General features: G+C 36.7%; 4 protein-coding genes across 8 annotated transcripts; 2 read left to right on the top strand and 2 right to left on the bottom strand.

The window, feature by feature from the left end:
- Positions 1–2,278: 2,278 nt before the first annotated feature.
- ppp2r1bb (protein phosphatase 2, regulatory subunit A, beta b) lies at positions 2,279–19,151 on the bottom strand. Its single transcript, XM_082179633.1, has 15 exons — positions 19,017–19,151; positions 18,297–18,387; positions 17,118–17,218; positions 16,757–16,989; positions 16,520–16,667; positions 15,801–15,956; positions 15,599–15,713; positions 15,432–15,502; positions 10,426–10,560; positions 9,285–9,458; positions 8,910–8,970; positions 3,789–3,943; positions 3,526–3,668; positions 3,346–3,437; positions 2,279–3,254 (listed from the first exon to the last, which is right to left on the bottom strand). The coding sequence occupies exons 1-15, from the start codon at positions 19,092–19,094 to the stop codon at positions 3,238–3,240; spliced, it is 1,770 nt and encodes a 589-aa protein (XP_082035759.1). The 5' UTR covers positions 19,095–19,151; the 3' UTR covers positions 2,279–3,237.
- Positions 19,152–28,777: 9,626 nt separating this feature from the next.
- nkapd1 (NKAP domain containing 1) lies at positions 28,778–41,059 on the bottom strand. 3 transcript variants are annotated; one of them, XM_082179643.1, is made up of 6 exons: positions 41,036–41,059; positions 31,993–32,071; positions 31,822–31,898; positions 31,577–31,732; positions 31,415–31,468; positions 28,778–30,498 (listed from the first exon to the last, which is right to left on the bottom strand). In XM_082179643.1, coding segments are annotated over exons 1-6 (774 nt in total). In that variant the 5' UTR covers positions 41,038–41,059; the 3' UTR covers positions 28,778–30,092. The 3 variants fall into 3 exon arrangements, with proteins under 3 accessions (XP_082035769.1, XP_082035770.1, XP_082035771.1); XM_082179644.1 differs by lacking the exon at positions 41,036–41,059 and adding an exon at positions 32,463–32,558; XM_082179645.1 differs by lacking the exons at positions 31,993–32,071; positions 41,036–41,059 and adding an exon at positions 32,463–32,562 and having other exon boundaries at positions 31,822–31,960.
- Positions 41,060–41,929: 870 nt separating this feature from the next.
- Positions 41,930–49,696, top strand: il4i1 (interleukin 4 induced 1). Of its 2 annotated transcripts, none has more exons than XM_082179634.1 (8): positions 41,930–42,089; positions 42,744–42,834; positions 43,876–44,093; positions 44,658–44,770; positions 46,830–47,031; positions 47,136–47,204; positions 47,305–47,441; positions 48,317–49,696. In XM_082179634.1, the coding sequence occupies exons 2-8, from the start codon at positions 42,813–42,815 to the stop codon at positions 49,083–49,085; spliced, it is 1,530 nt and encodes a 509-aa protein (XP_082035760.1). In that variant the 5' UTR covers positions 41,930–42,089; positions 42,744–42,812; the 3' UTR covers positions 49,086–49,696. The 2 variants fall into 2 exon arrangements, with proteins under 2 accessions (XP_082035760.1, XP_082035761.1); XM_082179635.1 differs by lacking the exon at positions 41,930–42,089 and adding an exon at positions 42,200–42,538.
- Positions 49,697–50,261: 565 nt separating this feature from the next.
- On the top strand, positions 50,262–54,385 carry sdhdb (succinate dehydrogenase complex, subunit D, integral membrane protein b). 2 transcript variants are annotated; one of them, XM_082179019.1, is made up of 4 exons: positions 50,262–50,380; positions 50,963–51,073; positions 51,554–51,704; positions 53,101–54,385. In XM_082179019.1, the coding sequence occupies exons 1-4, from the start codon at positions 50,332–50,334 to the stop codon at positions 53,264–53,266; spliced, it is 477 nt and encodes a 158-aa protein (XP_082035145.1). In that variant the 5' UTR covers positions 50,262–50,331; the 3' UTR covers positions 53,267–54,385. The 2 variants fall into 2 exon arrangements, with proteins under 2 accessions (XP_082035145.1, XP_082035146.1); XM_082179020.1 differs by having other exon boundaries at positions 50,963–51,074; positions 51,558–51,704.
- The last annotated feature ends 1,059 nt before the right edge of the window (positions 54,386–55,444 follow it).

The following is a 55,444-nucleotide window of genomic DNA, read 5'->3' as shown; positions in this document are numbered from 1 at the left end:
TTCAATTTAATAAAGGAAGACTAAACATTTTGATATTTGAGAAACATTTCCAGGAATTTCCACAATATTAAGGAAAGGATTTTCCTCGGTCTATAACAGGTCATCAACGAGAGGCAGTTTATACAATTCCATTAGATAAGAGGCAAAACTTCACAAAGAACTAGACTGAATTACTTCAATGCTGTTGATTAGTCTCAAAGAGAATCATCAGGCAATCATATGGAATATTAGAAATATATAACAAAGGCACTCAAGCGCTCCAACCCTGATCAAACACACCTGAATGAGCCAATCAAGTTCTTCCGGATTACTAGAAAATGTACCCTTTTCACATTTCGGGGTTCTCAAGCAAAAGTCAAGAGAAAAGAAGCAGTGGAAGTCATCAGAGTTGGGGAAACGTCTATAGTGGTGAACAGGAGATGACAGTAAATATCATTTTTGTATTTCCATTTGTTCCAATAGCAAAAGATAAAATCTGTGAGTGTTCCACAAATTTTCAAAAACACCCTCGGCAGCAGCATAAATTACTTTTTTTATGTAACAACATTACAGTTATAATGTTGTAAACTGTATAAATTGAAAAATGCTGTTCGTTCTGTTGGCCGTTTGGTTCAAGGAAACTCAACAACAATGAATGGAGGTCCTTTGTGAGTCGGTTGCATTGTTTGTCTTCTGATTGAAGTCAAATTTAACATTAAATTGAATCCAGGGCCAAAACTGCAACCAGAGATACACTGCACGTGTCCTTAAACAAACAATAATGCATTGTTGATGCAGGATGCCTGTAATTTTCTAGTAATCCTGAAGCTTGTTCAGGTATGATCAGGGTCGGCTAAACTCTGCAAGACAGTAGATTTTGAGGGACAGAATTTAGAAACCCAAGACTATAGTATATAACTGATGCTGCACTAAAAGCATGTGCTGAAGTTTGGTGAGTTTGAGACAATGGCATGTTGATTAAAAAGAATGTAATCTTATTAAGTGACATCACTTAATGCCATCACATCACTACCTGCCCAAAAGAGGGAGGAATCACCCTAATGAGACACCTTAATTACACAGTTTCAGAGGGCTTCAAAAAAAATTCATGCTTCGTTTTTGTCCAATTAGCATCACCTCATTTTATTAAAGTTTCAGGAAGTTAGAGCCCATCCAGTACTTGATGCCAAGATGAATGCAGTAAGGAAGTAGTGTTTCAGAGCCGGTGGTGAGATCTGAATTTCATCATCAGCATAGTAGTGAGAGTTGACATCAATGCAAGGGAAGAAAAGAAAAGTGGGCCACGTACTGAACCCTGGGGAACATCTTATGTAAGAGGAGAGAAGTGGTAGATCTGTACTTTCATCAAAGACCCATCAGAAGCATTTGAATGATGTCATATTTTTGGACACTGTAAACACAAGACGTAACAGCATTTTGTGAGTAGATGACCCCTATCTCCGTGCCATCAGTCTTTGAATTTCAGCTTGATTTGTCTAAACAAAGTGATTATTATCCCTCTCCAGCACAGCTGCCGTTGCATAATCCTGTTCAAGTAAAAGCAGGAACATCTGAAAACAATTAGCCACATGACCCATTCCAACTAGTAGACTTATCACAACAGAGATGAGTAACTTGAACACATCCTCTTTCTTCAAAACAGAGGTCCACATCACATTTATTTCTGCTCTATATGCTAGGATATTCCATGTGGTCATTTATAAGAGTAATTGCAGAAAGCAATAATTTGAGGTTCAGACAGCTCACTAATGGTCCACTGTCTCCACATTTAGGTTTAAGTAATGAGACAGTATTAAATACCCATGCAAACCATTGAGCTAAAGTCTGCCTGATCTACGACTACCATACCCTCAGAATTATAAGGGTTTGGATTCAAATGATACAGGATAGTGTGTTACCCTTCTTAACTATGTAATTGGTTCAAATTTTAAGATCTAGTCAGAAATCCAGTCTTTTTTTTTTACAGTCTTCACAAGAATGCAGGTTAAATAAGTCATGTGATACTACAGGAGAAGTGCAGCACCACCAGTTCCTGCCAAATTCAGTGACGAAAGCACGCAGTCCAATGCGGTCGATAGGATCACTATCCAGGTAACTGTAGAAAACGGTTCATCAGGAGACCAAAAACCTGATTCCACATTAATCTTTAAAATTATATAGGATGACAACCTCTTAGAGACAATATCTAACAGGTGTGACGCACACCCAGTTCTAGTTAGAATCATGCGACGCCGACGATTAGTCTGTGAGTGCGTCAAAAGATGACAACAGCAAGATACGTGGTTCAAATGACTTTATTTAGTCCTAAAGGTACACCAATATCCCAAACTAATTAAACAAAAACAGAGCTACAAGTTCTCATGATATTGACCATGAACGCAAGGTTTCCTCAGAATGCAGTAGGTGAAAGTTGTTTGGAGCAATGAATATTGTTCATTTAAGTCTATAACCTTCCATGAGAGACAAACTTCCTCCATGCCAGCCCAATGATTACATGACCACACTTTTAAAATGCCCTCCACTTTAATAAAAGAAGATAATAAAAGAAAACTTACAAACTTATAAATTGTACTATAACTAGACATTTTATTGGCACAAAAGTTAGAGCAAGTCAATAAAGGGGGATATTCAGGACCAACATGGGCACAAACCTGCAGGCAAAACTGTGTGAGTGATGCCGTTTAAGACGTGTATCCCGTGTTAGAGCTGAACTGATTTAATTACATGGTCCCAAGATGGAAAAAGCTTGTGATAAAGGTGTGACATTGCGTAAAGCAAATTTCATGAGAGCCCGTAATCTAACCATTCACCCAGTGCACAAAGAGGACTCTGCGGTTAAACCATGAGACTTTTTTCCCCTCCGGAGAGGGAACACATGTAAACAATGTGCTGTGCGCTAGCAAATCTACTAAAGCAAATAAACAGGCATTTTGCATCATCTGCTACTGGCAGGATGAGCTCCGGTCTAAGAAAAATCAAAAGGCATGCTGAAGCAGGCATGTACAGATTATGAAACGAATGCACAGGAATGGCTCAAACTGTGCAAGCATGCAGAACTGAGCTGCTCTAACAGTGTTTGAGAGGTAAAACTTAACCAAAAGTCCATCCTTTGAACATTCAATATCTTTGAGAGTAAACAAAGTAACAGACAATACTTAATCATTCAAAAAGAACAATAAATAGAATGCAACAGGTTTTGTGTTGTCAGTTTCTCACTGGATGTGGAGAGGAAGTCAGTCAAGCCAATGCAAGAACTACGGAGAGAGAAGAAAGAAAAAAAAAGGAGAATGAAAATGTTCTAAGTACATTTATGCTTGAAGGTTAAAGAGATTAAGGGATATGTACCACTTAAAGCCTCCTGAGCAAAGTACTTCACATCCATATCTTGGTCCGTGGCTAGTTTCTCCAGGACTGGTTTGACCTCTGCCTGCAGAGCACTGTGGGATACATCATTGTAAGTAATGCTGTATGTTTGCTTACACCATGAACAACAAAAGGGTATAGGCAGCTATTATTTAAACAAACCTGCTGTCCAGAACTGGCCCGATCTTCTGTAAGCTCTTGGCTACATTAAAGCGCACATTGGCCACTTGGTCAGTGGACATCTTGAGGACAACAGGCAACATGTGCTTGGTAGTGATTTCCTGTCCACATGCTTCAGACAGAGCCTGACCCAAATAAAGAAAAGGAAAAAAAGACTTCCAGTTATTCCAATCTTGCCACACCAGTTACTTATGAAATGACTACCAACTGGATGAGCACTTGGAGCAGGCACCATCCATACTTACATTGATGCAGAAAAGAGTGGTCATCCTGTGCAGGTAGTTGGAATCAATGGCCATGCCAAGGACTTTGGGCACAATGGTGTTCTCGGCCCATTCTGCTCCAAACTTCTCCACCAGCTTCATTAGGTTGCAGGTGGCAGCCTCTCGAATGGCATACACTGCAAAACACGGCAAAGATACTTCTGTTAACACGCATACTAAAATCTATGCCGTGGGCCAACGCCATTCAGATACTTTGCAATCACAAATATTTCAGTCCATGCTGCCAGATTTATAGTCCACTGCCATACAACCTGAAGACACACATTCCTCAGTGTCGTGAGCAAGTAGTCACTTATCCATTAGACATTTATCCAAATAGTGACTTACAATTCAATCATTAAAGGGACAGAACAAAAATCTTATAGTAAAACCTTACTATCACTATACCACAACTCTTGTCTAGTTGGTACTTAAATTCAATATAAAATAGCATTAACAAACCATTTAACTTTCAAAATGTGACAAACAGAATATTTGAGAAAAAAAATTAAATAACAAAAAAGTTAAAAATAATAAATAAAACTAAATTAATAAATGCATTCAATTAAAAAGACATACATTAAATAAATGTTATCAAATAAATAAACATACATAAAAAACACAAACATATACATACCGGTAAATACAATTTGATCAAATAAATAAAACAAACAAACAAACAAACAATGTATACATACAAAACACAAATGGGACTTTTTCCGCTGTATATTGAATAGATTGTGAAAACTAGATTTTTTTTAAACTGAGCAAGATTCACTAGTACCCTGTTAGCATTAATTTCACACAATAAAAGCAGGAACTTTTATTAAGAAATTAAGAAGGAAAACATGTGACATTTTATTTCATGTACAACTTAAATCCCCATTTAAAGTCACAACAGTGATTTATGGATTGTCCCTTTAAGGGTTGAAGACAACAATCTTTACTTTACCAGTCCAGATTTTATCCGCTAAAGTACACCACACTCTTTATCAAACAGAGGTCCATCATTTCCCTTATTATTATTCTCCTCAAAGACGACTTGACATGAATTACATACTTCTGTAATATTTACTTTGCTTTTTTTCAGCTTTCCCCGCTTGTTTGATCAGATTTCTGGCATGAGATTTGGACCTAAGTGGGGTTAAATCAACGTTGTTTTGGTGCTCAGCATTACCTCCACAGATTACATTCCACCTGATTTCACAATATCTCCAACAGAGATCACAATCTAAGCCATTTTACCTTCATTCTGGGAAGAGTAAATATCTACAAACATCCTGTGAAATTGTGCATCACAAATCTACTTAACATCAGACGGGCGGCTCTTTCAAATCAGTCTGACGATGACATAACCCCCTTTCTCAAAAGGCTGGGAATTTGCCTGAGACAATCCTATTTAGAGTTTAAAATTCATGACAAATCCCCACCCATAGTCTCCACAGAGCTTATGAAAGAAAAAAAAAGAAATACTTCAAGTCAGCCAAAATGTGATGAGCACTTTCATGAAGTAGGTCAGGCTTTAAAAAGGGGATTATAAAACACACACAAAATGAGACAATCCATTTGACACTGTGTACCTTCTGCATATGTGCCTGTGTGTATTTGTCAGAAAGATGAGTTCATATTTACACATGACAGAACCGATAATAGCGCCGCTTCGGCTCTGAGCTCTTATGTAAGACAACAGCACTGGCCCAGCAGCACAGGATATACAAGAACATTCCAGTGATGTAACCCATCTGGCCCTTTGTCTACAACTGTGTCAGAGTGTAATTGTGTGCGCGTGTGTGTGTGTGTGTGTGTGTGTGTGTGTGTGTGTGTGTGTGTGTGGTCAAGTTCCTCACTGAAAATCACCATGCAAAACACCTCAACAGCTGGATCTACTCGGCGCATGGTTCAGAGTAAGATCATAACCATTCTGACAACCATTAAATTGAAGATTTACTAAGAGGCCCATCAATCTGAAATATTCATTATCATTGACATGTCACTCAAAACAAGATCAGCAGGCAGTTTAAAATTCTTATCTGTTAAAAAAAAAGTTCAGAGCAACCATTACTCCAATCTTTAGGGTCACATATGTTAATTTAGTGCTTTTTTCAGAATTCTTTATAATTTTACAAAAGTTTTCAAAGTCTTTACTGTAACTTTCGATTAACTCAATGCACCTTTGTTGTATAAAATTATTTCTGACCCCAAACTTTTGTAAGGTAGTGTATATGTAATGTGTAATTTTAATTAATACATGAAAAACAGAATCTCAATAACTTGCAGTCTATGATTACTGTATATATAGACTGAACTTAATTGGACTAAAAAGTGGATTCAGATCTTTGTGCAAATTTACCTTTTCTACTTCAAAATAATAATAATATTAAAATAATAATAACATAGCCATTAATTATAGCCAATCAAAATTACAGTATAACTGAAAGCTATAATGTGTAACATTTAAAAACATTTAATTTAAGTAAACTTAAAAAAAAATCTTTACGTAAACCCATTGTAATAAATGTCATTTAACTGTGCTTTAAATATATAAAGGTTCAACGCAAAGAGTTTGTTATTTTTTATTGTTCCAGTCAGACCGATTCAGATTTTTCCCTGCTAAAATGCACAAAAAAAAAAGGTTATGGTTTTCATTGTTTTTGACCCATGTACCATTGTAAATAGTGCTTTAAGTTTTTAGGCCTAACAGGTATAGGTACATCTAAAATTATGATTTGAATATAGATGAATCCTTATTAAAGCTACAAAAGTGATTCAGTCAAAAGCAGTGAGTGATTTTCTGTGTCTTTTGTTCTTTGATTAACATTAAAATCACAAACAGCAGTGGTTTTTTAGGCTGCTGTCACTTTAAGACCTGCACATGACCCGGATCTGACACATTCTATTTTCTCACAACTCTTTACATTAATTTAACACTTTCTTAACCAATTTAAGACCATGCTTATGAGGATACTCGCCAATAACGGGCATTTCAGCATAATTTTGTGCATTTTTGTCCATTCAAGTGCGAAAAAGAACTCGATGCGGCACTGCCGTGCTGTCTGAAGCAGCATTCTGTGCGCGCGCTTCGAGCATTTGTTCACAGAGAGCCGCTTCACAGACAGCGCGCTAGTACAGATTTGAGTTCTTTTTTGCCTCTTATCGTGCTTGAATTGTTTAATGGCACTTAAACGAATGATGGCGTTATCATTTAATGTAACGCCAGCCAAAGGACAGATGCTATGTTACATAATTTTTTTTCAGTTTAACGTGTAAAAAATATTTAAATCGCATATGTTAACGCATTAATTTTGACAGCACTAGTAAAGACATTGAGACATTTAAGCAAAATAGTTGAAATCCCATCAATACAATCACTTGTAATGTGATAATTGCTTATTACTTTTGACCAATACGTGGCACTGAAAACAAATCGATCTGATGTGGTCTGGGTTGGGTGGCAATTACAAACAAAGTTTGGTGTCAATGTCAAATCTATACAGCCTCAGATGCAGTTTGGCATTATGCAGTCAAATTCGTTGATGCGGTATACAAATACGGTTTTGTCTATCAACATGAAATCCCTACCTTTTTGCCAGCATGGTCTGAAGATGACCTGACTCAAATTTGGTGAAAACCAGACAAAAGGTATATGAGTTTGAAAAAGTAGGTTTTTAAAGAAAAACAAAATGGCGGACAGGAAGTTCAACCGATTATGGCAAAATTGGTATCCATGTTCTCTGCATTACCCAAGGAAACTATTAAAGGGTGGGATAATGCCCCGTTTTTTACAATATGTTAAATAAGTCTCTGTTGTCCCCAGAGTGTGTATGTCAAGTTTTATCTCAAAATAATCCACAGATAATTTTTTACAGCAAGTTAAAATTGTCCCTTTTTGAGGTTCAGTAAAAACTAGGGATGTCAATTTTCACAAATTCCCATGATCGATCGTCGTTTAAATTAACGATCAATTAATCGATTAATCGTTAGCCTTAATACTGCGATATGCGTCTACTGCAGTGGCTATGACAGCATGACAGGGTCTGCAAATGCTGCTCAAAACGCTGTTCCTCACCAAATCAATTAGAATGGTTTTAAATATAAATAAAGGGCTAGTAGGATTGTAAAATGTTTCGATGTGTAAAAACGCGTCGTTTCGTGAGTCCGTTTAAATGCAAATGAGCTGCTGCTCCCAGCACAGAGGGTGGAGCTTCAAGAGCTTGTGTGTGTTAGCAGCTCTAATTAACTCAGGCAGACAAGCACTAAAATGCCAGAAACTGTTCTGCCTTTTATGTTTAAACTGGAGTCGGACAATGATGAAGAGACTCAAGAAGTGACATGTAGAATGCAACAGGACGTTTCTGAATGGTTAGTTGATGAATTTATGTTGCTGATGTGGAAATAACAATCTTCAATTAGCATATTCTGTCATGATAATCTATAAATCACTCGTGTGGGAACTGTTGTAAGATGTAAGAAAATAATTTAGTTTCTAGCCCTTATGGTTCAAAAGTTATTAGCATAAACATGAGTGCAACTATGGACAGTTGGTGGCATTAGAGCTTGAGTTAAAGACTCCAAAATCGCAGTGGTTAATGTTCAGACTGTCCTCTACCAATGTGCCAAATTGTATAACTTTTTCGCAAGCTGTTTTATGGGTTGCCATAGACTTCAAGAGCATAATAATAATAAAAAGAAAGGCCCCTAATAAAGACAGACAGAAAGACACACATAGGTAAAAGAGAAAGAAGGGGGAAGAAACAAGAATGATGAACAGTGGAGTAAGAGTCTTATGTAAGAGTCAATGAGTATATTTGAGTCAATGAGTCTTGTCTATTACAAGAGTCTTGTAATTGTCCAAGAGAGCAGAGCAGAAAAGTCTAGAGATACATGCGCGTTTCTCTTTCTCCTTTTGGGGAAGAAGTAGGACAGAAGAGAGGCAGAGACAACTGCTTCACATCTTGGCTGTGCTATCTTCAAATGTAAGCAAATGCATCTGCTTGAACTTATACAGTTTAAAGGTTTTGGTTCATTGTTGTCAATAACTCAATACATCTTTACACATCATTTTGAATCATCATACACTGGAAAAAGAGGACCCAGAAGACCTACCGTGATCAATGAGCCATGCCATGCACAGGGAATTCAACTTCTCATCGAAAAACTCCACTCCCTAGCAACAAAGTAGGAATATAGTTACATTCCATGCAGTTAAAAAGAATAATAAGCTGGGGGAAAAAACCCATTTGCAAATCAGTTTATTTGTACACTCCTTTTGGGAGATCTGCTTAACAATCCCTTAAACTGTGTGTAAAAAATAAATAAATAAATAAATAAATAAGGATTTTTCATAAAGACCATTAACAGGTTTGAAACATGAGGGTCAGTAAATTACAGAATATTTATTTTTGAGTCCAAGAAAGAAAGCAGACTAGTCTTCAGTCCAGATCCATCTAATCAATCTGCGAGAGTGGCGCACAGACTCACCAGTTGGCCAGCCAGCAATGGCATGTACTCAATGATGGCCAGTCGAACCCTCCACTTGGCATCCTCAGCCAGCTCCACTATAGCTGGCAGAAGAGACTGAGAGAGCTGCCGGATCCCGATCACCTCATTCACACAGTCCAGATTAGAAATGATGTTCAGACGCACCTCAGGGCACTACAGGGAAATAGAACACCACAATACATTTATGATTAAATCAATCAATAAATAAAATAAATGAATCTTTAAATAATTAGTCAATTAATCAATTATTATTATTATTATTATTATATATTTTTTTAAATGAATCAATTCATTTAATGTTTAATTAGTTTAAATTATTTCAATTTAAATATATTTGTTTTTCAAGGAAGGATTAAACAAGGCTAGCCTGGTAACAGATCGTCAACCAAAAAGTTAAATAAAAAAAGATTTTCTTTACAATAACATGGAAAGATGAATCAGACATAATAAGACCAGAAATAAGATTGGTGTATTAAACATGTCTTGAAGAAAGTAAACATAGGCAACATTCATTTCATGGCTTTAAAGTAATCATAATTTCTTGTAATTATATGAGTAAAAGTCACATGTATGAATTTTACTGAAAAGAAAAAAGGTTTCTTTTTATATTTCCTTAAAAGGCTCCAGGAGGACGCCACACTCATGTGATATTGTTACAGCATATGCATACATGCTGCCAAATATTTGATGACCTGCTTGAGCAAGTGCACTTTGGTGATGACTGACTAAAATCCAAACAACAAAGTTTGTTAGTCAAACAGAGCCGGACGGAGAAGCGGCCAATGGAAATACACTTCAGGACAGAATTCACAGAACCCAGCTCTTAACATTTTCAGATTGTGTGTTTGACAATCGAGAGGAGTCCAATAAAACAGAAGGGAACACAAACACAGGAGGAAAGCGTTTGGATGGGTTTTGGTTTTGGCATGGCCTAGCTGAAAGCTGAGGCCAAAGTTCAACTTCATTTAAAAACAGACTAAGAGTTTATTACTACAATTTAAAAGCTAATACATCTCAGAGAGTGCTCATGGATGAGAGCCCAATAAAAGGAACATCAATCAAGGACTTTAGTGAAGATTATTTAGGAAACATCCCTTAAGCTCAACACAAGGTGCCCTACCTCATCCTTCAGTTGGGCCAGGAAAAGGGGCAACAGATGTTCTACGGTGTTGTCCTTGCCCAAGATGGTAGAAAGACCCATGATGACAGAAGCCAGGGCAGACTTCACATGCTGGTTTGTGTCAGACACCAGCTCCTGTTAAGGGAAGAGAACGAGACTTGAGGGCTTTGAAATCAAGCTATTCTTTTACAAGTAGCTGTAATCAGAGAGATGGTGATTGTAGGATGGGGTGGAAAAAATGATCAATGCACATCTCAATTCTGAATCAATCTACAGAAAATACAAATCAATCAAAATAAATAAATAATTATGTCTACTTTACAGACAATTTGGCAACGAGTCAACCATACTACTCACCTACACTATTGCTGAACAAAATGCTTAAATTTTTTTTAGAATCATACCATGGCTCCCTATACGGATTCATTTGGTGCCTAAACATTTCCAACCCAATCACGGGAGTCTTTGAAGAAAAGCAGCACCAGGGTGGGATCCATTTGAGCCTGTAAACCTGGACATTTATTTGCTTGTAAAACGTTGCAGAGGGTCCAAAAACCTAAATTATCTTTGATCTGACGACGTTTCAGCGAGTGGCTTGTGTGGATAAGCTAATTGCCGATCACACCAGCCGGCAAAGTAAGCAGAAAGCTGTTTGTATCTGTGAGGAAGAATCCGTTTGCATAAGCTTATTAACAGACATCAAACATCAGGTCATGAGACTCTCAGGCCACTTCAGAGCAAAGAACACCTTGTGCGGCCCAAGCAAGCACACCGAAGGCTGTTTCACTGTTCTTTGTAGCCCAAATCAGAAAAAAGGCTTGTCCTAAACTGACTGCTGAGTCTCAAGTTCTATTTCCATAAGACACTAACTACAAATGGAAAAATTAAGGGCCAATCATTATTACACCATATGTGAAGTAGATGTGATCCATACAAGCCACTCGCTGAAACATCAACATTTTCAAGAAACGGCTGAAGACGCATCTTTTTCGGCAACACTTAATCCATTAATACTAACACTTTATCTTCTATTCTATATCTATTATCTTTATATATAAAAAAATATATATATATATAAAAAATTGATTAAACTGGGAAGGGTCATAGCACTTGCATATTGTTGTCCTCTTGTTAGTTTAACTGCTTCTATTGTTCTCATTTGTAAGACGCTTTGGATAAAAGCATCTGCTAAATGAATAAATGTGGCAGGTGAATCATTGATTTTTGGCAGAAAATAGTTAAACTAAACATTATCAAATATTTTAATTTATACCATGGCCTGTCTGAATACTCAATTTTAATTGGCTGGAAGGTGTGCAATAAAAACTTTTAATGATATCACAGTTCTATATTAATGCGTGGCTTTCATTAGCACACACACAGGAACAGGAACACAGAAACTTGTCAACGCTGCCCAGCAACTTTTATTAATAAAGTAACTTCGCTATTGAATTGCCCCATTATATTACTTAGCAAGGAGGTGGTAACGTCGCTGTTTTTCAGCAATTCAACTTAATTTAATTCAACTCACAGCAATTCAACTTAATTTAATTCAACTCACAGCATCATTGCTAAAGAGAAGCTGCACAGACGCAGGTAATTCACACACGTCTTTCTCTCTAGGCCAATTAATTCAAATAAATGTTATGATTCAATCAAATAAATGTAACCGTACCACACTACTTTATCTCTGTGTCTGATTTAAAGTGGACAGAATGCTAGATCGAACGAGTAGTAGCTGATTAAAACAACCGCCATTTTAACCCTTCCAGTCAAATTTAGTGCTTTAACTTGTCAATGCTGGACAATGTCCATTAAATGATTTTAATGCACGACATGGAAGCAAAGAACCACCCGACACGAAGCGGAGTTCACATCGTTTAATGCACAGATAGCCGTAGATTATACCGCTTATACCATGATTATCCCTTAATTAAAACCATGCTAAACAGCAGTATTTAGCCACAAATGTATTTAACTACTTGTGGCACAGATAAAAATGCCTATTAAGGATTTCTGGGAAATAAATGAATAATATCAAAAGGTCAAAATGAATCAAGTTAATATATCAGATAATTTTTAGCTGTTTAGTTGTTTGTTAAATTTGATTCATCTTGACTTGCTGTATTAGTCTGTATTAAGTGAATTGGTTTAAGGAAGAAAGACATTTAAATTAGAATTTCTTTGATTCATTTGTTTCTCCAGACAATACAGCATTTTTACTAATTCTATTTAGCAGTAAAACACATTTTTAGTTAATTCTTCTGGTAAACTCAGGCTTAATTCAGTAAAACTGTACTGAACTGCAAACAAGCAACTTTATTTACATAGCACATTTTCAAACAACAGACGTTGCCCCAAAGTGCTTTACAACAATGATGACATCAAAACCAACATTTAATATTACAACATAGCAACCACGACAAAAGCTAAAGAAATTAAATAAGTTTTTAAATAAGACTTAAGTGGCAATTGATGGAGCTGACCTCACGTGGAATGGGAGAGTTTGGGACCTACCACGGAAAAAGCACAATCTCCTCTGTTTAAAATTACAGAGGAACCTTTAAAAGTAGTTGATATGAAGACCTGAGAACTCTAGAAGGAGAGTAGAAAATAAGATGATGACTAATATACTGGGGGGCAAAACCTGATAGTGCCTTGTAAACAAACAGGATCATTTTGAAATCAATCCTGAATTTAACAGGAAGCCAATGTAAGGACTGCAGTACAGGGGTAATATGGTCCCTCTTTCTCGCTCTCGTTAAAAGCCTTGCAGCTTCATTTATATAATGCCATTTCACTCCATGACTTAGTCAGTCACATGCATATACCAGGAAATAAAAATAATAAAAACCTGATGCTACAGCAAACCTAGAGACAGACTGCTGACATGGGATCACTAATGGGAGTAACGGATAACAACAGTGACCCCTGCTGCCCATGACCTCAGATGGACAGTTCAATGACAAAGTTAACTCACCTGCTGATGATGACCTAAATAAATGAGTGAACTGATAATCTGTATAGACGGGGCATAAAGCTTAGTTTGTATATATTAGGGGTGTAACGGCTCAAATTACTCACAGTTCAGTTATCATCACTGTTTTAGTGTCACAGTTTCGGTAAGGTTTGATATGTGCTATGTTCAGGGGGGGAAAAAGAACTACTGTCACATAAAAATAAAGAAAATAAGAACAAATAATCAAACTACAAGCAACAGCACAAATAAATACAATAGAGAAAATATACCAATAAAATAAATGGTGCTTATCAGGTTTAGTCATCTAAGAGTGGTTTTCAGGAACAGGAATTGAATAAAGTAATCAAAAGTAAAATAACCATATAATCTTCACTGTATAAATTAAATAAGGACTAATCATTATTAAAGTTACAAAAGCTATTCAGTCAAGAGCAGTGAGTGATTTCCTTGACTTCTGTTGTTTCATTAACGTTACAAACAGACAGCAGGAATATTAGGCTGCTGTCACTTTAAGACAATGCACAGATCCAACATACTGATACACGTGCGTTGTCTGTCTTGACTGTTTACATTCACTTAAGACATAACCTACTTCGTTTGCAAGGATACTCGCAAAGACGGCATTGTTAAAGCAGGCGTCGGCAACATTTTTTTGATCATATTCAGTGTAATCGACACTATAATCCGACAGAACAACATAAATAAGGTGGTTTTAGAAAAAAACCCGAGCTTCTAACTCCACCTGGAGCGTGTTATTTGTTTTGCAAAAATCCAGCGCTCCCGCTTCATCAGGTCCAATCAGCGCAGGGGGGTGTGAGATCTGACTGTCAATCACAGGTCGTGCACACGCCACAGATCCCCCTCACTCGCGCACGTTAATATCACATGCACACGCCACGCCTGAAGTTTGCCTGGAGATTGCATGAAGCGTGATGGCGGAGAGAAAATCTACTAACAAGCTTCCAATTCCTCGGTTATTTCTATCTATGGATAGATTAGCCAGGGCAGCCTACCTCCGAGTCCATGGTGTTGATAGATGCTGAAGAGACGGACGCGTTCACAGAAAATCAGGTACACACGCACAGTGACGCACTGACGAGCACAACCTCGATGGGAGGGTGCTCGCTGGTAGTGGGGAGGGGCATGAGAGTTGTAAACATTCAAAATTTTGGCTAATCGACCCAATCTGCCAGACTTGCCGACGGCAGCTTTAACAATTTTTGTGTGAATTTGTCCATTCAGAACAGCGCAAGACTTGAAAGAGAACTCAATATTTGTGCGCTGTCTGAGAGGCAGCTTTCTACACATCTTCTTACGTTTGAATGTTTAAATTGGAAAGACTTAAATGATTTAATTTAAACACAAAAAGCAACGTGTGCTGTTTAGGTCCCACCTGCGCTCGCGCACTATCAACACCCGAGTGATGACGGGTGAATGACTGGTCATATTAAATCATACAGCACTTGTATTGAACAAAGCTTACAAAGAGTGACTGTTTTGCCCAAGGTGTTTTGTTTTGTTTTTTAACCAGCGCTGTTGTAATGTATTGGGAAGCCAGAATACGTATCCATCAACAGAAACATACATTAGTCTGTTTTACACGTTATTTTCAACAAACCATATTATAGATAGGCCTATATCATCAGATTTAAGATGAACCGCGGTACAAGTGCGTGCCGAACGGTTCAGTTTTTTACCGATAACCGTTACACCCCAAGTATATATGCATGCATGTTTGAAGTATGAGCTATTTTACTGCAATTATTTTGTCATTAATTAATAAAATCTATCACTTGTTTATGGCAAAGATGTAAACACCCCCAAAATAACACAAAAACAACCAGACCTATTGCAAGATCTCTTGCAGAGACAACCTGGACACCTTCCCAGATATGATATCACATTATCAAAAAACAAGCTTGAGTTTTCTAAGTACCCCCTCCAGAGAACTTGGCCGGCACCGTGCAGCATAACTGTTCAGCCACACGCAATTTCATAAACAAGTGGGCGAGATTAAAATGTGTACCTTGACGCATGGCAGAATATGAGTCATGATGATGGTCTCCCTGCTGTCTTCAGGCAAATTTTCACAGAATACTGCAGAGATAAACAGGCCATGAAATAATGTTGTTTTTGTGTGGCTGTTTTCATAGAGAAATCAAGCTTTGGGATGTTGGCAGAGGGACACCTCACCTTTCACCTTGTTGGCAGAAGCAGCCCGGACCTCTGCCTCGCAGTCTTTCAACAAGTTCTGGAAGGCCGGGACCAGATCATTCTTGGTGATCTCTGGGCCAACTGCTTTTTGCAACTTTACACAAACAGAAAAACATCCACTTAGTCTATGTCTCAGAGGAAATGTGGATAACGGCCAAATATGCGTTTCATAAGTACCCACTTCAGAGAATTTGTCTGCCACCATGTAGCGCACCCTCCAGGACTTGTCCTCAGCTGCCTGACGTAAAGTGGGCATGACCAGAGCCTCCAAGTCATCCTGTGGCAGGAGAGTAGCAATGCTGACACCAGCTTCTACCGCCAAAAGACGCACAGAGTCCTGCAGAGAAATGTAAATGCCTGGGTTAATGACATAAGAATGCGATTTCCACCCACAGGAAGGAGAAAAAAATATAAATAATATACCATTAGGAAAATGTTTGATTTAATGACTCTAAAAATGTTGTGCGTGGTGTAAACCAAGTAAAAAGGTAATGGCACAAGCAATGACATGTTTTAGCATAGCGAGCATCAGGAGAGTATGTGCGCGCGGCTTATCTGTGTAAGAGACCCAACGAATGCCTGCATTGAAAGCGCGAGTACTGTGTGAGGAACAAAATGAACGTTTACGGAGTTTCAGTGACATTACTACATTAAACTATATGTTGAATATAATGCAATGAGGAAATATTTGTGGGTTCTGATAATAAAATATATTATTATACATAATATATTATAAACAAATATAAATATATTCTAATTAAAAATATAAAAATTATTCATTATTAAATAATTATGTTTAGTTTAAGTATGTATTAAAATGAATCACATTTTTAAATTAATAGATCTAAAAAAAAAATTTTTTTTAAACTTGCGCCAAAAAACAAATGTGTACCAGCGTACCTGCTCATCAGATGCTAGTGCTGTAAAGAGAGGAATGATGTCACTCTTAACATAGTCCAGCTCCAGAACCTTAGCAAACTCGCCTAGCTTAGAGGCGGCGGCACGACGCACCATGGGAGTGTCGTCTGAGCAAAGTGTGCGGAAGTGCCTGTGAAGACAATCATATCAATAAATACTGAACATGACCCAAGTGATGTTGAATGAGTATGTCAAAGACAAGGCATCATTTGAACTTACTGACGGATTTCCGCTTTAACAGTACTGGACACACGAGGGTAGCAGACGCTAAACAGCCCACACGCAGACGTTCGGGAGGTGAACCAGTCGCCGCTGGCCAAACGCTTCATAAGTGGCACAAAATGCACCTCTAGGTCTACGGGGGAATGTTCCTGAGAGATCTTTCGCAGAGACTCCACGGCCTTGTCCCGCACAACCGTTTCCTCCACTGTGGCCAAACTCTCCAGGGGAGGCTGAGGAGGAAAAGTGCAGGATGAAAACAAGCAGTAAGGTGCGTCTCCACACCAGATAACCCATGGCTAAAATCTCATCTGGTCATTATCCAATTATTTAACCGATTAATTTGCCTCTTATTACTTACCAAGAGACAGTGCACAAACTCAGGACCTCCAACAAGTACAGTGAAGCTCCCGAGCTGCTCAGCCAGGGCAAGAAGAACTTCATCCTCATCATATATGGTGTCTACAGATGAAGGGGTGTCAGTTAGCTAATTGATATTTTGGCAAGTAATACTTACCAAAAGCAAGTGTAACTGATGTCAAGATCTTTGAAAGAACATCAAAGGGTAAATAAATCTTCCTGTGCATTTCATTATATTTGGTTGTACATGTTTTTTTGGATGCAAAAGTAGTTTTATAAAAAACAAAACATAAAACCCCAAGTAATATAACAAAAGTTTGCTTGTGAACCAAAAGAAAACCAGGTATGATATTTTAGTATAAAATGAAAATGTTCCATAATAAACAAACAAACAAACAAACAAACAAATAAATAAATAAATAATAATAATAATAATAATAATACAGTTATAGTAAACAATTCATTCATGCACTGAATTATATAAAATTAACTAGTAATATAATTAAAATGTCATAACTTGATCTGGTGAAACAACAGACTCGGGTCTGTTCTCCATTCATTTCAAATACTTTTGAATCCCCATCGCTTTCTTACAATCTGCTGCAAGTTTACATTCACATCAGCCTCCATCCAATAATTTTTTCTTTTTCGATAAACCATTTCACAATACAAAAGAAAAAATGATGTCACTACTTCCATTACGACTATTATTGCAAACTAAAAACCCTATAATTTGATACAATATTAATTTAATAATTTATATAGCAAAAAAAAAAACATACAAGTATATAAATATATTCTAAAATTGAATATGAAAAAACAAAAACAAATTTGTCTTCTTTTTTGATAATCCGCTTCACTCGGATGGATTATGGAAGAAAACGTTTGTCGCTACTTCCGCTACATCATGACTATTATTGCAAATTTAAAAACTTTTTTACATATATATAATATATATACATACATATATTTTTTGCAATATTTGTTAAATAATTTGTAGCAAACAAATATTAAACATATTCCATCTAATAGGAAAAAAATAGCAGATCAGAAGAAAAAAAAATATGTGCAATGATCAAATGAATCAAAAGCTTTTAAGCAGTTCATTTGTATCAGAAAAAAATAAAAAAAATAAAAAAAATCTGAATCAGAGCAAATGCATGATGGATTGAATTCTTACCAGTGAGGAAGGGCAGTAGTTCAGTCCTTGTTCTCTCCACACCCAGTGCCAGAGCAATAGTGGACAACTTCTTGATACTGTTCAATCGCAACTGAGGATGTGCACAGAATTACATTAATAGTCACACAAAAAAAAGATGCAACCCTGCATTACATTCTGTTTCATTGCTTTAAGCATAGAGATCTAGGTCAGTGGCAGTTGAGGACCTCAACACTACACATTTGGATGATTCCTCACACACACCATTCAAGGCTTCAAGACCTGCCATGGGTGTGTCAGGTAAGGGGGACAGTGCCCAGGTCTGTCGGTTCAGTATGTAGAATCATAGTCTGGATCATGTCAAACCATAGACTGTAAAAAGAATTGGTGTCAAACTCGTATCCTAGTGTTCATCTTTTAAAAACAGGCCGCCAAAAACGCTAAGTATGCAGCCCACTACGTTTTGATACACAGCCGGTCAATTGCATGATTATTATGACGGCCAATTTCTATCCACACACAGGTTTCATTCGGTCTCATTCAATTTGAGCATTTTCTGCACAAAAACAAAATACTACAAGACAAGGAGGAATCAATAAGGAGAAGAAAAAGCGAGTTCTTTTGTAAATGATTCGCTGTATGAGAAAATCGGTTAGCGTAATGATAGAGGATGCTAATAATGCTAATAAAAAATTCTTTAAAATATGAATTAAACACAAATTTTCTTAGACTAATGTCTACCTGAACATCTTCATTCCTCAGTTCATCGATTAAAACCGCGATGGGATAAAGCGAATCGTCTCCGTCTGCTCCTGCCATTTTAGACTTGGATGATGATCACCTCAGACTCAGCGAAGCTTCCGCTCGGAGCAAAGGCTGATGGGAAAACACCCAACAAATTTAAAGTCCAGTTACAGAGTGAGAACGAATTATAAACACATATGCACAGGCCTACATTAAAATTAAAATAAAAACTCAAAAATAAAAATAACAAAAAAGTCTATATTGGTCATAATATAATAAATAATATTGATTCATATTTAAAGTCAGAGGCAAATTAATCTTCCAATGGGTTTTTAGAAAGGCAGTTTTGGATTAATGAGTAACATAATATGGAGCTGATTTACAACATGAATTTCAGACAGTCAAGGTAACAACAAGGTAAATTCTGAAATCAGTAGGCCTACTTTAAAATCCTATGTTATTAATAAATTTGTAAGGACTAGGCTACAACGTTCATCTGAGCACATCAAATTAAATTCATGTGATGGGGGGGGTCTGTTGTTTACACAGCAGCATTGAAATTCCAATTTGCTTCTAGTCTTTATGGGAAAGATTCAGAATGATTGGAATGTACAAGTGCATGAGTCAAATGTACTATTGTATTTTTAGAATAGCCTACTTTTATAGTGAAGTTGAGTAAAGAATGTGAGAGAATGTTTATTTTTGTGTGAATTACTAAAAATGTACAAAAAATCGATTGAAAGGTTTCAAGGTTATATTAAATGGTGCCAAGAAATCTTAGGGGGAAACACATTATTGTTGATTTAATATCTTCCAAAACACAAATACATTGGAGTTATTTATTTATACAAAAACTAAATCTGGAATTCTTTATTTTGACAAAGCTTTATAATTTCCATCCAGTCCAATGATATTAAAACAGAAATATGATTAAATATCCACATTCTGGGCAATCTACATTCTGTTTGGTTCGGTATATGACCCTAAAGAACATGCAGAGGGGGGCTGTCAGCTGTTAATAATCAAGTAGCTGGAGGCCACTCCGAATGACGTCAAACATTCCTCGCTCACATCAGGCTCTCTCAGATCCAGCCCTGCCTCCGATCGCCTGCATACTCTTTCCTCAGATGCCTCCCTCACATTTTCCACTCTGAGCTTATTAATGTTAGAACATGATTCCTGTACTCTCTCCTCAAAGGTCCAGGCCCCTCCAGGTGTGTGCAGACCACCCTTGGCCCTTGCTGTTTATATAACATCAAGCTAAGCTCTTTCATGTACTCCACGCTTTTTAGGAAGTACCAGGAAGAAAGAGATTCAGCCTGCACCCCCTACACCCTCATCTCAAGGATAAACATGATCTTGAACATGCATACTTAAGCCTGTGCGCATAGTGTCGGTGCCTGTTTCACATATACCTGTATGAGAAAACCAGAATATAACTTTACACTACAGGAAAACAGGGATAATGACACTATTTTGTTTTTGCAAATTTATTCAGAAAATATTTTGTTAAAATATTTAATTCAAAAATAATAATATTAATAAATTGGTACTGGGTCCCTTGAATTTTAGCAAAGGATCTGTATTGTGCATTAAATTACTGCTGATATTATATTTTAATGAGCATCATTACATTTACGCCTACATGACAATCTGTTAATGTATTTCTATTTTTACTTCTCTCTATGTATATGAGGACACATCAGCGCCTTGGCTAATCTGCATTTGCATAAATTACTTCACCATGTCTGATTAGATGTTATACTTGTGCTGTTGCTTCAGAAGTATAGTCATTACCTGGAAAAGAACATTTGTTCTTTGAATTAATCTCCGTTTGCTGTCTTGTTCCCTGATGTATTGTTCCAAAAATACATGGGAGAATCCATTCCTAACATGCAATTTTCTGCAATTTTACAGTTCAATTTTCACAGCTAAGATTTCATTTAGTGTATGGGAAATTACATATACACTGATGACCTTGAAAATAAAAAGATTGCTAAAAACACAGTACATTTGCCAAACTGGCATAAACATATTAACCGCAAGCAGATGAACCTATCCTGGTGGGTATGATGTCAGCAGTTAATTGGATGAATGTTCATCCAGTGGAAATACATTTAGCCTCACACCTCAACCACAGCCATCACTGTTCGTCCGATCAACTTCTAGACCACGGACCACCAACTTAGAATGAATGACTCATGCCTGAAGATGTGGGCTTGTGACAGGTTACAATTTAGAGTGAATGGTGCTGGTGATCGCCATTCTAATAGCACACGGATGTAGGCACGGCGAGGGAAAACAAAGCAAAGGAAGAGATCGGTGGCTCAGGGTCACAGAAAAAGAAGGACAGATTCAGGCAAGAGGGTGCTTGACTTGCCATATGGTCCATTTGTGAAATGAACAAAATATTTGGAGTTAGTGAAAAAAATGTATGTACTGTCCTTATTCTAAATAACCTTTGCTGTTGCAACCCTTCTACATTCTAGACCAAATCCTGAGCATTCAGCTCCAATGTACAGTTTTTTTTATGAAAGACACATAGTTCCACAGTAAATTTAATTTTGGGAACAGATTGTTTACAGAAATGAAGAAGAGAGTTCCCTTAACCATTCTGTAATTTTGCACCTTTTTACCAAAAAAATAAATAAATTAGGAAAAGATTTTTGAAATTTGAACAGTATTTTACTGTAATATGTACAATAGTGTAAGCAAAGGATTATGTAAAAATATATGGTCACTTTAAATGTTTTCATTTGTAATGTTAACAGCAAACTAAGATTCACTGCGTAATTTTTTACATCGTAAGATAACCATTTTCAAGAATGCAACAGCTTGAAACTTGTTGATAGGAATTTAAGAACAACAAATATTATTAAGCTAATTCATTTTGTCTAAAGGCCCGTTCACACCAAGGACGATAACTATAAAAATAACGATATAGTTCTAAAAAAGCGTTAGCAGAGTTCACACCACATCTATAACAATAACGGCACAGAGAAACTATATTGTTGGAATCACTTTCAGAACGATTTTATTCAGTTGATGAACGATAAAAATATTGACAGCCAATCAGAAGAGCTTTACCTTTTAAAGTGGCAGAAAGCATGCATGTAGAATAAACAGAACGATATGCTAATATATCATTATAGTTATTGTTCTTGGTGTGAATGGGCCTTTAATCCATATATGCCTTTCAACAGCACTAAAAAAATATATATATATATTAAAATGGTCTGAATATATATATATATATATATATATATATATTTATATATTTATATATTTATATTTATATATATGAATGAATATATAAAAAGACACATGGTTGCACATTACAGTCATTGCACAATGTACAATTTTTGGTTAACCAGAAAAGGTTTTTTGTGGAAATAAAAGATTGTTCCACTATCACAGAGGTAACACAAACCATTCTGCAACTATTTTGCAACTTAACAACAGGATTTTTGTTTAGCAAAAGATGAGCACAAGATTGCAAGTTGTTGATATAAACTGAAGATCACCAAAAGCAAATAAACTATGTTGTCTTGTTCTAGTTGTTCTAGTAGAAGCAAAAATGCCACTTCTCCTCGGTGACGTGCCGATAACAGAAACTGCAGAACCTTCCAGAGCAAAGCACTTTTCAATCATCCATCAGATGATGTACGGCCAACCTTCCCCTCATATTTGCACAGCTTATAAAAGTGCGTTGCTATGTTTGACGTGAACTGGGAGAAGATTTGAGGAGAGACCAGAAACGGAGCAGCTGCTGCCACAGACCAATTAGCTGAGGCTCGTTCTGCTCTTCTGAATCAATTACTGCAGTCATTTAGCAGCAGAGGCAGACTATGGGCTGAGCTGACACACGCTGACGTCAAACCTGCGTCCCATAAGGCTGTGCAGGCGGAGGTGTGATAGCAGGGATGTGAAAGTGAGGGAGGGCAGGGGGTTGACTGCTCAAATCAAACCTTCTTGAAAGCTCTGAAAGCTGTTTCCCCCTGGATCATACATCCATTTCCTCCTCCTTTTTCTGAGTATGGCAAAGACTTGCACTGACGTCACAGCGTGAGGCCTATGCGTGTTTAACAAAGGCGATGAAGAAACATGGTGCTGATGGTGTTTTGTGGGCCTGAATGTGCCCTGGATTACTTTGAACTGTCTGAACACAAGGGACTGCTTGCTCAAAAACCTTTTATGTTATGAAACAACACAGCAGAGTGTGATCTTTGTGGCAAAGGTCATGCAAGTGCTTTTATGAAACCCATGCTGTAATGAGGTAATAGGTCTGGTCCAATTTTTACAGAAGACTTTCATTACACAGTTTAAAACATTTAGTCAGCCTTAACAAGCAACCAGAAAAGCTTAGAAACTGCCTAACAACATGTTGAAACCACTCAGAACTCTTTAGTAACCAGCAATGCATTAACCACTCAGAACGCCCTAACAACTGATGAATAAAAATGCTATACTGTACATCAACATGTTTAAAACCTCTCAGAAGTCTTTAGTACCTATTGTGGCAACTAGAGTGGGCATTGGCACAAATTGCACGATTCGATTTGATTTCAATGTCAATTCACAAGCTTGCGATTCGTTTAAAATCGATTCGATATAGATTAATTGGGGCCTACCAGATACAGTACATAGGGAAAAAAAATCTCTCAGCTAATGGTGTAAACTCTACAGGGAACCTAGTTGGTACGTCACTATAATATTAAAGGTTACAATGAACTGATTTGTAGGCTACTTACATTTAAATTCCGCATATATATATTTACGTATTTATTCATTCTTATGTATGGTGTGGACTTGTTTTTTAGGTATTCACTTGTAGTAGATTATAATTAATATGTAGGAAAAAAAATATACTATGGAAGTCAATGGTATCTAAAACTGTCTGGTTACTCACATTCTTCTAGATATTTTCCTTTCTGTTCAGCAAAAGAAAGAAATTCATACAGGTTTGAAACAACATGAGGGTGAGTATATGATGACAGAATTTTCATTTTTCGGTGGAGTATCCCTTTAAATACAAAAACACTTTAGAACAACCACATAGAAACACTCTGGGAACAACCCAAAATATTCCACCATCAGGTTTTGCTTTTTCTTTTTTTTAATTAGGTTAGTTATAATCAAATTTGAAGAAATTATATATGAAGCAGCTTCTAACTTGATGTCAGGGTCAAGTTATTGTGTGTTTAACGCTCAATATTTATCCACATCTAATGATGAATACTTGAGGACACTTGAGTGACTGCTCTTTTTCCAGTTTTGCTAGATAAGTATTTCAAAATATTATCATTTGAGAATGCTTCATTTGAATGCGTGCCCACATAATATGCACATCCTCAGCAGAGATGTTGGTGTAGCCTCCAGCACTGTCAAGAGAATCCAAATCTTTTACGTCAGGTAAGGTTGCCATGGCAACGGGAGCAGATTGACCCATGATTCACTTGGTGGCTAATTGAAGTAAAGTCTGTGAGAGGGTCAGCCTGGATGCACAACTGATTTGGAGAGCGATCCGGGAAATAGCGTGTGTTCAGAGCACTGGCTGCAGGAGCTGTCGATTAACCTTGAAAGGTTCTCAGCAGAGGGGCATGTTAATGAGCACCACGGGGTCCACCATGCTTAAACCACGTCATTTGACTTCACCTTGAGATATATTAGCTATAACTGTGGTATTTTAAACAGTATAATAAGAGTCTGAATGGGTTTTCTATGCTAAATTAGCTAGCTGCATTCACTTCTGCACTTTAGAAAGCCTACTTATGACCATCTTGATACTAATAGTATTAGGCAAGTTTATTTATTTCATACACTGGTAATTCAAAGTGCTTTACATAGAAGGAATTAAAGTAATAAAAAAAGAACATGGTGAGAATTAAAAATAATATAGTAATATTATATGTAATATATTAAAACAGTTTAGAATAAGAATTCAAAAATCAAATACAGTGCAATCAGTACCACAGTAAGTTAATAAGTATTAAATTGCGGTCACATTTACCGTTGTTTGGAAAATTTTCAGTGCAAAATCCCTTTAAAATCCATTAAAGGTGTGGTCTGGTCACAGTATCAAAATTTTGCGCACAAAAAAGGTCCATTGTCTGCATTGTTGCCAAGTCCGTGGTTTTCAAACGGGTTTGGTTTACTTTTACACTGTTGCCGAGAGTAGTTTTTGTAATCCACAGGTTGAAGCAAAACCAACCACCACCCCCTCCCCGCCAAATGCAATTTTTATTGATTGGGCTAGTTTTGATTAGCAATTGGGCAGGTTTTGTAAAACCTGGCAACCCTGATTGTCTATTGTTAATAGCAATGTATGAAGCACAACTCACACAGAAACCACACTCAAACAGCTTAAACCTGTTGCGAAGTCTGCAATGAGAAAACTTACGCTTTCAACCGAAATTCATAATTGTATGGATTCCTATTGAACTGACTGGATTTTGTATATGAAAATTCGCTGAACATGCAGAAGCCTACTGCACTTTTATAATTGTAATCAATGCAATCAGGAATTTCAACAGCTGGCAGGGTTGCCAGGTCTGCACAACTAAACCAGCCCAATTGCTAATTAAAGGGGGAGGGGAAACAGTAGAAAACCGCTGTTTCTGCTAATTTTGCAATGCTAGTCACATGATTTTGGCTTGATGACCAACTGAAAGCTAGCTGCTAGAATTGAAAGCGACATCTAATGTGAACTATACTACATACATTGTTACACTATGGACAATGGACCTTTTTGCCCACACCTTTACCTAGTTTATAAGCTGCATTGGATAAAGAATGAACAAATATAATGAATGTCTGCCATCGTTTATTCTTGCGGTGAGAAACTATTATTGATGCAAAATGAATGACCACATCACTGGAGTGATGGAGTCTGACCACATCACCAATAAAGTACGTGATTCATAGTGAAACTTACTGGAGGGAATCACTATACATTTCAATACCAACTTTGAGGATGTGTCACTTCCTCTGTTTGGCCTATTGTAATCATGTTCAGGATATGATCTTTTTCTAGGTCTGATAAATGATAGCCTACTTATCAACCACCGCCAACAATGAACCTGAATGGGATTTTATCACATGACTGGTGACTCACAGATATGATGTCAAGGAAGAGCAAAAAGCACATGCAGACTTTAGTTTAATCTCTATATGTAATTTATACCGTGATGCACACAGATCCTCTGGAAACCATAACGCCACATAATCCCTGCCAAACCAAAAGATCATACATAACTCAAAACTGTTGCAAGGAATAGCTTGACATAATACAACCTAATTTCTGGTAATGCCATCTTATCTCTTTCTACGCCAATATGACGTAAGTATGAAATACTCTGCCGGCAGAACTCAATAAAGAATGATTAATCGCCCATTAGATTTACCTGCATGGCTAAGATGGTTTTGACATTAATACATTAAGAAGGAACATATACCCCACATAATTGTGTAATTGAAGAGTAATGTGAAATGTATCAAATAAAAACATGTGATGCGAGATCAGTGTTCTTCCTTGCAGGCAAACTTACTGAGGTTCTTCCTCAACTGTGCAGACTTTTACTGAACAAACAGAAAGCAAGTGATCCCACAGGGGAAGATTGTTCTTTGTTAAACTTAAAGATCAATTATTTATAACTAATCAAAACATTATGTCAAAAGATTGAATAGTGACTGAACATGTTCAGTTATACTGTTTAAAATGTTCACCAAGGCTGCATTTATTTGATCAAAAATACAATAAAAACAGTAATATACAGTTTTCTATTTTAATATATTTGAAAATGTAATTTATTCCTGTGATGCAAAGCTACATTTTCAGCATCATTATTCCAGTCTTCAGTGCATGATCCTTCAGAAATCATTGTAATATGCTTATTTGCTGCTCAAGAAACTCATTTCTTAAGGCTATCCATTTTGAAAACATTTGTTTTTGTGGAAACCAAAAGTTTTTTTCAGGATTCTTTAAAGAATAGAAAGTTCAAAAGAACAGCCAATGTAAAAGTTCATGAAATTGACATTTTTGTAGGATTATGAATGTAGGATTATAAATCAGTAGCCTAAGTAATATAAAATTTAGGAGATTATTTTACTGATTAGTTAAGCTTGTTTCTTTATTAGTTAATAGTAGTAGCTGAAATGTTATTTTTTTCAGCATCTAAAAATTCTAAAATGTTAATTCTAAAAAATTATGAATGATTACGTCTCAGACACACAATAATGTTCTTTGTAATTTGTCAGTTAGTTAATAGTTATTAATGAAGCTAATCTCATTAAGTAATTATTGATTACCTATAGGACAAATTATAAAGAACATTATTGTGTGTCTGAGACGTAATCATTCATAATTTTTTCTATGAAAATAGTCATAAAATACATCACTATTTACTCAAGTGTTACCTAGTCACTATGCAGGAACTACTAGTGATCTGGACCATTATTTTAAAGTGAAAAACATATTTTTCATTTTAAAATAATAGTCCTTGAAGAGTGACTAGGTAACACTTGAGTAAGTAGTGATGAATTTTATGACCACGTTGAAGGTAAAAAAAGTAAAAAATAAAATAAAAAGATAATTGCTAACGTCTCAGACACGATAATGTTGTGATTAGTAATTAATTAGTCATTCTTTATAAGTTGTCATAATTACTTATTAGTTCTTAATGATGCCAATCTCATTAAGTAACTATTGATTACCTAAAGGAACTATCTTAGTCCTAAATTCGATATTACTTACTGATTAGTTAATATCGTTTCCATATTAGTTAATAGTTGTAGCTGAGGTGTTAATGTAGAACTACTCATAAGTCCTTCATTACTTCCTGCATAGTACTTATTAATGATGGACCATTAGTGTTACCCCACCAATCCCAGTCTTTCCTAGTGTAGGAAACTGTTTTGTTGTTGGCCTAAATGAGTTTCCCTACAGTGAGATTCATCTGTTTTTGTAAAACAACCTGTTATAAAAACGATGGTATATAGGCTTTAAAAACATTTTAGGTATTAATTTGTATAGGCTAGATAACACTTTATCAACAGCTTTAACGACACTCTTTCCCATTTTCAGCCCATTAAATGTTAAAAAATGTATCATGAAACTAATAGAAAAACAACACTCTTGAACTGTTGCAGTTTGAAACTGCTTGTTTAGTCTGTTTTTCCTCCCACAGTATTTTTTTATTTATTTTTTACTGATATATTTTTGGTTTAATGTCAAAGGGGCATTAAATTGGACAAAAACCACATCGCAGTCAAATCGGAAGAGACCAAAAGGGCATAACCTTTACCGGATCAGCCTGAATGAAATTGCCCTCAGCTAAACGAACTGTAAGAACAGCGTGTTCCCCTGAGCTGCGCGTGTTAGTGACCGTTTTACCGAAGACACGGAACACCTTACTCTCGGCTGATGAAAGCTAGCCACATTTAATTTGATTTAATTATGAAGCTTGGCAGCTTGAAAGTGTTTGATCATTTTCAGAGTTGTTTTGAGTCATCGTGCCAGCAGCCAGGCTGATAGGAAAGGGCGCTGTTCATTGCCATAGAGACGCAATGTTCTTTACGGCGACTGCTCCGTGTTTACAGCGGAAGATGGCAGCCGGTGATCAGAATAATGAGGGGTCACTCAACCCACACATATACATATACATAAACACACACACACACACCGCTCGTACAGTTCACGTGGACTCGGTGTAAGTGAGCAACAATAACGGTAAACACTGACACAACAAGACTCTACTAACTACTGGTAAAATAACCGTTGCTTCCAAAGGCAACTTTAATGATATAATTCCATTTAATTTGATATGAATGCTTGACCTTTGGTAGTTTAGTGCACATTAATCAGTGAAAGCACACACACACATTAGCAAAGGGAAGTAGCCATTATCCGTAAATGTCGGAAGTAAACAGTAGTGAAATATCATTTACTGTAGGTGTTTACAAGCGAACGTACAAAACAAGTCGTTAAAAGACAATCAGGCAGCCTCGCTTTGTATGGCAGGCCGTTTTAACATTTAATCCTTAATACGTAGGCCTACTAATATCTATTTACTTGATTTTTAGATACGAGTATTTATTCCAGGTACTAGTGCTTATTCACTAGTGCAATTTCTTTAGGTAGGCCTACTAACGCCTATTCTTTGGTTGCTTATTCATTAGTACTAGTACCTAATGACTATTATAAAAAAAAATATGTACTAGTCATAATTGGAATACTAGTCAAAACTGAATAGTTGATATATGAATGACAGGTTCCCATATAAGTCAATGGCAAACATTTGAAATGTGTTATTAGTCACAACAGAATAGTCACTATCGAAATAAGTACTAGCATCTAATAAATAAGTACTGGTCTCTAATGAATGAGTATCAGTATCTAATAAATAAGTACTAGTATCTTTAAAAAGGTACTGGTACCTAAAAAATAAGCACTACTAGCTAAAGAATAAACACTAGTAGCTAATTAATAAGTACTAGAACTTAATGGAATAGATCCTAATGTCTAAAAAATAAGTACTAGTAGCATGGAAATAGATACTAGTACTAAGGATTAAATGTTAAAACGGCTTGCCATACGCTTTGAGATTGTCGTCTGATAGTGCAAAAGTGCCACCTTCTGGGCAACTTTGCACTTAACACACAAATGCTGTTTGGCAAAAAAAATTAAATAAGATTGTTGTAACTGGTAGGTTCAAGAATAAGGTATCATAGAATACAAGTATATTAAAAAAAATATCTTTTCACTTAATTCAATTACACACATGGCAGAAAAATACCTGAGTTTTTTCTATGGCAATAAAAATCGTTCAGTCTCACAAGGAATAAAAAACATTCAAAGATATTTAAAATGTTCAGAAAATATAACCTCATAAAATTAGACAAATTCGCATGGATGCAAACATAATGCAAAGCCATAATGTGTCTGTTTGGAGAGGTATAAAGATCAAGTTATTGACTCCAGACCCACGATCAGAGTCTCCTAAATATGAACGAGATGCACGATTACAAAAATGTGTCTACAGTAAGCCTAGTTGTTCAGCCAGGAAGATTGAAAAGTCAAGCATCAGAGCTCTCCTCTGATCTCTCCTCGTTCGCCACTTTCCAGTTTTTCCGCTTTTTCCGCTGAGGCTCGGCCAGTGTGTCTATTTCAGGGCAGTCTCTCTTCCTGTTCGTTCTCGTCCTGGTGTCTGAACGGCTGTCCTCCGTGCTGCTGTCTTCTGTTCTGTCTTTGTGCTCCTTCTTGCTACGCTTGCTTTTACCTCCCTTCCTCCTCTGTTTCCTCTTCGCGGTATCCTCCGCATCGCTGCAGTTCTCAGAGCCCGAGGCCACAGTTCTCCTCCTCTTCTTCTCCTTTTTCTTTTTCTTCTTCTTAGATGACTTCTTGGAAGACTTCTCTATGTCATCATGTAGTTTGTTCTTGTGTTTTTTCCTTCTGTGTTTACTATCATCGCAGGCTTTTTTTCTGGAATAAATGAATATAATGTATTATTCAACGAAAAAATATGCTGCTAGAATATTTCAATAATCTAATATATTTAGATTATTAAACAATTTGATTCTGTATCTATATAATTAAAATTATTTTAAATCATTCAATTATATTACATTATATTTAAGATTATTTTATATTTTATATTAAAGAAGCAAATTAAGTAACATCAGAATGAAACCAGGGGTCTTTAACCTTTGTATTGAAATGCTTTATCATGATGGTTACATTGGAAAGCCACCAAAAACAATCATTAAGAATGTACATATATTTGTATATTACATTTTACTGCTAGAATATTTAGAATCATTTTTAAATTATTTATTTTTAAGATAAAATGAAAATGAATGACTCAATAACAGGGATAGTTCACCCAAAAATGAAAATTCTGTCATTAATAACTCACCCTGATGTCGTTCCAAACCCATAAGACCTTCTTTCATCTTTGGAACACAAATGAAGATATTTTTAATAAAATCTGAGAGCTTCCTGTCCCTCCATTGACAGCCTACGTAACTACCACTTTCAAGGCAAAAAACATGGCAGAATTTTTATTTTTGGGTGAACTAACCCTTTAACTTTTTTATTTACAAGCTAGTTACGTTGCATAGCTATAAAAAAAACAAAACATGACTGATGTAAAGATATATATATTTGTACATTGCATTTTAATTGTACTTTCAATAAAATTTAATTGATAAAAAAAAAAAAAAAAAAAGGTACAATCGTTTAAATTTTTTTTTATCCAAGATCAACAATGCATGCCAATGTAATAATCAAACAATAATGGACCCCCTGCAGTAACACCACAGACCATGTTAAAGACCCCTGCTATTTAAAAACTCCACAACAATATGCTAAACATTTATGAGGTGGAAGGAAACCTTACCTATCAGAATGAAATTCCTCAGGATAAAGCTCCTTAAAGCCACTGTGGCCCCACCTGAGGAGACAGAACATAGCTTTGTGATCACAGGAAATGCCTCTTGTTTCATGTTTCAAACATACAAAATAATTAAAACACCACAAGAACAAAAGCAAGCAGCAATACCTGTCAGGATCATTGGCTTCAAACTCATATAGTTTTCGCGTCCAGTATTGTGCCTCCCTCTCATCTCTCTCGGACATCACATCTTTCCTGTCTCCAAGCCGGTCTCGCATGGACCCCTCCGAGTCGCCCAAATTGCGGTCACAGTGCATGCGGCCTCTAAGTGAGAATTACATTTGTCACTAAAGAGAAAAAGACATCAGGAGCAATAAACAAAGGTTGTGATGCCTGTAGCCATCAGTCATCACCTGTGCTTTGGGAAATGAGTGGATGTGGCTTGTCGTTCAAGATCCCTCAATTTCCACATCTCAGACTCCTCTTGAATCTGCAGTTAGAAGTTTAATCATTCCATGATTAATTTCATGATAGATTTCAGCTTATATACATCTGAAATAAAAATGGTTCATAAAAGTTCACACCTTGTTATGGGCATCTGTGTGTCTGATGACATTTCGGAGCAGCACTTTACCCATAGACACCTTCGACATGATATCAAACCTTTAAACAACACACCACAGCAGAGTTTAATGTTTCAAAAGCTTCATATATATACACGCTACATAACTATGATTAGAAACACGACTATGTCTGTTAGACTAATATAGGAAGCTTATTGGCTTTCACTTTTTTTCTAAATTCAAAAGGCCAAGCAAATGAGCTGGATATGAAAAAAAAAAATCAAAATAATCATCAGGCTTGTCATGTTTTGTCCTTTAAACATGAGCATGGCAGCAGCTCTATTGACTTTCACTATTGGCGATGTTTTCCTTCTAGCTAACACAACCGTTTAAAGGCTTATTTAGTAAAAGTACAGTTAAAAAAAGTAAAGAGAGGAATTGTCCATATTAAGTAACATCACGTTTCAAAACAAAATAAGGGATGAACTGACCTTTCTATTAATCAATAAATTTGAATTGTAGTGAGCGACGTGAACGTGGCATCAAAAAACAAGTAGATAACTTCCTGCACTGCCTACGCAAGTGAGTTACTTCAAAATACAAGTCGTGAATAAGTGACTTTCATAATAAAAGCCGTAATTTTACTCTTATACACATACATCTAAATATATGAAAACTATCTGAAAGTAACCTGAAATTTTTTTTTTTAAGGTTTAAAGAAAAGTTATGTTTTTCACTAAGTGTTAAGATAAACATCTATGATAAACAAAAATGACACACATTAGCTAAATATTATGGAAATTCTCAATTTTATTTTATTTGTAGGTTTTAGGTGCATAATGGAATGCACAATGGCGTCAACAATACCCTTGATGATGAAATACATCACTCCACATCCTCATCCAGTAGAAACTGCATTTTAGCAAGGCCACAAAAGAGAGAAATAAAACTTTAACTGAAAGTAATTTTTAAGTAAAACATAAACATTTTGATTACACTGGAATCCCCAAAACCGATGCGTTTTCCTTCTACTGGAATCCCCCAAACCGTTTCTGATGCGTTTTCCTTATACCCTTCATATAAGGAATCTTTCTTCATTGAGACCGAAGAAAGAGAAATGACCTCTCAGCTCTTTTATATTTTGCACTAATGCAAAAACACCTATATTCATGATTTAAAGGGATAGTTCACCCAAAAATGTTAATTCTGTCATTATTTACTCATCCTCATCTTTGGGACACAAAAGAAGATCTTTTTGATGAAACCTGAGAGATTTCTGTCTTACAGGTTTAAAACGACATGAGGGTGAGTAATTAAAGGTGCAATATGTAAGAATTTTATAATAAAATATTCAAAAACCACTTAAACAGTGTGATATATTTCATTCAGTTGTGTACTTACATTATCCCAAAAGTTCAGTCATCAGTCATCATGGTCCACGATTATAGAATTATAGGCGAGTACAGAAAATCCAAAATACCGTAAACATAGATCAACTTAGGCAAGCAGGCTTTGGGAGAAATAAAAAAAGGATTAATATCGGCGTGGCGTTTTCAGGATGGGGAGAGCTTCGCGAAAAATTTAGACTTGATCTGTCCACAGAGACTCTGCTCTCGCATGTGTTTTAACCCTCTATGGTACGCATTATGATATCAGTGAGAAAAAAAATATTTGTTATGTTTTTCCTGCTTAAAATTTGACACTATAGCAATATCAATAAACATTATCATAATTTTTTTATTTATTTATTAATTATAAGTTTGTTGCCTCAAGGCAACATTGTACCACAATGGACAAATTTAAACATTTGACATTTTCATGAAGAAAAAAAATTATATATTTATTGAAAACATCAATTTATTTAACTAAACACTTGAACAAACAGATTTATCAAGTTTTTATTGAATTACACATTTCATATTTAATAAAAAGTAACATTTATTATCCAGCTGTTGCCCTCAGGCAACATTGTACCATCGTGGAACGCAAGTACTACAAACCATTATATCATCAAGTTATCATATCAAAACATTAAAAAACATCAAAACATGCTGTGTCAAGGTAAAACATTTACAATCACTATAACATTATCCTAATATGAAGGCCAGGCCTCAACAACAGCAAGATCAAACATTTGGAAGACCTCCCCGGCCGACCTAATGACCCGTGTGGGGTCCTCCAGGGGCCCGTCGGGAACCCCCCGAAATACGAGACCCCTACAAGTCCCACTAACCCTCTATTTGTCCGATTGCCCACTACAGTAGACAAATGTCCTGTTGACCCCACCGCCAGTCTCAAGCCACGCCCCCGTCCCACTAACCCACTATTTGTCCGATTGCCCACTGTAGTGGCCAAATGTCCCGTTGACCCTCCCTGACTTGTCTCAAGCCACGCCCCCGTCCCACTAACCCACTATTTGTCCGATTGCCCACTGTAGTGGCCAAATGTCCCGTTGACCCTCCCTGACTTGTCCCAAGCCATGCCCCCGTCCCATGGACCCGCTATTTGTCCAATTGCCCACTATAGTGGCCAAATGTCCTGTTCACCCTGACCGGCTCCAAGCCATGCCCCTGTCCCACTAACCCATTTGTCCGATTGCCCACTATAGTAGGCACATGTCCCGTTGACCCCCCTGACCAGTCCCAAGCCACGCCCCTGTCCCACAAACCCACTATTTGTCCGATTACCCACTATAGAGGCCAAATACCCCATCGACCCCTGCTGACCACTCCCAAGCCACGCCCCTTTCCCACAAACCCACTATTTGTCCGATTACCCACTATAGTGGCCAAATGTCCCGTCAAACCATGCCAAGTTTTCAGTTTGCAAAAATAAAGATACATTTAGATAATTCAAACTCTTTTCCTTACAAATAAAATATAATTGTATATATACGTAGTATGCCTGGCATGGCCTTATGTGATTCCATTATGGTACAATGTTGCCTCGAGGCAACAAGCAGTTTTATGTAATTTCCTATGATAAATTTGATGATATATAATGTAAAGTTTTTTGAAAATACTTCTTTACTTACCAATGAAGGTGACTCTGATTTTTTGTGGCTGATTATTTGGCCAGAAATTAGTGAAAAATGCCCTTTTCAGTGGAGAAAATATGGAGCCATGTGACATGTGCACATGTGTTGAAAGAGGGAACTAAATGTACCCCTGTGGGTCATGTGACCACTCTTTTGCATTTTCTTTGGTTAGTATTTGAGTTCCCCTCCCCTTAGAGAGCATTGAACAATTACATTTTATTTTGTTTTTATAAAAAAAAGCTAAAGTAGACTATGTTGCCTGGAGGCAACACCGTACCATAGAGGGTTAATAGACAGGTAGCCTAAGCAAATAAATATTATTTATTGTACACTACAGTTATATTACACTTTGTTTGTACTTCAGTAATGCTTTTTATAAAGTCTGGTGACCAAGTCTATGGCAGTGAAATTAAGTATACATACAGACGGTTGGTCTGGGAACGCCCCCGGGAACGCCCCGTCACGTGATGTGAATTTAGCCCATGGGGGAAAACATTGCCTTGGCGCTAATTGAAATACACGGGACAATCATGCCGAAGAGTTGCTGTGTGGTTTTCTGTACACAAATTATGAATTGAAGTTCTACATCCTTCCTAATAAACACACAGAACCGGAAAGGAGGACAGATTTGTCTACATCCCTTACGAAAAAGAACTATAGTAATCCTATAAGATTTCTATAGTAGTGTATAATACTTCTGTAATATCTATGAAGTATAATCATCTATGATTTTATGTGAGAATTTGTAATATCTATTAATTTAAAAAAAAATACAAAAACCAAGATATACATGGAGTAGACAGTAGAGGATAAACATTTATTGAAATTTGGAAACAAAAACATGAGACTACAGGTATTCAAAGACTAAACAAGGAAGTAAACAATTTGCTGACATGCCTTGACAAGAAATGCAAAACATGTTGACTAACCTGTCCTAAAATATGAGAGAAACACTTTCTCTTTCGAATTTCATGATATATACGCAGATCAGCCTGGTAATACCAAACTCTGCTACTTCGCTTTGCTTCGTAGACAGAGTCTGGAAGGGCATAATAGAAAAGCGTTTTCTTTCTCGCGGGGGGCACTTGTCTGAAGTTTAAAATCATTGGTTACCCGTAAGCCAATCACATAACGTTTGGTTATGGCGTGTGTTATGCGCATGCTCAGCCGCATCTAACTTCCACTGTAAACACATGTATGATGCGAAAACAAAACCATCGAGCGAAATACCGGAGTGAACATGGCTGTGAACGACCTTTGCAGATTATGTGAAGCAAATCTACGCATCCACGGTACAATCAGCGTCTACGTCACGGCTCTCAGCCCGCCCTCTTTTCGTTGATTGGCCGGCTGTTTTCAGGCCGGAGGAAAACTGAGAGATAGGTCGCTATCTCAGACTGAGTACAGAAGCGAACTGAAATTGAGCGGAAGTACGAAGTCTGACGTAGTCAGGCTAAGATCAGCCATGCACAACAAACCACCTGCCTAACATTGTGTAGTTTCCTCATGCTGCCAAAACAGGCATGCACTCAACAAGTCCTCTGAACGTGTCCTGTGGTATCTGGCACCAAGACATCCTTTAAGTCAACTGACATTGACAATTGACATACTTTAAGTCCTGCAAGTTGCAAGGTGGGGCCTCCATGGATCCGATTTGTTGGTCCAGAACATCATATGCTCTAATATTTGACACTGTCGATCACAACATACTTCTTGACAGGCTGGAAAACTGGGTGGGGCTTTCTGGGATAGTCCTAAAATGGTTCAGGTCATACTTAGATGGGAGAGGTTATTATGTGAGTATAGGAGACCATAAGTCTGAGTGGACATCCATGACATGCGGAGTCCCTCAAGGTTCAATTCTTGTGCCACTCCTGTTCAACCTGTATATGCTCCCAATGAGCCAAATAATGAGAAAGAACCAAATTACTTACCACAGCTATGCAGACGACACACAGCTGTACTTAGACCTATCGCCTAACGATTACAGCCCCATTGACTCCCTGTGCCGATGCATTGATGAAGTCAACAGTTGGATGTGCCAAAACTTTCTTCAGTTAAACAAAGACAAAACTGAAGTCATTACGTTTGGAAACAAAGATGAAGTTCTCAAGGTGAACGCATACCTTCTCTCTAGGGGTCAAACAACTAAAAATCAAGTCAGGAATCTTGGTGACACTAGAGTCAGGCCTTAGTTTCAGTAGTCATGTCAAAGCGATAACTAAATCAGCATACTATCATCTCAAAAATATTGCAAGAATTAGATGCTTTGTTTCCAGACAAGACTTAGAGAAACTTGTGCATGCTTTCATCACCAGCAGGGTGGATTATTGTAATGGACTCCTCACTGGCCTTCCCAAAAAGACCATAAGACAGTTGCAGCTCATACAGAACGCTGCCGCCAGGATTCTGAGCAGAACCAGGAAATATGAACATATCACACCAGTCCTCAGGTCTTTACACTGGCTCCCAGTTAGATTTAGGATTGATTTTAAAGTATTATTACTGGTATATAAATCATTCAATGGCCTAGGACCTCAATACATTGCAGATATGCTCACTGAATATAAACCCAACAGATCACTCAGATCATTAGGATCATATCAGCTAGAAATACCAAGGGTTCACTCTTAGCATGGCGAGTCCGCTTTTAGCTATTATGCCAGCCGCAGCTGGAACCAGCTTCCAGAAGAGATCAAATGTGCTCCTACAGTGGTCACATTCAAATCCAGACTCAAAACACTTCTGTTTAGCTGTGCATTTACTGAATGAGCACTGTGGAGCTGTTCGTCCGACTGTTTGTACTGTACTGTACTGTACTGTATTTTATTTTATTTTTCTAAACTGTTTTAATTATTCGTATTTCTTTTTATTATTTTAATTTCTTCTATGTAAAGCACTTTGAATTGCCATTGTGTATGAAATGTGCTATATAAATAAACTTGCCTTGCCTTGCCTAATCAGATTGAGATCTGGGAAATTTGCAGGCCAACTTGAACTCTTTGTCATGTTCCTCAAACCATTCCTGAAAATTCTTTGCAGGGTGCATTACCTGCTAAAAGAGGCCACTGCCATCAGGGAACACCATTGCCATGAAGGGGTGTACATGGTCTGCAACATGGTACTACATGTCAAAGTAACATCCAAATGAAGGACCCAAGGTTTCCCAGCAAAACATTGCTCAGAGTATCACACTGCCTTCTCTGGTCTACCTTCTTCCCACAGTGCATCCTGCTGCCATCTCATCCTCAGGTAAATGACACATGCACAACAATCCACCTGATCTAGAAGAAAACAGGACTCATCGGACTAGATGACCTTCTGGACCTCCAGTTCTGATGCTCATGTGCCCATTGTAGGCACTTTCAGCGGTGGAAATGGGGTCATCATAGTCATCCTGACTGGCCTGCAGCTACGCAGTCATACACAGCAAACTGATGCACTATGTTCTGACACCTTTCTATCATGGGCAGATTTTTCAGACTTTTGAGCTATAGCTCTTCTGTGGGGTTGGACCAGACGGGCTATAGCCTTCACTCCCTTTGTGCATCAATGAGCCTTGGATACCCATGACCTTGACGCCGGTTCACCGGTTGTTCTTCCTTGCTCCACTTTTGGTATAGGTAACCACTACCGGAACGCCCCACAAGACTTGCTGTTTTGGAGATGCTCTGACCCAGTCGTCTAGCCATCACTATTTGGCCCTTGTCAAAATGGTCCAGTGATCTTTTCAGTGGACCCTTTTTCCTGCTTCCAACAAATTAAATTCAAAAACGGACTATTAACGTCTGTCTAATATATCCCTCCCAGACAGGTGCTTTTGTATTGATATGATCAAGGTGTTACGGTCGGTGGCTTGGTCTGTGTCTGTTTTCTTTGTTTTGTCCCTCCCTTGTTTTTCTTGGCGTCGCTCTATCCTTTTGGACCGTGTACGTGCGCTATCTCTCTCTTAGGTGTACGCACCTGTTTGTGATTTGAGTGGCTGATTGATGGAGCTGATTGATACCGGTATAAACGCCAACGAGGAGGAGAAAGAAGAGCGACGACAGATCTTGTGGGCTAGCCAGCAAACAAGTGTCTTTATATTTGTATTTAGTTTTTTTTCTTTGTTAGTTGTTGTCGTCTATTTTGTACAATTTCGTTCCCTGGTTGGTATGTTCGTTATTATTGTGACTTCTGTTGTGAGTGAATAAATAGATTTGAGCGACTTCGCTATTTACTCGTTCTTGTTAATGCTACGTAGATCTCTTCTCACCGAGCTGATATTTTTATGAGAGGTCGTAACTCAAGGTTATTCACTTCAACCTCATTTTTGTATATTGTTTGGCAGTCTCTGACAATGTTTTGGTTATGGCAACACATTGAAATGCCTACATAATAAAGTATAACATGCATGTTTGTTCTTATACTTGCTGTATAAGAACAAACATATTGTTGAAAGTTAACATAGTATATCAATCTGTCTGAATGAAACATGCATCAAAAGGGTCAACTCAATTGTAATGGTTAGGCTTCATTTGTAAATTACTGTAACCAATGAGAAATATATAATTCATTAAAAACTACATTGAAACCAACAAATACCTGCATTATCAGTATAAGCTATGCCATTGTGATGTCAAGCTTAAAGATATTGCAAAAGTGGATGGGAGAAAGAGCTTGGAATAGTATTTTCAGAGGATTTTTGGAGCAGTGCCCTACGCAGAGTGAATGGTACCTCTTGTGCCCGATTGAGTTTAATACAGTTCAAGGTTTTGCACCGTGTGCAAGCAGAACACGTATTGATTCTTTTAATCCTACTTTCGACAAGACCTGTATAAGATGTCACACTGGAGAAGCAGATCTTACTCACATGTTTTGGACGTGCCCCACACTCACTATTTACTGGTCAACCATATTTGATACACTCTCTAAAGTATGTGAAGTACAACTGAAGCCATGTGCTGAATTTGCTATATTTGGTACTCCAGGTGATGAAACGAGTCTGACTCAAAGACAACTAAACATTATTGCCTTTGCATCCTTATTGGCTCGCAGACGGGGTTTTTTTTACATAGGAAATATACAAACCCACCAAAAGCATCACACTGGCTTCAGGATTTGATGTTATACCTTCACTTAGAAAATATTAAATATTTAATTAGAGGTTCCCATATATGTTTTGCAACCCTTATTATCATATTTCTCTGCCATAAACGTGCTTCCTGGGGAGTAATGGAATTTACATTGATATTGTAACTTTTTCTTTTTCTTTTTCTCGTGGTGGTTGATGCTAGGTACCTTTACATGTGTTAATATGTAGGGTTTATGTCATTATACCTGTTGTATCACTGTTACACCTTTGATTGTGGTGTCCAACTATTTTTCTCTCGCTACATTTTATTACATTTTTATTACATTTATTAAATTTTTATTAATTTATTTAACTATTGCTTATTTATTCATTTATTTATTTTTAAAATATAATTTTGCTGTGTCATTATTATCATTATTCTTGCTAGTTATTAGTTTAATTATTTATTTATTTATTTATTTATTTTATGTACCATTACTGTTCATTAACATCATCTAAGGCAGTTTGTTCTGGGTTGGTTGGGGAGGGATTGAAAATAAAAAAAATGCAAACTCTGTGCTAACAATAGCATTTGTCTTTGGAATAAAAAAAAATAAAAAAATAAAAAGATAGTTTGCATTTTTTTCCCCACAATATAGAAAGATGCAAACAGGATATGTTTATCTGCAGGTTGCAAGCACAGGATATGTGGTTGTCGCACTTAAGCTTGGTAAGTCTGCTAAATGAAATCGGTTCATGAGAAAAAGTTATAAGACCACAAAAAGCACATTCAGTGTCAGGGTGTTTATTGAGAGCTCAATGAAACAGAATATGATGACTGACAGTCAGCAGATGTGGATCTTCTCATAGGAGCTGCAGTACCCAACAACAATATTGTGAAGAAGGGGCAGTCATTGCATCATCTTAAAAACAATAGAGTTGATATTAAAACAAAGATGGGAAAAGACACTCACATGCAGTGTCTTTTTGATGACAAGAGGGAATTTTTTTTTGATGTGAGCAGTTCTCAATTCTCTTTGCTGATGAAATAAAAAGAACAGCTCAGCCATCTATTGTAGTAACTGTACACACACACACACACACACACACACACACACACACACACACACACACACACAGAGACAAAAGTAATAGTGTTATATAGCATGCATATAGATGCTGTGTGTGAAATGTGAAGACATTATGTGAAATGTGCTATGAGAACAATAGGCCACAAACCTCTCCATACAGTTAATCCAAATTATCTTAAACAATAAATTGATGTTACAATTCAAATCTATAATACAGGAATACATAAAGACATGAGGCGTTATTTTTGTCGATTTACCGTCCAAATTAGAAAAGTGCTCGAGCGGTCTAGTTGGTATAGCTAGGCTACTTCTTCAGGCAAACGAGACAGTTCGCGAATTCCGTGATTTACCACTAGGTGAACAACCCTTGATTCTTATCTACATTCTTGATTCTTGAAGTTTTTTTTTTTTTTAAGTAAAGATACTTATCGAGTCTATAATTATATAATTAGCACCCTGATGAAGACAATAATTTAGTATTTTGCCGAGTTAAGAAAGAAGAAACAGGTTTTTAGGTGACCCATACACATTTTGCAAGCATGGTCAAAAGCATCTCACTCAGGATGCAGACTAGACTTGACATGTTCACACAGGCTCCAGCTTTAATGCTAAAGTCATGTCATATGAGGGAAGAGGAGAATTTGTATAGACCAGCCTTTTGATCTTATTCGCTAGAAACAGAGGGATGAGGTCAAAATGAATAAATATGCTGTGACTAGAGCAAAAAAGAAAAAAAAAAGAAAAAAAAAAAAAAGAAAAAAAAATATCATGGAGATAAAGATGTACATTTTTTTCTTTACCTACATCAATCATGGCCGACAACCTCGGAAACTTTGTGGTTTAATGCATCACCATCATGCATTCTTTCGATTTCTGTAGCCTATAAAACCAGACCAGATTCTGGGCAGACCGGTCAGAGTGAGTGACTGGATCTTTGGTAAGTGATGCATTATCCATTTGAGCAGTATATACGCATTTGAAAGTTAAAGAGGCAGAAACAAGTAAATTTGATAGACATTTAACAGAAAGAAAAGTGAATGCTTGCACTGGTAGCCAGAAGGATATTCATAGCCTAAATGAGTGGTTAGAAATGATTGATTCTGGCGAAAATTAGGTATGTTAATGAATACTAAAGCTCACTAATCTAATTTGTTCAGTGTGGTTGAATCTTGAGTCTGTGTGGGAAAATATTTCTTGCAGAATAGAGGAGCCCACACATGATTCATTATCCTGAGAGAGACATTAGACACATTTAGGCTATAGCTGGAATACACTGTCCAGACACATATCCGTCTTCTTAGTCTCTTCAGTCAATTAAACTTTAGCATGTATATAGCGGTTAATTAATGCATTGGACCACTTAGAACCATTTTTTTCATTATGAAGGTGAGTAGGCTAGTCAATTATTCAAGTGCACTGCATGTGTGAGTATTTTTTTTTTTTATTATTATTATTTTTTTTATAGCTTGAATTAGTATGTACTTTATAGCGTTATAGGCCTAGTTATAGCCTATATCAGTTTTAACCAAACAATTTATTATGCTCCTCAAATTTCTCCATAATTTACCCGACTGTTTCTGTTCTTCCATAGGTTTCAGTTTCCACTTCACGCAAGGGAACGGGCGCAGTCTAGTCCAGCTTCTGGCGCGCTCACTTCAAAATGTTCCGCCTGTATAAATTCCGTGAGTAGCCTACTGAATGAATATGTCCTTTTGATTTGTTGAAATGCTTTGTCTGAATCAGTTGCGGAGGCAAATGCTCAGGCAAATTAGTGCAATTAGCGAGAGGTGAATGAAACAGTCCTTACGAAAATTAATTTGACTATACATCTTTTTTTATATTTTTTATTTTTATCATGGTTTAACTAGACTATAGCCTATATTAACAAGGTTTTGTTTGTGTGTGTGTGTGTGTGTGTGTGTGTGTGTGTGTGTGTGTGTGTGTGTGGTTGATTTTCGTAAGGGTTGTCATGTAAGCCTATGTCTTTCTCATTCATAAGAAAGTAAACCGAAACTTTCCACCGTCACGTGTGGAGAAAGTATTCCTGTATTGAGTAAATGGAAAAATAGGAACCTTTTGCTGGAAATTGAAAACAGAACTCAAAGCTGTTGGATATTTTAACTTTAGTTTAGAATTAAACAGCACTTTTGAAGCATCTTCTGCTGCTGTTCAGTTTTCTGACTTATCCAAAACTAATTTTGAACAAATTAGTATGTTCTATGTTGAAACCTCAGCAAACTTAGAAGAATAGGCACCAACCTTACACTGTAAACAACTGATTGTCTCTATTTTTTTAAGTTTGCAAACTTAAACATCATCAGTAAGCATATAGCTAGTTTTTTTGAATACCTGTAATTTACAAATAAATATTAATTTAAATCAAAATATATATTTAGTGTTTTGTTCATCTTAATTTAATGCAACTCAAAGTTTTAAGTACTGACAACTTTAATTACTTCACTTATGCAACTTAAAATAGCCTATCCCTTTCATACATATCAAAATTTGTACTTTATCTAAACTTAGTCACTTTAAATTGTATTAAATTAAATTATATAATTTCATATAACTTAAATTGTAGTAGCAATGTTACTTAAATATTTTGAGGCAACTGATTGCCTGATTGCCTCTACTCAAATATCTACATTTTACAACTTAGAATAGATTTGATTTTCTAAAATCTTTTGAGAAACTTCAAACTTCCCTCAAACTGTTTTCTGCAGTATCTGTGGTGGCACTGATCTTGGTTTCTGCCTACCATGCTGTTGGAACTACGGATGATCCTCTTTTCCAATGCTTACAAGACCCTGATTATGATTACCTTCTGAAGATAATGGAACAAGGTCTTCCTCCGGCAAAGACCCCTAAACATGTGATAATTGTTGGAGCTGGCGCTGCTGGACTCACTGCGGCTAAGTTTCTGGAGGATGCAGGTCATAAGGTCTAGTAACACTGTGGGCAACAAAAAGGAAGCAAATATGGTCTTTCTGTCAGTTGATAGATAATTAGAAATAATTGGAAATGTTAAAGCAGAATAATACAATATATTTTCCCATTTCTTACTAAATGACAGGAATAAAACTGTTATCTTTAAATTGCCGGCCTTAACTCTTTCTGTATGTGCGAGTGTACAGACACATCCATAATTCTCAATCCTTGTCCTAACCACTTCCACATGGTTTAGGATGTGACTTTCTGCTAGTTCAAAGATGACGATTCCAATCTCGTGGCCTGGCATTTCCAAGCTCACACAATGCTGAGGAAGTCATAAATGACAAACAGTAGCCTATGTTGTTGGTAAAGCAGAAAAATGTTTGCTATGCACGTGATTTCTCTGAAGCACTAAATTATTTCATTTTATTCAAGAACATTTTTGTTGTAGAATCCCCTTTCTATTTAATATAAGTCATTATAATACTATGCCAAATATTAGCCTTCTAACTCTATTCGGGTATTTTCTATTTGTCTCTTGCTTATACATAATCTTTTTTCTCTGCTCTTATAGGTGACAATTATTGAGGCAAGTGGCCGTATAGGTGGAAGAATTCTAACACATAGGGACAAAAGAGAGGGCTGGTTTGCGGAACTCGGTGCCATGAGGATCCCAAGTTTCAACAAGTAAGTTAAAGGGGTGGTTCGGGATTTTTGATATCGGACCTAATTTTTAAGTCAGCCTGGTTGTTATTCATCAGTGGAGACATTTAAAAAAAAAAATTATCCAGTCCTTATATTTGGATAGTTAGCCGATGCTAGGCTAGCACGAGTCAATGGTATATGTTAGCCAGCCATTAAAAACCGTTTTACCCACTCCACAGTGCACAAAACGCAAATCAATTATAACACTAGACTATCGATGTATATGTCCGTTGAGAGAATAATGTTAGAAATCAAACTTACCTTTCATCACATTGCATTAGTTATAATTTGTTCCCTGTAATCATAAGCCTTGTCTACAGCAGCAGCGGAGTGATATTGATTACCTAGGCAACCGAGTGAGCCGGTACACACATGACGCAAGTGTATTTACCTGCCGCTGGTACACTGATTACAGTGCGCTTCTGTTCTGTGTTTACTTTTTGCCGCATTACTAACCGGAGCAAAGTAAAATTCCGCAGCTGCTGAGAAACTAGTTCCTTTGGGATCATTGAGATGAAAGGTAAGTTTGATTTCTAACATTATTCTCTCAACGGACATATACATCGATAGTCTAGTGTTATAATTGATTTGCGTTTGGTGCACTGTGAAGTGGGTAAAACGGTTTTTAATGGCTGGCTAACATATACCATTGACTCGCGCTAGTCTAGCATCGGCTAACTATCCAAATATAAGGACTGGATAATAAAAAATAAAAAATGTCTCCACTGATGAATAACAACCAGGCTAACTTAAAAATGAGGTCCGATGTCAAAAATCCCGAACCACCCCTTTAAAGGAGCCGTATGTAAGATTGTGGCCAAAACTGGTACTGCAATCACTTTCAAATTACTGTAGAGCGGTGTATCCCCTCCCCCTCCCCCCTGACTCGAGGTTGCCAGATAGGCTGCAGGATCCAGCAGGAACGTAGGCTGACACGTAGTAGTCTCAGCCTCAGACGTCACCCCCACGGAACGTTGGCTAAACGTCTGATGCATATGGTACACTTAACTGGAAACACTTCAGGAATGTCGAAGTTGTCATCTGATTGGTTGAATTTTATCGGATTTCCGGGGGGCGCGAGTGTCGCGTTTATTTTCGGTCCGCCGGGAAAAAAATGTCATGACGCCAAAACCCCTCGTGGAAGAAGAAAGCCGTTGTTTTTACAACTGAGACAATGAGCGCTTACCACGATCAACTAAACGCTGTATTTTCAAAAGTATGTGAAGTTCGCGGCTCCATTGATGCAGTAAACTTGCACAAGGTTCTTGAATGAATAATTTATTAGATGCACGCCAGTCTGTTATTGTAGGGACATCAACATTATATTGTCACGCCCCTAAATATGACGCGGTACAAAACAAACTGTGATTGGTTGTGTTACATGTCAGTCAAACGTCCTTTTGGGCGGTCCTTGGCCAAGAAATGCTGCGATAGAGTCCAGACCTTCTGCCGTCAGTCTGAAGGTCTGGCTATGCGAGACTAGACACGTAGCTGTGGTAACTAGAGCTGAGCTGGCAACCCCGATGCCGAAACACTACTGACTTCGTGATTGGTAGATAGGTGGAGGGTGGAGCTTCAGGCCAAAACACAACATGACAACATCAACATCAGTTGAGGGCTGCAACTTCACTTTTTAAATGACAATATCCTGGCCGGACTACTGTTGTCAGTGATATAAGTATTTGAAATGAACATGATTTCTTAATGTCTAGTGACATATCAGGGCCATTTTATGATTAATTGAAATACATTTCTTACATACAGCTCCTTTAAGTTATTTTTAATCTCTAATTATCAAATTTTTAAAGTCAGATCATCATTTTTCTTATTCACCTCATGTGACGTTAGGGTGGAAAGCACAGTCATTAGTGTGAAACTGTATCACAGCCACATGAGGGTAATGGTAAAGATAAAAGTGCAGAGATTGAAACTGAGGTCATCAAAAACTGATGCTAAGTGACAATGACCCCTGCTGGCCAGAAGGTGCAGCTGCAGGCCACAACTTGATCAACCTGTTTATTGATATCACTTTACTTTTAAGGATTCTCTTGAATTTCGCAAAAAAGCTGGGCGTGAAGGTTGGACCGTTTGTACAGGAAGACGAAAACACGTACTATTATATAAACGGATTCCGTTATAAAACCTACACCGTGAGACAGAACCCAGACGTACTGAACTACCCCGTATATGACTGGGAAAAGGGGAAAAATGCCAGTCAACTGTTCAACATAGCATTGGGCAAGGTGAGTGAAGAAAAACTTTCTATTTGTTCAAAAACACATATATCTGTCCAGAGTCAGAATAATGGTATATAATGGTATAATAATGGTTGTTCCTTCTTTATCAGTTAAGAGATGATCTGCAAAAAATGGGCTGTGAGAAAATGTTGAACACATATGATTCATACTCAATTAAGGTAACATATCTGTACAATGCATTACAGTTCGTTTAGAAATTCTTTAAAGTCCAGATATGAGTAATAATGGCTGAATGTCTCTAAATCTGATCGGCAACAGGAGTACTTGGTGAACGTGGGAAATTTGAGTAGAGGAGCTTTGCGGATGATTGGTGATGTCCTGAATGAGAACAGTTTTTTCTACACAGCCCTCACTGAAATGCTCTACATCCAGTCTGATGTAAAAGACGATGAAACGTAAGATATTACGGTTACCCCAAACTAATGCTCACCAAGGCTGCATTTATTTGATCAAAATTAGGTTACACTTTATTTTGACGGTCCCCTTAAGACATTCTCTTGACTAAGTAACGCTGCACCCACAGTACATGTATGCTACAGTAACTCTTATTAGAGTAATAGTAGACTGTTACGAGTAGGGTTAGGGTTTGTAGAATAAGTTGACATGTACTTGCAAAGTTACTTATAGTCAGTAGAATGTCTGTCGGGTGAGCATCACAATAAAGAGTTAGCAGATATTAAGCAGACGGTCTACTAATACTCTAACAAGAGTTAGTAGACATGTAGGTGCATCTTTACTAGTCAGCACTCAGCAGAATGTCTAAAAGGCACCATCAAAATAAAGTGTTACCTACGAATACAGTAAAAACTCTAATATTGTGAAATATTAATTCTATTGTAATATATTTTAAAATGTAATTTATTCCTATGATGGTAAAGCTGAATTTTCAGCATTATTACTCCAGTCTTCAGTGTCACATGATCCTTCAGAAATCATTCTAATATACTTATTTGGTGCTCACATTTTTTTTTTATTTTTTATTATTAATGTTGAAAACGGCTGTGCTGCTTAATATTTTTGTGGAAACCATGATTTTTCAGGATTCTTTGATAAATAAACCCCCTCAAAATAACAGCATTCATGTGAAATAGAAATCTTTTGTAACATCATAAATGTCTTTAGTGTCTTTACTTTTGATCAATTTAATGCGTCCTTGCTGAATAAACATATTAATTTCTTTCCAAAGCAAATCTTACTGACCCCAAACTTTTGAACAGTAGTGTATATCAGTTTAAAAAAAGATGTGAAACATATAAATGCTCTTTTTCAGGTATTTCGAATTTGAAGGTGGCTTTGAAACATTCTCAGACACATTCTACTCTGTGCTAAATGCCACAGTCCTTCTGCACTCAAAAGTCCAGGCCATCAGCCGAACGCAGGACAACGTGACAGTTTCATACCAAGACTGGCGTAATCGCGGCACCATGACCAACATTACTGCCGATTATGTCTTGGTGACGGCCACAGCCAAAGCAACACTCCTCATTGACTTCAACCCGCCTCTGTCTGCCGAAAAGATGGAAGCGCTGCGGTCGCTGCACTATTCCAGCTCCACAAAAGTAGTGCTAAGTTTCAGCAAAAAGTTCTGGGAGATTGATGACGGCATCAAGGGTGGGAAAAGCATCACAGATCTGCCATCCCGGTTCATCCACTACCCCAGTCATGAGTTCCACGGGATATCAGGCGGGGCTGTGTTAGCTTCTTACACAGCCTCGGATGATGCTGCACTCCTACAGACTTTAGAAGATGAGGAGTTGAAGGCTCTGGTCTTAAATGACCTGGTGAAGATCCATGGAGAACACATCCGCCAGCTCTGCACCGGCGGAGTTGTGAAAAAGTGGGGACTAGATCCTTACAGCCACGGTGCCTTTGCTATCTTCACTCCTTTTCAGATGAGAGACTATAGTGTGTCTATAGTCCAGAATGAGGGGAGGATTCACTTTGCAGGAGAGCACACGGCCAGACCTCATGGCTGGATCGAGACTGCCATGAAATCTGCTTTACGAGCGTCAGATAAAATAAATAACGATGTAAAGTAGGAAACGAAAAATTATGGGATGTCTAATCATAGATTGAAGACATTTTTTAACATTTTCATTTTGAATCATTTTGTTCTCTGTCTTTACCAAGTAAGACACTCTTAGAGACTTCAAAAATTACTTGAAACGCTAGATATCATCACCCTGTCAACTTTTCATCATCAGATTTATTCCTTCCACTGCCATGAAACCATTTGCAATAAGTCAATTATATAAAAAAAATATCCCTATGATCCTTTTTTGGAGTAAATGAGTAAACTGAGTTGCGGGATTAGATTTTTAATGGAATTTTATGTAAATATATAGTGATTATTTAAGCACTTATGTGGAAATCATGACACTCAATACAATGTAAGATTAACCATTATTCTGAATTATATTGCAAACAGTCAACATATGATGTAACAATGCACCTAAACTACACAAAAGCAAGACATCACATTTATTCATAATATTTTTAAATGCCTTTTTTTACTGAAATGTTATTTCCATATAGAATTTTCTGGTAATCTATTTGTACGATTATTTTATTATTAACATTATTAATATATATATAAATATACATAATTTAAAAAATTTGAGTGAATGCATTAATAAATATTAATTTTCAAGTATTTGTCATAGCCCTTAATTTTCAAGTATTTGTCATGTCCCTTAATTTTTTTGTATTTGTCATGTCCCTGTATTTGTTAAAATGTGTTATATAGATGAATAAAATACTGTATTTGCAAAAAAATAAAAAAAATTAAATTGTCTTTTTATTCATATGCAGAGTTTGCTTAGACGACTTAATTTGCTGGCATTTTTCGGATATCTGAAAAGGAGGCATAGTGATGATGAGTAATAATCCATCTCTGTTCATCTGTTTTACTCTTTTGGAATACATTGAGTTTATTCATTTACCTAAATTATTATTTTTTGCAACAGATAAGAGTCTAAACAGACACCCTAACTAATGCTTAACATGTGGTAGTTTTGTAATCTGTTTAAAAATGATATCAAATCGACCTACTTGACAAAGAGAAACCGTTTCTAAATGTGAACATTTTAAACACATTTATATATACTTAAAATTATATTTCTAAGTATTTTCTGTTAAATTACAATGTTATGTTTTACCTATGTGTTTTACATGCATTCAGTCTATTTAGCTCATGCGTGAAAAGGTTCATTTCATCACAACAGTGAACGGTCACTGGTAGTATATCCGGGTGATTCCAGTGACCTTGGATTGGTTGTGAGAATCATGGCGGCTCTTGTCAGGTTAAGTTCTGTTTGCCACAGAGGTGTCAGCCGTAAGTTTGCGTTTTTCAGGATTTTGTTCTCGTCGCATCAGCCTGTATCACAATAGGTTAGCTTTGAGGTCTACTATAAAAGAAGTCATTGCTTCATTGACGTTTCATGTTAATCGCAGCACGCGTAGCACTACTCGTAGTTTATGGCTAGCATGCTAACTTAACCATGTCAGAGATTTTTCAGCTTGGTCTCTCTTCTCTTTTTCTAAGTTGATCAGTTAAAACTAAAGTAGTTCGTAATAACGAATACAGTAAGACAGAGACTAGTGGATGACATGGATTTTATTAGCGTATAATAATGTCTACGTGCTGTATTTATCTATTTTTATTAGTTACACATGCTTTCAAGGCTGTAAAGAAAAGTCATATTCTCATAATTCATCCATTTATGTGGGATGTTTTTTAATGAATTGTCAAGTTGAAGCATTGTATAACATCAGCAATGACCTCCTTCGTTACAGATGAACATCAAATTCGTACATGTATTGCTTAAAATGTTTAATTCTGAATAAATTTTTTCCTTTTAACACCGTATGTTTTATTGTATTTTTTCTTTTCTTTTATGCTTGTCTCTTTCCACAGCTCTGTTATTTCGCTCTTCCTCCCTCATCAGACCTTTGGCCATACAGAAGAAGGATCATGATTATCCATACTTGATATCAGCAAAGATACATGCCACACCTTCCAACTATGGTTAGTGATTTATATGCTATGTTTGCTTTTGTAGCAATGCAAATCAAGGCAGATGTTATTTGTCTTTTCCTTCCATTTTATTAGCATAATAGATTGTTGATGGTACTGTCAAGTCTGGACTAGAGCCTTTTTTTTATTGCGTCTGAATACAAGTGTTTAACTCATTCCCTGCCATTGATTTATGTAAATTTCTGTCATTTGTCAGGTTTTTTCTGAAGAATTGTCAAATAAGATAATCACTGGTAAAGACAGAATGGTTGAGAATGAAAGCATTGAAAATTCAGAGCTAAAGTCTAAACAATAAAAACAATTTTTTTTTTATCTGTTGGGGTACATGATGATTAAATGCATGCAATAACTGTTAATAAAAGTGATGGCTTGAGAATTAGTCTATAGAGAGAATATATGTGTTGATGAAGATGCTCTCCCTTGAAGAAGCAGTTGGTGACGTGTTACTGTTTTTTTTGTTTGTTTTTTTAGCGAGCTCTGGGTCCAAAGCTGCTTCCTTGCACTGGACCGGAGAGCGGATCCTGAGCATAGCTCTTCTGGGAATGGCACCCGCTGCGTATTATTTCCCCGGCCCTGCTGTTGACTACTCTCTAGCAGCTGCCCTTACTCTACATGGTCACTGGTAACTGAATTTATGTTTTGTTATTATTGCTTGACTCTTTTTTTTTTTTTTTTTTAATGGAAACTGTTTGGGAAAAATCCAGATCAATTATCTGTACATGTCACAGTCAGTTGTAAATATTCAGGAGTGCCTGGTGTATTAGGTTTCTCATTAACCTTGACCGTTCACTGTTGCATTATTCCATAAAATAGTTTCTGACACAAAATGAAGGTGTCTACTTTGGTCTGCAAAGCCAAGTCATGGGTGGCTGTAATACCCTTCATGCAAGGATTTAACCGCCTTGTGGACATGAGCACTCAGGGCCACACTTCTAATTTTAGCTAAGCTGTTAGTTAGGCATTGGGGTCACAGACGTACATATGCATAGTACACATGCTTTTTAAAATGTATTACATTCAGGTGTAAATGTGGTAAAGTACTAGCTGTAACAGCTTGGCTTTTAAGCATGTTTGAGTAGTCTTACAGAATTTTGTCAGTTTTAATGCATCAGGGTACTTGTATGTCTCCCACCTGTAACTTGAATAAGCATCATAATATTGGCATGTTTTAACCCACATCTAAGGAATGCCATATTTCAATAATTTTCAAAAAAAAATTGCTATATCTACAAATACCATATGCATGTTGCATTTTGTGGATTGGACAATCTCAGACAATTTAATGGATGATTTTAGTGCTTCTTGTGCTGTTGTATTTTAAAGGCACAATATGTAAGATTTTTTAAATTAAAATATCCAAAAACCACTAGAACAATGTTATATATTTTGTTGACTAGTGTACTTGCATTATCCCAAATGTTTCCAACAAAGTTTAAATCCAGAGAAATCAGTTTTAACCAGTGTAACGGCTTGTGTTGTTGCGTCAATTAATTGCATGCCATTTAGCAACACAAGTCATCCAGCTTTTATTAATATGATATTCTAATATTGATCTCATTTATTATTATTTGAGATTGTCTCATAGCAGACACAGAGCGAACACACAGAGTAACGTTCTAACATAACTTTCAACACACTATGTATTTTTAGTATGATTGTTTTTACCAAGTAAAATATGGCATCATCAAGCTACGCCTTTGTTATTGTTTTGAATAAGGAACCTTTAGTGGTGAAACTTACATACGGTGCCTTTAACACCCTCTTACAGTGTTTATAGTTACATAATCATTATTTATAGACATGATCCAACACCTGATAGGTCTGGCTTCTTATGAACCAAGTTTACATGTCTTAGATGATTTTTAAATGCATTTGAGCTGAAACATCAGTCAAAAATCTAAAAGCTCAATTAATTACATTGAGGGAAAAAAAGATTGCTGATTAATCATTAACGCTAGTACACATAATTGTGTCATGTTTGAAAGGGACAGCATTGCATATAACTGTGTTTTCTCCAGGGGTCTTGGCCAGGTTTTGACAGACTACGTTCATGGAGACTTTAAAATCAAGATGGCTAACGCAGGCCTCTTTGTTCTGTCGACCATCACCTTCGCTGGCCTGTGCTACTTCAACTACCATGATGTGGGGATTTGTAAAGCTGTGGCCCTCTTGTGGAGTAAATGACTGGACTGAGATGAGGGATATGGGTGGTGTGGGATCCGCTTTCGTCGTCAGAGTTCCAGTTTATTGTATACAGTTGTGACATATGTAAATTCTATGAATATATAATTTTTGACAACACATGGTGTCGATTTGCAGGTGTTTTTATTTGTAAATGCTCTCAGTTTATTCAGAACATGCTCAGCTTTTGCTTAAGATGGAATATTCTGCATGTCATCCATTCTCTTGTCTGGCAAATCAGTGTTTCTGATGCAGCAAAATGAACTAATTGTTGTGGCTATAAGACGGTTGCTGTATTTGAACTTGAAAAAATCACTACGGTAATATTAAAGTTCAAACACGTTTTAATGTATTTACATGTTTTGGACATATTTATCCAATAATGCCTTTTTGTCAGCCAGTATCTGATGCTTCAAAATGTAACATCTTGACTTATGCTGTTTATGTCAGCATGACATGCAGAATTTACTTGACTTTATCTTTAATGACTCCTTGTGTAAACAGGAAGAGATTTTAACTTAGATCATGAGCACATTATGTTGTACTGTGGTGGACAGATATTAAACTGATGCTATACACACATTTCTGTTGTTAAGACCCTGACATTTAAGCTTGGTATTTACCATCATATTTGAGTCCTCCATTAATGACCACAACATCTGGGGAGTTATCACATTAACTGTATTTCAACTTTACATTTTGCATGGCTGTATTTCTTCTCTCCTGAGGAATAATTTATGAAAAACGATTTGAAATTGAATGCTCTGCATTTAAAACAATTTATTTAATTCCATCTTTCATTTTAAATTGCTTAGATGTCTTTAAAACAGGCTTGTGATACTGGTTACAGTAAACTGAACTTTTGTGGGTAATCAAACTGAAATGAGTTTTGGATTTTTTTTCTGACTGATTTTGATGGGAATATATTTTGGACAGAGATTTTGTAAATCCTGTTTTCATGTTCTTGTAGACATCTTAAACCGCTCAGACGTGATTGAGTCTGGCTGTCTTGAGTGTGTCTGTTTAAAGTGCTATGGAGATTTGTGTAATCTGTATGATATTTATGCAGATTGAAGCTTTGGGTGAATTCTGCACTTAATAATAAAGGCAGTTTTTGGATTATTTGGTTTCTTATGGAGCCAACAGGATTTTCCAAAGTACTATGTTGCAACAGGCAAAATTAAAAGAATAAATGATTCTCCAGTTTTGCAGGTACAGAGTTTATGGCCCGGTTTCACAGACAGGGTTTAGATTAAGCCATTAGGCCTTAGTTCAATTAGGGCATTTAAGTAGATTTTATAAATGTGCCTTATAAAAAAACTTTACTGGTGTGCATCTTGAGACAAAAAAATGGCACTGACCTATTTTAAGATATGTCAATGCAAGTTGCTTTCAGTTAAGACAGCTCAAACATGCATTTTAGTCCGGGACTAGCTTAAGCCTTGTAAGTGTCATTTCAAGGGTCTTTATAATTGCTACTTTAAAGAAAAACTAAATTATGTTCTAAAAACTAAAACATTCTTCAAAACTAGCTGAAAGGGTCTATAGTGTTAAGGCTATCAAGTCCAAATCAGGATCTGGTTAAACAACACTTTTGTTTTAATATGCTATTTACTAACACTAGATGGAGTCAAAGATCACTTAAACAATAATATATTGGAAAATGTAATCTGGTTTGCAGGTTAAACATGTAATCATTCTAAATCCATGAAAACATATTGCTTTGAATAGGCCTGAATTAATGAAATCAAATGTCTAGTGTAAAGTGTGAAGTTCTTGATATGATCCGTGATAAGCATTGTAAAAGGTGTCATCATTACAATGATCACAATGATGGAAAAACTGTATCTAACTGGACGTCGTCAGTGCTGGTTGATTATTGTTTTGACATTTCAGATACTGATACGATACAAAGTAATATGATCTATGACTATATGTACACACACTGTTCCAAATTATGCAAGTGACATGTCAGTTAGATTTTAGTACACTAATCATTTTTCAAAGAAAGTGTTTATTTGTTTGATTTCTCATCTTTACATAATTGGTATCAGTCTCAGACAGTGTTGTTTACCAGGAAAACCTACTTTTTACATTATTAAGCAAGTCACTGTTCTCATGCAATATGGGGAGGAAGAAAGATCTTTCTGAAGATGAAAGACTAAAATCTGAATGTTTCTC

The sequence above is a fragment of the Leuciscus leuciscus genome, assembly GCF_965113295.1.
Source record: "Leuciscus leuciscus genome assembly, chromosome: 9".
Classification (NCBI taxonomy): Eukaryota; Metazoa; Chordata; class Actinopteri; order Cypriniformes; family Leuciscidae; genus Leuciscus; species Leuciscus leuciscus.
The sequence above is the reverse complement of the archived record's forward strand: the minus strand, read 5'-3'. Positions and strand labels throughout refer to the sequence as shown.

Bases quoted from the DNA above. Each gene is read 5' to 3' on its own strand.
- ppp2r1bb (XM_082179633.1), bottom strand. From the start codon at position 19,094: ATGGCAGGAGCAGACGGAGACGATTCGCTTTATCCCATCGCGGTTTTA. The intron at 10,561-15,431 runs GTACACATTTTA...TTCCCTTAACAG, and splicing joins ATATTCTGCCATGCGTCAAG to GAGCTGGTGTCTGACACAAA. The intron at 9,459-10,425 runs GTAGGGCACCTT...ATTTCCCTGTAG, and splicing joins TGGCCCAACTGAAGGATGAG to TGCCCTGAGGTGCGTCTGAA.
- nkapd1 (XM_082179643.1), bottom strand. The intron at 31,733-31,821 runs GTGATGACTGAT...ATTCTCACTTAG, and splicing joins ACTCATTTCCCAAAGCACAG to AGGCCGCATGCACTGTGACC. The intron at 31,469-31,576 runs GTATTGCTGCTT...CTGTCTCCTCAG, and splicing joins GAAGCCAATGATCCTGACAG to GTGGGGCCACAGTGGCTTTA.
- il4i1 (XM_082179634.1), top strand. From the start codon at position 42,813: ATGTTCCGCCTGTATAAATTCC. The intron at 44,771-46,829 runs GTAAGTTAAAGG...TTTACTTTTAAG, and splicing joins AGGATCCCAAGTTTCAACAA to GATTCTCTTGAATTTCGCAA. The intron at 47,442-48,316 runs GTAAGATATTAC...GCTCTTTTTCAG, and splicing joins GATGTAAAAGACGATGAAAC to GTATTTCGAATTTGAAGGTG.
- sdhdb (XM_082179019.1), top strand. From the start codon at position 50,332: ATGGCGGCTCTTGTCAGGTTAAGTTCTGTTTGCCACAGAGGTGTCAGC. The intron at 50,381-50,962 runs GTAAGTTTGCGT...CTCTTTCCACAG, and splicing joins TTGCCACAGAGGTGTCAGCC to CTCTGTTATTTCGCTCTTCC. The intron at 51,705-53,100 runs GTAACTGAATTT...TGTTTTCTCCAG, and splicing joins CTTACTCTACATGGTCACTG to GGGTCTTGGCCAGGTTTTGA.